At 63.9% G+C, this 68,102-nt stretch overlaps 3 protein-coding genes across 6 annotated transcripts in view; all 3 read right to left on the reverse strand.

Moving 5' to 3' along the window:
• RBM28 (RNA binding motif protein 28) overlaps positions 1-19,996 on the reverse strand; it is a 22,477-nt gene extending 2,481 nt beyond the window's left edge. For 2 of the 3 annotated variants that reach the window (XM_073329022.1, XM_073329021.1), the window contains exons 1-15: positions 19,784-19,996; positions 17,332-17,484; positions 16,596-16,690; positions 13,167-13,242; positions 12,349-12,441; positions 11,855-11,926; positions 10,789-10,921; positions 9,965-10,110; positions 6,688-6,766; positions 5,560-5,669; positions 3,788-3,861; positions 3,387-3,522; positions 2,294-2,358; positions 1,447-1,605; positions 343-492 (exon numbers count right to left, since the gene is read on the reverse strand). In XM_073329022.1, coding sequence (XP_073185123.1) covers positions 343-492; positions 1,447-1,605; positions 2,294-2,358; positions 3,387-3,522; positions 3,788-3,861; positions 5,560-5,669; positions 6,688-6,766; positions 9,965-10,110; positions 10,789-10,921; positions 11,855-11,926; positions 12,349-12,441; positions 13,167-13,242; positions 16,596-16,690; positions 17,332-17,484; positions 19,784-19,901 — 1,659 coding nt within the window. In that variant the 5' untranslated portion in view covers positions 19,902-19,996. Of the gene's footprint in view, positions 1-342; positions 493-1,446; positions 1,606-2,293; positions 2,359-3,386; positions 3,523-3,787; positions 3,862-5,559; positions 5,670-6,687; positions 6,767-9,964; positions 10,111-10,788; positions 10,922-11,854; positions 11,927-12,348; positions 12,442-13,166; positions 13,243-15,220; positions 15,314-16,595; positions 16,691-17,331; positions 17,485-19,783 lie in introns of those variants that run through there. The other variant, XM_073329023.1, reaches the window with a different exon arrangement.
• A 10,765-nt stretch (positions 19,997-30,761) lies between these two features.
• On the reverse strand, positions 30,762-60,555 carry PRRT4 (proline rich transmembrane protein 4). Of its 2 annotated transcripts, none has more exons than XM_073332353.1 (4): positions 60,384-60,555; positions 45,389-46,305; positions 42,471-42,602; positions 30,762-33,427 (listed from the first exon to the last, which is right to left on the reverse strand). In XM_073332353.1, the coding sequence occupies exons 2-4, from the start codon at positions 46,257-46,259 to the stop codon at positions 31,458-31,460; spliced, it is 2,973 nt and encodes a 990-aa protein (XP_073188454.1). In that variant the 5' UTR covers positions 46,260-46,305; positions 60,384-60,555; the 3' UTR covers positions 30,762-31,457. The 2 variants fall into 2 exon arrangements, with proteins under 2 accessions (XP_073188454.1, XP_073188463.1); XM_073332362.1 differs by lacking the exon at positions 60,384-60,555 and adding an exon at positions 52,345-52,515.
• LOC140907115 (adenylate kinase 8-like) lies at positions 37,959-39,395 on the reverse strand. Its single transcript, XM_073332339.1, has one exon. It carries the CDS (start codon positions 39,393-39,395, stop codon positions 37,959-37,961), a length of 1,437 nt encoding a protein of 478 aa, XP_073188440.1.
• Positions 60,556-68,102: the final 7,547 nt, after the last annotated feature.

The following is a 68,102-nucleotide window of genomic DNA, read 5'->3' on the forward strand; positions in this document are numbered from 1 at the left end:
CTATGGGGCAGAGCGGGCAGATGAGAGCCCCAGGCCCAGAGCTAGCGTCAGCCCGGTCATCGCACAGGGACAGGTACCGAGCAGGAAGTGCCCCCTGCCAGACACCCAGCACGGGCGCCTCACCGCCCCACAGCCAGCATGTTCCACCCCCACCCCACCGCGAGCGCGTCCCCCTCCAGCCGGGATCCCCCAACCGGCACCCAGTGTGGGCACCTCACCACCCCACACGTGCCGCATTCCACCCCAGTCCTGCTCAGCTCTCTGGGCAGCGAGGCCCCCAGCCCGCACTGCTCTCTGGGTGCAGAGAATCCAGCCCAAGCAGCCAGCCCACGCGGCACCTACCTTGTGCGGCCCGAAGAGGTGCGGGTTGTTGTTGGCATGACGCAGGGCGGCCAGCGCGTGTTCGTGCTTCTCGAACTCCACGAAGGCGTAGCCCAGAGACTGGCCCAGGCCCTTCCCTGCCGGGGCCGTCAGATTCCGCATCACCCGGCACTGCAGAGACATGAGAGATGCATCCGGGACCGGCTGGGAGCCCCCGCAGCACACAGCCCATCCCACAGGCCCCCCGCTAACGCCCCCCTGTATGGGCCCGCCAGCTCCCCTTTGGAGCTCCGATCTGACCTGGTCACCCTGGGGGGCTGAACGGATCAGGGGAGCCCCTCGCACTGGGACCCCAGAACAGCCCCACTCCGGCAGGCCTCCCAGGAGCCCCTCGGCGAACAGGAGGCTGGAGTTCGGAGTATGTCACTGCGTGGAACGCTCAGCCCAGCCGCAGCCCTGCAGCATGAGAGCCCCTGGGGGCTCCGCCGAACCTCGTCCACATGGGAAGGGACGTGCAATGGTGTCACTTCCCGTGTTCGGACTCCAACTGCCACGTGCTCATTTCCCTTGTTGCCGCCTCCACGGCCACCGACCCGCTCTCAACGCGCCACGGCGACAGCTCTGCACCCAGGCCTTCGGCTCCCCCAGCACCGTTGCAGCGGGGTGCACCTGGCCTGGTCACCCCTCTGCTCCGGGGCGCCCGCCAGTATCACACAGGGGTCTGTGCGTGGGCACCATGAGGCACGTGCCACGCGGCTCAGACCGGCACACACAGCCCCCAAACCAATCAGTCCCTCGGCGTAAACCCCACCAGGGCCCCGCTCCAGTGCGGACGGACGAGGGCTGAGTTAGCAGCTAACTGCAGTTCCCCCAGCGAACACCTGGTGTCACCAGTGACCCGCCTGGCAGGGGCCGATAAGGGCAGGGTGGACAGACCCCTGCCCTGCCCCACCCCACTACATGGAGCTGGCTCAGCCCCCCCCCGTACACCCCCAGCCAGATCTCCCATCCACCCCGGATAGCCTCCCAGATCCCCGCCCCGCCATAATTCCCCAGCTTAGGAGCCAGCCCAGCCGGCTGCCTCCACCCACCTCCCCATCCTCATCCCCCCCAGCGGGGACTCACCTCCTTGATGCGCAGGCCCGGTCCCCCGCCGGCGGCATGCAGCAGAAGCTGCCGGAGCTGCTGGTTGTCCAGGGCCTTGGGCAGGTTGTGGACGCAGAGCCGCGTGAGCGACACGAAGATGTTCTGGTCCTTCAGCTTCTGGCGTTTCAGCTCCTCAAACTGGGGGGGGCAGGCGCCGGGAGGGGGTTACGGCCCGGGCCCAGCACAGCGCCCCCCTGTGCAGCCACAGAGCCTGGCCCTCCCCTGCCAGGCGCTGCAGCCAGGGGACAGAGGGCCCTGGCACAATGGGCCGGGGAAGGGAGACCTGGGCTCCCTCCCACCCATGGCCGAGTGCCATCCGGGACGGCCCCAGGGACAGGCGGCGATGGCGTGAGCCATGCCACAGAGCCGCCACGTGCCGTGGCCCAGCCAGGTCTGCCGCCCGCACAAGACTGCAGCGTTCTGCCTGCGAGACCCCGCTGGCCCAGTGCCCCAGCCCCATGCACAACGTGGGGGCCCCCATGCCCTCCTGCCACCAGCCAGCACGCCAGGCAGCTCTCCTCCTGTGGGCACCCTGTGCCCTACTGACGCCAGCCCAGCGCCCTAGCCCCATGCACGCTATGGGGGCCCCAAGCCCTCCTGATGCCAGCCCAGCGTGCCAGCCCCATGAATCTTGTGGGGGCCCTGTGCCCTCTTGCTGCCAGCCAGCATTTCAGGTGGCTCTCCTCCTGGGGGCACCCTGTGCCATCCTGCTGCCAGGTGGCTCTTCCCAAGCAAAGTCTGTGCCTGCTCTATCTCCCCTGGGAGCAGGCAGCCTGCCCAGCGTAGGTTCCCGAGCCCACGGGCAAGGATGCCCCCGCCCACTCACCCGTGCTCTCTTGGCCATGTCAGTCGTGCTCATGCCCTCGGCGGCCTGGGTGCCGGCGCGGATCACTGCGAGGAGAGGGAGAGGCATTAGGGCCGCCCCAGGGACTGACCGGGGCCCCACGCTCAGCGCCCAGCGCCACCTCTGCCCCACAGCGAGGAGTTACGCATGCTGACGGGGCCCACTGGGGGCGCCATGGAGAGAGAGGCAGCGGAGGTAGGGATGCAGACTCCTGCCAACGAGGAGCTGGGTGGCAACAAGGAGAAACTGGATCTTGTCTGCTCTCTGGCTTCTGAGGAGCAAAGATTCCGACCCCTATGAGATGCCCACTCTGCTTGGCGTGGGTCAGCCCTAGAGGACACAGGGAGCTGCTTAGCACCTTTTTAATCGGAGAGGGGAACTCACTGGGGCGTGTGTGTTCCCTGTTTTCAACCTCGTCACTCGCTTTCCCTAGCTACTAATCCTCCAGTCAGTGTGTTACAGGGGCCGTCTTTGGCCTGGGGGAAGAGACTGGCTCTTTGGGCCTGGGAGGAAGATGAATATTGCTGTGATGATTGGCGGAAGGGACCAGCTATCACCTAGCCCAGCTCCCTGGAGGGGCAGACCGTCAGGAGGGCCCCGGGGGACTGTCTAGGACCCCGTGGTTGGACTGTTCTAGGGCTTGTTCCTGCGGAGTGAAATCTAATCACAGAACACGCTGAGAGTTGGGGCACCGGGCCTGGGTTCGGACAGTCTGCCCTGAGCTCGGCTCTCCCGGACTTGAGTCGCTTCAGACCGTGGGACAGCCAGTTCGCTGCAGCACTGCACGAACTGGCCCCGGCCAGCCAGGGCGCTGGGGGGATGGAGTACAGGGGCAGGCGTCCCCCGTGGGGTGCTGGGAGTGCTCACAATTGGGATGCAGGGTGCTAGGCTGGGGAGGGGGAGATGCAGCAGCGGAGTAGGAATGCGGAGGGGTCCCGGGGCCCTGGCACTAGGAGGCAGTAAAGAGGGTTTCCCAGGGAGGCGGGCAGCAGAGGAGGAGCTGCGGGGAGAAGGGGCCTATCTGGCATCTCCAGCGGGCAGCAATGCCCATCACCCCAGAGCCAGGGTAACTCACAGCCTTCCCGAGCCAGGTACAGGTTGCGGGTGCCCGTCGGCTTCTTCACCTTCTGGGCTCGCAGCTTCTGGGCCTCATCGCGGCTCACGGCCAGGTCCAGGTGCAGCTGGCGCCCGCCCAGCCGCAGTCCCCCGCCCTGCGAGGGAGCCAGACAGTGAATGAGATGCTGGGCACACGGTAGCATGGGGCAGCCAGGCCCCAAGGCTGCCAGGGAGGAGGAGAGAAGTCTGTCTTCCTCCTCCCCCCCATGGAGGATGCACCAAGGGGCGTTCAGAGCCACGTGCACCCCTACGGATGATACGGGGGGTGGGTGGGGGCAGGGCTCTCCCCAATCCCAGCCATGTCAGATGTTGGCCCACTGGAGTGCCAATGGTCTCATGACTCCCCTGAGCCCCACTCACCTCACTGTCATCCTGAGCAGCCTCAAGACACTTCTGGGTGGCTTCCTGGGTGGTGAACTGGGCGAAGGCGCAGCCTGGAAAGAGACGAGAGGGTGAGATCCCGGCTGTGCGCGGACCAGGGCAGCCAGGAACCGGTGCCGCCAGGCACCGGTGCCAGGCACAGCCTGTCCCACCAGCGCCTCCATGGAGAGACCCGCCGGCACTGCTGTAAGGATCAGGCCTTTATCTGTAGCCATATTGTGAAGCCTAAAGCCTAAGGCTGCCCTCTGCAGCCAGATTAAAAGAGCAGCCGAACAGCAGCCATTAGCTGAGAAGCAGGAAGTCACATCTGCACATTCCATCTAAAACACATTAAAACAATGTAATATCCAGCTGGTAAGAAGGAGACCCCGTCCTAACGGCCCCCACTATCCCCAGATAAAGAAACAGATCTTAAGATGGTAAAAGAAAACTTAGCTGGATAGCGTCTGCCTGTCAAGAACTCACTTATCAATAGTTGTGGTTGTGAAACCCTCATTTCTTTATTGTTTTGTCATTATGGTCCCCATTTCCCTATCATTTATCTGTATGGTCTCTGTCTGGTTCTTTGATTGTTTCTGTCTGCTGAGTAATTAATTTTGCTAGGTGTAAATTAATTAAGGTGGTGGGATCGGATTGGTTAAAGAATTTTTGTTACACTACGTCAGGATTGGTTAGTAACATTTCAGTACAATGATTGGTCAAGGGACAGTGAAGCAGGACTCAAATTTCACTATATAAACTGGGGTCCAAGAAGAAGTTCTTTGGAACCAACTCCAGGACATGGTCCCAAGATCAGAGCTGCCAGACCTCAACACCATGCCAACCACACGGTGCAGGAACTGGAGTCCCCCAGCTGGACCTGATCCTGACTGGCCATCAAGAAAAGTTCATCTGTCTTATTGGGAGTGGTGAGGACTGTATGTGTAGCGTGCGCCGACTGGTTTTGGTGATTGTTAATAAATAGCGGTTACGTAGGATAGTCCTGTGTAAGGCTCTTTCACTGGTGAAAAACCCTCTAAACCCGCAAAAGATTCAGCCCTGGAGTCCACAGGGACAGTGGCGTAGCTAGGTGGAGAGAACAGGGGCAGCAGACCCGCTTGTACCCACCGCTGGGGGGCCGGAGCGCGCACAAAGGCCCCCGCCGCCGGGGGGCCGGAGCGCTGTCGAGTGAGCAAAAATTTTAAAAGGTGCCTATACATTAAAAAGGCACCACTTATGCCCAGAGTGCACAGGGAAAGGGTGTTTGCCCGGAGCCCACGGAGTGGAGCCTGGAGCCCACGGAGGAGCAAAGTTAGGTGATTTTCGCCTGGAGCCTTAGTAACTGGGTACGGGTGGGTGCCCTTGAGCGTGTGAGTAACAGAATCTTGTGCGGGTAACATTGCGCACTCCCCCGCTTTCCAGCACGCGCCCCCTGGCAATGCACACTCCCCTGCTCCACTCCCTGCATTGCACAGCCCCTGCCTCCCAGTACACACTTCCCCAGTCCCTCCCGCTGGCTCCCTGCCCGCCTGGGGCACACGGGAGGCCAGCAGGGGTGTGGCTGCAGTAGAGGCCTGAGGCCTGGATGACGCCGAGCAGCAGCCCGGGCAGGGGCACTGCAGCAGCTAACCCCAGCTACGCGCCTGGCTGGGGCCCCGGGAGCGACCATGGGGGTGGGGTGGCTGTTCCCTGGGGCTGACTCCAGGCTACTCAGTATTGCGGTGGGATCCGAGGCCCTGGTGGGGTCTCCCCTGGCCCGAGGCAGGTGTTACCTCTGGAATGCTCCGTGTCCGGGTGCAGGACGATGCGGACATACTTGAGGTCCCCAAACCGCTCCAGCATCTCGCCCAGCTCCTCCTCCTCCGTGTCGAAGGCCAGGTTCCTGCCAGGTGCACCACGCCGTGAGGCCTTGCCTCTGCCTGCAGCTCCCCCAGCAGGACCCAACGCCCACCACTGACCCGGCCGCCCACGTGGCCCCCAGTAGCCTCAGAGGAGATGGTGGCAGCCAACTGCACTGCACGCCCAGGCCCAGCCCTGCCCTCTGCCAGGGGCTCTCCAGGCAGGGGGTGTAAGCACCCCCCACCCCACAGACACCCCCTAAGAAGGAGAGAGGAGCCACTGACTGTTTCCAACAGCAGGGTGCGGGGGGGGGGAGGGGAGGGTCCTGTGGCACAGCAGGGGGAGGGGAGGGTCCCGCAGCACATGGGATGTGTTGGAGGGGTCCCTCGGCTCAGAGAGGGGCACAGTGGGCCGAGAGGAGTGTCCCATGGCAGGGAGGGTCCCACGGCAGGGAGGGAGCCCAGGCAGGGTGGCAGGGTTAACGTGCCCAGCCCTAGCGCAGGGAGGACGGCTGCAGAGCCCAAGTCTGATGGGCAGAGCACGGCTCACTCCACACTCCTGCCACAGGGCCAAAGAAACGCAATCGGGGCTGGAGAGAACAGCTACCATGGGGGAAATGAGAGACGGCGTCAAGGCCACAATCCCGGCTGCTTCCTCTCCACAGGCAGGGAGCGGAGTGCGGGAGCCGTCTACACACTATGGAGCAGGAAGTCTGCAGGGCAACTCCCATCAGCCAGCCCGAGGTAAAGCAGAGTGCTCTGGGGAGGCGGGTAGGACTCATGGTACCAGCTCAAGAGCAGGGGGAACTGTGGCAAGGTCATCCCGCCACGAGCTCCGGGCCAAGCACCCCACTATTCTCTGGGAAAGAGCACACCACCAAAGCTAGCCAGTGCCCTCCCCATCTCTCCACTCTGGTATCCTCACACTTCCCAGCAGCAGACAGCTTTCCCTGCCTCTCAGAGGCCTGTGCACCCCCTGCCCAGGGCTCCGGCAGTCAGAGCACTCGTGTCAGGGATGGGGCCCAGGCAGGGTAGCAGGGTCACTGACGGTCACTAACCCACCTGACAAAGACAGTCCTCCCCTCGGCGACGTCGGACGGCCGCTTCGGGCCCTTCTTCCTCTTTCTGGCCACGTCGGCATCTAGAACAAAGCCAGGCAGAGTCCTGGGCACAGGGCAGGGGACACCCGGGGCAGCTGCTTCTTCCCACCCCTACTGCAACCCCACCAGCCACGCAGTCACCGCCCGGGGCACACGATCGCCCCTGAGGAGCTCAGCACCCAGGCCCCAGACTGGGCAGGGGACGGGCTGGGCTCTCCACCCCCCCTGCTAGTTGCTGGGGTGTGACAGCGCAGGAGGGTCCCGGCGAAACCTTCCCACTCACTAACGCAGCATCTCAGCCAGCGCTGCAGTCTGGGACAGGAAGCACTGGGCATGGCTGACCCAGCCCTTTCACCCCCCCTGGGCTAGACGGGGCCCCTGGGCACAGCCTGTCGGGGGTGGGGGACGACAGAGGTGTTAAAGGGGAAGGAGATATTAACCACGGCAAGGGCAAAGCACTATCCCCTGGGTCACCCAGGGAGCCAGCAGCAGAACCAGGAACAGAACCCAGAGCCCCAGTCTGTGACCCAGGGACCCCTGGATGCCACCAGCAGAGGGCACAGGGGACCCACAGTTTTACAGGGACCCCATGGCCAGATACAGGCACAGTAAGTCCCCAAAGGGCGGCACACGAGGCCTGTGTCGAGAAAGGCACTGGACGGGCTTCGGGGGGAGTTCTGCTCTGTGCGACACACAAGTGTCCCGGCTCTAGAACCCCTGGGATAATTTGATCTGACACGTGACCGCTGGTTCCCAATATTCCCGCCTGCTGCCGCTTGCCCCTCTCCTCTGGGCTGTTTCCGCTATCATCCTAGCGAAGCGCCATGAGGGTCGCCGAACGCTGGGCTGTCCTGGTTCCTGGGGAGCAGCAGATCTGGGAATGCTGCGAGTGGCCAGACCAGGGGCTGGGCACTGCAGGGAATTGGGGCTGCCTTTGGCTAAGCTGCAGAGGGACAGCGAGCCTAGCGGGGTGTGACCAAGCGGGACTGTTCTTAATGTTTTCTCTGAATATTGTGGGGGTGCCTCAGTTTCCCCTAGGCAGTTCTTAAGTATCTAGGTGGTGGGGTAAGGGTGTATGATCCTTGCAGAGCCCTGGAGGGCAGGTGTGTGCAGGGATCTGGACACAGAGAATGGCCGACACCCTGTTTCCTGGCAACTGATGGCCTGGCCCTTCCCCCCTGCAAGGTGAGAGCTAAAGAGTTGGAGAACAAAGGAATCCGGTGACCTCCTGGCCTGGGAAAGGGACAAAGCCCAGAGGAGGAGGGGCTGGAGGGGGTTTCAGTTTGGGGCTGGCTGGAGACAGAGTGAAGTGCAGACGTGGTTGTCTGGCTCACTGCCCCCCAAAATGGACCCAGCTGAGGGGTCCTGTTCTCTGCCCCTACAAGCTCTGTTTTAGACCATGTTCCTGTTGTCTAATAAACTTTCTGTTTTACTGGCTGGCTGAGAGTCATGTCTGACTGCGGAGTTGGGGGGCAGGACCCTCTGGCTTCCCCAGTACCCCCGCCTGAGTGGACTCGCTGGGGGAAGTGCATGGAGGGGCAGAGGACGCTGAATGCTCCGAGGTCAGACCCAGGAAGGTGAAAGCTGTGTGAGCTTTGTGTCCTGCAGACAGGCTGCTCACAGAGAGGAGACTTCCCCAGAGTCCTGACTGGCTTCATGGAGTTCCAGAGCATCGCCCAGGGACTCCGTGACACTCGGAGCTGACCTGCGGCAGGCACAGACGAGGCTCCTGCACACTAAGGTCAGGGGGAAGCGAGGCACCTCCCAGCCCCGTGTACCCCCAGGACACCTCATGGAGGCCAGTCCAGAGCCCTGCCTGCCCAGGGTCGCCCTCCAGGTGCCCAGTTCAACGCTGGCCAGGCTGCTCAAGGGATGGTGGCTCCCATGCAGCAGCTGCTCCGTGACCCACGTGAGTGTTAGGATATAGATATTCAGGCCTGTCTGTAAAGGCCTATACTCTAAGAATTTAGGTGTATTCTTATCACTTGGCTAGTGATAGAGGTACAAAAGAAAGAATCAAAATCACTGTCTGCCGGTGTAAAGGCCTTCTCTTACTGTGACAGATTGAGGCCCTGTGCTTAGGCTAAGGCCTTTGGCTAAGCAGCAGAGGCAGCCATAAGCTAGGAAGAGAACAGTCAAATCCTCACATTCCAAACTAGTCACACTGAAATCAGGTGCTATTGGGCAGTTAGGAATACAATCCTGTCCTGATAGTGCCTGTCACCTCCAGAGAAAGGGAAGTGCCTAGAAAATGTAAAAGGAAACTTAGTTTGATAGCATCCTGTCTGGCAAGAACTCACTTATCCATAGCTGGGATGTGAAATCCTCACTTCTGTATTGTCTTGTCATTATAGTTCCCACTTTGCTAGTGTTTGTCTGTATAATCTCTGTCTGGTTCTGTGATTGTTCCTGTCTGCTGTATAATTAATTTTGCTGGGTGTAAACTAATTAAGGTGGTAGAATATAATTGGTTACATAATCATGTTACAATATGTTACGATTGGTTAGTTAAATTTCAGGAAAACGATTGGTTAAGGTATAGCAAAACAGAACTCAAGTTTTACTATATAGCCTGCAGTCAATCAGGAAGTGAGTGAGTGGGTGGGTGGGTGTGTGTGGGGAAAATGGGAACAGAGAATGTGGGTAAGGAAATTGGAATCATGTTTTGCTAAAGGGGGAGATGGGAACAGGCAATGGGGGTAAGGAAATTGGAATCATGTTTGGCTAAGGGCAGGAATGGGAACAGGGACACAGGTGTAAGGCTCTGTGGTGTCAGAGCTGGGAAGGAGGATACTAAGGAAGGAAACTGGAATCATGCTTGCTGGAAGTTCACCCCAATAAACATCGAATTGTTTGCACCTTTGGACTTCGGGTATTGTTGCTCTCTGTTCATGCAAGAAGGACCAGGGAAGTAAGTGGGTGAAGGAATAAGCCCCCTAACAGTGACACCCCTCCCCCCCCCCCAAGTCCAAGCTGGCTGGGACCCCACATCCCACTGCCTCCACGTGCGTGTTCCCGTCACTGCTATGACTCACTGCACAAAAGGTCCGGGCTCCTTGCACAACTGGGGCGATTCCTGGTGCATGGGGTCAAGCCATGGGGCATGCACACAGGGCCCGAGCTGGTGTGCAGCCCACTCCCAGCGGGGGGGCAGCCCCCAGGGGACCCCAGCTCCTTTGTCCTCACTGGCAGCCGGGCTGGTTCCGAGCAAAGCGCCCCAACGTAGTAACAGAACAAACCTTTATCGTCCTCCTCTGAGCCCATGGTGCTCTTGTCTGAGCCCTCGGGCTCTTCCCTCTCCGCCTCGCTCCCCTCCTCTGCAGCCTCACCAGCCTCCTCCTCCTCGCTGCTGTCTGCAGGGGCAGCTGCTGTGCCCTTCCCGAGCCTGCAATAGTGAGAGCCAGGGGCTGAGCAGCTGGGAGAGCCGCCAGCCCAGCCGGGAAGGAGCAGAGCTGGGAGAGCAGGACATGCTGGCTGGGGAGCACAGCTGATGAACAGCCCCATACCTGGGGGGCCTGGGGTCCCAGAGGCCCAGCTGCTGCTAGCGCAGCATCCAGGATCCTACGACGTGGCAAACCCCCGAGCAAAGAACAGGGGCGAGGGACAAAAATGGAGGGGAGATGACAACACCAAAGGGAAAGCCCGGCCATCGCCGTGGGAACCACGCCTGGCCCCACAGAGTCCAAGTGCCTTCATCAAAGAGTTTAAGGGGAGACGTGATGAGCGGAAACCATCTCGGAGGAAAGAGTTAGAAGGCGCACGGGGGGGGGGGGGGGGGAAGAGGGGCAACCACAGCAAGCGAGCCCCCAGCAGCTCTGCAAACAACATGGTCTGGAGTCAAGGGTGCAGCCTCCCAGGAGCTGCCAACGAGACGTGCCTACAGGGCCATAAAGCAGCCCTGGCTCCCAGAGCTGTGCTGTGCCGTGACACGCTGCCGGGGGCCATGCCCTGGTCACACAGGTGGCTGATGGGCCACATAGAGGTGAGGCTCCCCATGGAGACACCCCAAGATCCAGCCAGCCGCACCCTCTGCAGCCCAGGAACAGGTCTGTCACTCGCTCACCGTCCCGGCACCCACGAGCTGGACGGCTCCTCCGATCCCAGCACTTCACCTTCCTCTTCGTCCTCCTCCTCACTGGCATTCTCGGAGCCCGAGTCCTGCTGTTGGGCTTGGCTGGGCTTCTCCTCCCTGCCCCCTGAGGTGAGAATGGCCAAGGGAGATGAGCCAGTGCCACGCGGGAGGGGCAGCCCCCCCACTCCGGGTTTCGTTACACTCACTTCCCTCAGGATGGTCACAGAGCTGCTGCGGCTAACAAATGCAGAGGAAGAGCCACGCGTGGCAGGGGAGAGAAATCCAGCCAGGAACGAGACGCTTCCTTCCCCGTGTCACACAGCTGCACACGCACTCAGGGACACAACACACCCTCCCACGCACACAGGCAGCAGGGAAGGGTAACTGCCCTGTGGTACCGATGGGAAACTGAGGAAGGGTCACCCGGCAGTTGTGGCAGAGCCTGGAATAGACCCCAGCTCGCCTGAGCCCCAGGCCAGCGCTCTAACCACTGGGCACCCTCTTCCTGAGCCACAGACCAGAACAGCCTGCAAGCCCTGGGTTCTGTCCAGAATGCCAGGCCAGCGTCATTCGGCTCACACGTGGTGTGGTACTGGTGAAGAGATGGGGTAGGGGAGCCCAAGGCAGTGGGGTCAGCCAGGCAGGACAGCTCAGTGCCCCAGCTTTGGGCTCAGGAGCCTCAGGGGTGTTTCAGAGGTGATCAGGTGCACTGCTCCCTCTGAGTGTGGAGGCCCCGGGGGTCCAGAGCGAGTGGACTCCCTGAGGGGGCCCACGGTGAGACAGGCGTGGTGAAGACTCAGAGGTACGGTCCCAAAGGGCCTAACCCTGGAGAGAGTGCAACCTTCACGGAAGGCTGTCACACTGAAGGGGGTTCCTCCCAGGGACTGTATGGAGATGAGAGAGCCCGGGGCCTGAGAGTCCATGACAGTAACCAACCAGCCAGCACCCCAGAGCCATGTCATGCAGCAGGGAGTTCCACGTGCCTGTGAAAAGCAGCCGCCCTGAGAGCGGCCCATCCCAGCGCTCCCACCCAGCCAGACAGCCGCAGGTCACTCACCAGAGGGAGGTCCTGCCTGCGTAGCTCGGTACTTATCCTTGGCCACCGCCCAGTCCACGGCCACCGTGCGCCCTGCGGGAGACAAGGAGAGCTGCCAGGAGAGCCAGGCCCCAGCTCGCTGGGTGAGCGACGCTGAGACGGGCTAACCCAGCGAGAGGGTTACGCTGGGGGGCAGCTAGAGCTGAGCCCAGAGGATGGTGCCAGGAGCCTTCGGTACTCGCCCGCCGGAGCCAAGCACAGGACGTGCCCACTGAACCGAGCTGCAGCTCCAGGGCAGGGGAGCGGTTTGGCAGTTCCACAGAGCCGCTGCCTCAGCTTTCCTTCAGGGCTGATGACAGCTGGGCTCTGATGAACCCCGGGAGGCCAGCGCAAGACTGCAATGGGACAAACCGCGGGCGCCTTTCCCGGAACCCCAATGCCGCAGGTGATCTCTGGAGGTGCCCGGTGCCCAGGTCTTGCACAGCGGGGCAGGCCGGGGACAAGGGGGTGCTCACCTTTGATCTCCTTCATGTTCATCCCTTTCAGGGCCTTCCCCGCTTGCAGGATGTTCTTGAACTGAACGAAGGCAAAGCCCCGCATCTTCCCATCTGCAAGAGATCAAGGGGATTGGTCCTGCTTTGAGCAGGGAGTTGGACTAGATGACCTCCTGAGGTCCCTTCCAACCCTGATATTCTATGATTCTAAGGCTCAGAGTGCACCAGGCCCAGGAGGGCGGGGAACCCAGGGCTCAGCTATCCCCTCCAGGACACGCTCAGGGGGTGCCCCAGAAGCTCGGTCTACTCCAGGACTAAACCCCAGGGGTGCTGGGAGGGCACAGACAGTCCTGCCTAGCAGCCCCCAACCTGGCATGCCCCAGCCCCCCTCCCCCCCTATTCCTGCTTCTTGTTTAGCATGTGCAAGGATCCTGTGGTGGAAACTGCTGCTTGGGACACAGACACAAGCCCCGGGGAACAGCCCTCACCAAGCCGCGGATGACACAGGAGCTAACAAGAAGGCAGCGCGGTCAAGCAGCCAGGCTGCTGCACTAGGAACCCGAGAGCTGGGCTCTCTTCCTGCTACCTTGCAGTGCCCTAGAGCGAGGCGCTCCCCATCTGTAACATGGGGGTCTCACTTGGAAAGGGCTTTACCAACAGGCCTGGCGTCTAAGATACCAATGGCAGGGATGATCACATGCCGGCTCTGACGTTTGGCACCCAAACGAGCGACCTGAGCCCCCAGTGGCCCCCAGCAAAGGCAGCTTGGCCGATGGCTCTGACTTTCCCCACGTGGAGCACATAGGCTCCCTTGTCTCTGGCAGCCGGCTAAGCCCTACCTGCTTTCCTGGGAATGTTAACCTCCAGCACAGCTCCAAAGGGAGAGAACACAGCCTTCAGGTCATCATCTGAGCACTGGGGAGAACAAAGAGGGGTCAGACCGATGAGGGGGCAGGAGCAACGCAGCTGGAGGCTTCACCCCAAACACGGGCAGCAGGGCTGAGCGAGGAGGGTTAAAAGCCTCCTCCTGCCAGGTAAATAAAACTTCTGAGCTCACCATCAACAGAGGCCAGTGTAGTGCTCTGCTCTGCCAACTTTGAGCCTCACTCCATGGGGTGATGCGCTATGAGGGCCAAGCAGCACTGTGGGCAGCCCGCTAGGAAGGGACAGTGCCCTTAGTGCCCACTGGGGGTGTGACAAAGTGAGACTGTTCTTAATGTTTCCTCTGAATACTGTAGGGGTGCCTCAGTTTCCCCTAGGCATTTCTTAAGTCTCTAGGGGGTGGGATAAGGGGGTGTAATTGTCGCAGAGCAAAGGGCCAGTGTACATAAATGGCCGACACTCTGTCTCCTGGCAACTGATGGCCTGGGCCCTTCCCCCTGCAAGGTGAGAGCTAAAGGGTTGGAGTACAAAGAAATGAGGTGCCCTCCTGGCCAGGGACAAAGCCCAGAGGAGGAGGGGGTGGAGGGTGAGTCAATTTGGGGCTGGCTGGAGATGTGGAGTGAAGTGCAGACGTGGTTGTCTGGCTCACTGCCCCCCAAAATGGACCAGGCTGAGGGGTCCTATTCTCTGTACCTACAAGCTCTGTGTTAGACCGTGTTCCTGTCATCTAATAAACCTCCTGGCTAGCTGAGAGTCACGTCTGACTGCGGAACTGGGGGGCAGAATCATAGAATATCAGGGTTGGAAGGGACCCCAGAAGGTCATCTAGTCCAACCCCCTGCTCAAAGCAGGACCAATTCCCAGTTAAATAATCCCAGCCAGGGCTTTGTCAAGCCTGACCTTAAAAACCTCTAAGGAAGGAGATTCTACCACCTCCCTAGGTAACGCATTCCAGTGTTTCACCACCCTCTTAGTGAAAAAGTTTTTCCTAATATCCAACCTAAACCTCCCCCACTGCAACTTGAGACCATTACTCCTCGTTCTGTCATCTGCTACCATTGAGAACAGTCTAGAGCCATCCTCTTTGGAACCCCCTTTCAGGTAGTTGAAAGCAGCTATCAAATCCCCCCTCATTCTTCTCTTCTGCAGGCTAAACAATCCCAGCTCCCTCAGCCTCTCCTCATAACTCATGTGTTCCAGTCCCCGAATCATTTTTGTTGCCCTTCGCTGGACTCTCTCCAATTTATCCACATCCTTCTTGAAGTGTGGGGCCCAAAACTGGACACAGTACTCCAGATGAGGCCTCACCAATGTCGAATAGAGGGGAACGATCATGTCCCTCGATCTGCTCGCTATGCCCCTACTTATACATCCCAAAATGCCATTGGCCTTCTTGGCAACAAGGGCACACTGCTGACTCATATCCAGCTTCTCGTCCACTGTCACCCCTAGGTCCTTTTCTGCAGAACTGCTGCCTAGCCATTCGGTCCCTAGTCTGTAGCTGTGCATTGGGTTCTTCCGTCCTAAGTGCAGGACCCTGCACTTATCCTTATTGAACCTCATCAGATTCCTTTTGGCCCAATCTTCCAATTGGTCTAGGTCCTTCTGTATCCTATCCCTCCCCTCCAGCGTATCTACCACTCCTCCCAGTTTAGTATCATCTGCAAATTTGCTGAGAGTGCAATCCACACCATCCTCCAGATCATTTATGAAGATATTGAATAAAACCGGCCCCAGGACCGACCCTTGGGGCACTCCACTTGATACCGGCTGCCAACTAGACATGGAGCCATTGATCACTACCCGTTGAGCCCGACAATCTAGCCAGCTTTCTACCCACCTTATAGTGCATTCATCCAGCCCATACTTCCTTAACTTGGTGACAAGAATACTATGGGAGACCATGTCAAAAGCTTTGCTAAAGTCAAGAAACAATACATCCACTGCTTTCCCTTCATCCACAGAACCAGTAATCTCATCATAAAAGGCGATTAGATTAGTCAGGCATGACCTTCCCTTGGTGAATCCATGCTGGCTGTCCTGATCACTTTCCTCTCATGCAAGTGCTTCAGGATTGATTCTTTGAGGACCTGCTCCATGATTTTCCAGGGACTGAGGTGAGGCTGACTGGCCTGTAGTTCCCAGGATCTTCCTTCTTCCCTTTTTTAAAGATTGGCACTACATTAGCCTTTTTCCAGTCATCCGGGACTTCCCCGGTTCGCCACGAGTTTTCAAAGATAATGGCCAATGGCTCTGCAATCACAGCCGCCAATTCCTTCAGCACTCTCGGATGCAACTCGTCCGGCCCCATGGACTTGTGCACGTCCAGCTTTTCTAAATAGTCCCTAACCGCCTCTATCTCCACAGAGGGCTGGCTATCTCTTCCGCATTTTGTGATACCCTCTGGCTTCCCCAGGACCCTGCCTGGGTGGACTCGCTGTGGGAAGCGCACAGAGGGGCAGAGGATGCTGAATGCTCCGAGGTCAGACCCAGGAAGGTGGAAGCTGTGTGAGCTGTGTGTCCTGCAGACAGGCTGCTCACAGAGAGGAAACTTCACCCGAGTCCTGCCTGGCTTCATGGGGAGCAGTTCCAGAGCCATGCCCAGGGACTCCGTGACACCCGGCCCACGGGCGGAGTCAGGACCGGCCATCACCGTGGGAACCAAGCCCGGCCTCCATCAAAGAGTTTAAGGGGAGACGTGATGAGCGGAAACCATCTTGGAGGAAAGAGTAAGAAGGAGCACCGGGAGGGGGGGGAAGCACAGCAAGCGAGCCCCCAGCAGCTCTGCAAACAACACGGTCTGGAGTCAAGGGTGCAGCCCCCCAGGAGCTGCCAACGGGACGTGCCTACAGGGCCATAAAGCAGCCCTGGCTCCCAGAGCTGTGCTGCGCCGTGACACGCTGCCCGGGGGCCATGCCCTGGTCACACAGGTGGCTGATGGGCCACATAGAGGTGAGGCTCCCCATGGAGACACCCCAAGATCCAGCCACGCTGGAAGCCTGCAGACAGGCTGCTCCCAGAGAGGAGACTTCCCCAGAGTCCTGCCTGGCTTCGTAGGGAGCAGTTCCAGGGCATCGCCCGAGGACTCCGTGACAAGGATTATCCATGAACGGCTCGGCTCGGCTGGGCTCTGAAGCCAGTTCCACCCCACGCCAGTAGAAAGGCAGCGACTGTGCCAGGTTCTAAACCCCAGAACCTCCAGAAGCAACTCCCAGCACGTGCTACCTCCTGCCTCATTTCACTGCTCTGCTGTAGCTATGTGCCAAAGACAGACAGCGTTAGAGATGCCGCATGTCCGAGCCCCAGCCCAAGCCCTGGGCTGCAATCTCGCCTCGCAGAGTCCCCTGGCATGCTGTAGAGCCAGTGACCCTGCTCACTGCTCCTACCTTAAAGCTCAGGTTGCGGATGATCAGCCTGGCTTTCTTGGGGGCCCCTTTCGGCTTTTTCGGCTTCTGCTCTTCTGGAGGGATCTCCGAGGCGTCTAATGAACAGAGAGCACCGCAAGTGAGCACGGTAGTGCAGGGCCTGCCTGCTACGGGGCTGCGTTCTCACACAGCTCCCTTCAACCACGTGTATCTGCAGACACGAGTTACAGAACCCAGGGCAGTCTCTGGACATAGCAGGGGGAGAACCCTGTGCCCTGACCAACATCCACCCCACTCTTCCCCACAGCCTAGGGGCCCTGGACAACCCAGCCACGAACCGGTCAGAGATCACAACGAATGACACAACAACCATGGGATGAGGGGTTTCTTCCCCAGCTGCACTAGGACACTCAGGCCACCCTTGGCTGGCCTGCACGCCGTGGGAGCTGGGGAGGAGCTCTCGGCAGACAGGTGCCCACGTCACAAAGGCCACCAGCACAAGGGGGACTAACTGGCCCAGTGTGGGGGCTGAGCTCCGTCCCCCGCCAGGGCAGAGCTGAGACACATAGTGTGGGGGGCTCGCACAGACACCGCCAGCAACGCCCCCACACCGTGGGCAGAGAGAAGAGTCTGTCTCCAGCACCGTGGAGCCAGCACCCACGCCAACAGGTGCCAAGCTCCCAGACAGCAGTTTGCTTTGCAACGCCAGGGTCCGCGCTGCCATCACAACGACAGAGCCAGGCTGTTCCCAACTCACCTGGCCGCTGCTTCTTCTTCTCTCTCAGCTTCTTCTTCGCAACATCCACCTTGATCTCATGGCCTTCGAAGGTGGTGACCTCTCTGAGGGCTCGCTGGGCATCCTCCAGCAGGGAGAATGTGACGTAGCCAAACCCACGGCAGGTCTCACTGCCTGCAAGAGAAGAGCAGCGTGACCGGCACCCGACCAGGCTCTGCCAAGGGCCCCTGGGGGCGGGCGGGGGGCTCTGGGTGTTCTAGGGCACCAGGCTTCGCAGAGGGGAGACCCCTTAGCAGGAAAGCTGCTGAAAGCCCTTTGCTGCTAGGACGTGTCCAAGCTTCTTCCTGAACCCCCCAGGCCCGACCCTTAGGGCTGGCCAGGGCATGCTGCCTAGCGGCCACAGAGGAACAAGAGGGAAGGCATGGGGTGTGGGGGCTGGGACAGGGTCTTCCCAGGGCCAAGGATCCGCTCCGCTCCCCTCCCTACCCGAAACAACTCCGGAGACTCCAGGTGAGGAGATCCAGAGACTTGCCTTCTCCCCAACTCCCCTGAGGTCTTCCAGGTGCAGCCCCCTGCACCCCCGCAACTCCAGGCCTCCTCCGCCCGCCCGCCCGCCCCCCCCCCCCCGGCCAGGTTTCCCGCTTCCCCATCAGGGGAACTGGGCTCTTTCCCTGCCACAACTGGGGGCCCCAAGACCCGGTCCCCTGCCTTGCTCCCTGGGGACCCCAGCTCTCCCTGCCCCGAGCTCAGCCTGTTCCCTCACCCATCCCACCCCCAGGGGACACATGGCTCCTACTTCCCCCCAGCCCTCAGACCATGGCTTCTGTGCCCCCCCACTCCTCCAGGCCCCCCTCCCCATGATTCCCCCCCATCCAGACTCCCCCGCCCCCTTCCTCCCTGCTCCTGCTCCTCCCTCCCCTCCAGACTCCTCCCTGCCGTGGCTCCTGCCCCCCCCCAGACTCACCCCCCCCCGCTCCATGGCTCCTGCTCCCCCCTCTGCTCCTCCAGGACCCCCCCATGGCTTCTGCTCCCCCCCCGCTCCTCCAGGACCCCCCCCACGGCTCCTGCTCCCCCCCCGCTCCTCCAGGACCCCCCCCACGGCTCCTGCTCCCCCCCCCGCTCCTCCAGGACCCCCCCCACGGCTCCTGCTCCCCCCCCGCTCCTCCAGGACCCCCCCATGGCTCCTGCTCCCCCCCCGCTCCTCCAGGACCCCCCCATGGCTCCTGCTCCCCCCCCCCGCTCCTCCAGGACCCCTCCATGGCTCCTGCTCCCCCCCCCCCGCTCCTCCAGGACCCCTCCATGGCTCCTGCTCCCCCCCCCGCTCCTCCAGGACCCCCCCCACGGCTCCTGCTCCCCCCCCGCTCCTCCAGGACCCCCCCCACGGCTCCTGCTCCCCCCCCCGCTCCTCCAGGACCCCCCCCACGGCTCCTGCTCCCCCCCCGCTCCTCCAGGACCCCCCCCCACGGCTCCTGCTCCCCCCCCGCTCCTCCAGGACCCCCCCATGGCTCCTGCTCCCCCCCCGCTCCTCCAGGACCCCCCCCACGGCTCCTGCTCCCCCCCCGCTCCTCCAGGACCCCCCCCACGGCTCCTGCTCCCCCCCCGCTCCTCCAGGACCCCCCCCACGGCTCCTGCTCCCCCCCCCGCTCCTCCAGGACCCCCCCCACGGCTCCTGCTCCCCCCCCGCTCCTCCAGGACCCCCCCCCACGGCTCCTGCTCCCCCCCGCTCCTCCAGGACCCCCCCATGGCTCCTGCTCCCCCCCCGCTCCTCCAGGACCCCCCCATGGCTCCTGCTCCCCCCCCCCGCTCCTCCAGGACCCCTCCATGGCTCCTGCTCCCCCCCCCGCTCCTCCAGGACCCCCCCATGGCTCCTGCTCCCCCCCCCGCTCCTCCAGGACCCCCCCATGGCTCCTGCTCCCCCCCCCGCTCCTCCAGGACCCCCCCATGGCTCCTGCTCCCCCCCGCTCCTCCAGGACCCCCCCCACGGCTCCTGCTCCCCCCCCGCTCCTCCAGGCCCCACTCCATGGCTCCTGCTCCCCCCCCCGCTCCTCCAGGCCCCCCTCCATGGCTCCTGCTCCCCCCCTCCAGCCTCCCCATGGATCCTGCTCCCCACCCCCCCTCCAGCCCTCCCATGGATCCTGCTCCCCCCCGCTCCTCCAGGACCCCCCCATGGCTCCTGCTCCCCCCCCCCCGCTCCTCCAGGCCCCCCCCATGGCTCCTGCTCCCCCCCCCCCGCTCCTCCAGGCCCCACTCCATGGCTCCTGCTCCCCCCCCCGCTCCTCCAGGCCCCACTCCATGGCTCCTACTCCCCCCCCCTCCAGCCCCCCCCATAAATCCAGCTCCCCATCCCCCCTCCAGCCCCCCCATGGTTCCTGCTCCCCACCCCCCCTCCAGCCCCCCCATGGATCCTGCTCCCCCCCCTCCAGGCTCCCCCCCCGCGCCTGCCCCACCGCTCCTGCCCCCCCCCCCGCCCCACCTTTGTGGGTCACGACGAAGCAGCGCTTGAGCGGGCCGAGCTGGCCGAAGAGCTGCTCCAGGCCGGGGCCGCGGGCCGAGGCGGGCAGGCCGCGCACCAGCAGGGTCAGGCCGGCCATGGCCCGGGCTCCGCGCCGCTCAGCGCCCGCCCCGCACGCGCCGCCCGCTGGGCGCCGCCATCTTGGCCGGGTCCGGCCGCGAAACGGCTCCGGCCGGGAACGCGGGGCCGCCGCGGGGTTCCGGGCCGGGGGGCGGGGCCGGGGAGGGGGCGGGGGCGGGGCAGCCCTGCCTTTCGGTGTGTGAATTTACTGGTGAACTTTGACCCTGATCACCCATAACGGGGGGGGGGCTTCCCTGAAAGGGCCCCAAATCGGGATGGACCCAAAATACTCCCCCCAGCCCCCCATTAATTAATGGTAACGATCTCGTGGCTTTAAAGCCCATCTAGGGGACCCCTGGGCGTGCAGGAGGGGCTGGGGACCCCTGGACATGGGGCCGGGGGGGCGCAGGAGGGGGGCTGGGGCTGGGGACCCCTGGGCACAGGGAGTGTGTGAGGGGGCTGGGGACCTCTGGACACGGGGCCGGGGGCATGGAAGGGGGGCTGGGGCTGGGGACCCCTGGGCATGGGGGGGTGAGGGGGCTGGTGGCCACTGGGCACAGGGCCAGGGGGCGCAGGAGGGGGGCTGGGACTGGGGACCCCTGGACACAGGGCCAGGGGGGCGCAGGAGGGGGGCTGGGGGCCCCTGGGCACGGGGCCGGGGGCGTGGGAGGGGGGCTGGGGCTGGGGACCCCTGGACACGGGGCCAGGGGGGCGCAGGAGGGGGGCTGGGGATCCCTGGGCACGGGGGGGGGGGTGAGGGGGCTGGGGACCCCTGGGCACGGGGCCAGGGGTGCGGGAGGGGGGCTGGGGCTGGGGACCCCTGGGCACGGGTGGGTGAGGGGGCTGGGGACCCCTGGACACGGGGCCAGGGGGGAACGAGGGGGGGGCTGGGGACCCCAGGGCACGGGGGGGTGAGGTGGCTGGGGACCCCTGGGCACGGGGCCAGTGGGGTGCAGGGGGGGGGCTGGGGACCCCAGGGCACGGGGGGGTGAGGGGGCTGGGGACCCCTGGGCACAGGGCCAGGGGTGCGGGAGGGGGGCTGGGGCTGGGGACCCCTGGGCACGGGTGGGTGAGGGGGCTGGGGACCCCTGGGCACGGGGTCAGGGGGGCGCAGGGGGGGGCTGGGGACCCCAGGGCACGGGGGGGTGAGGGGGCTGGGGACCCCTGGGCACGGGGCCAGGGGGGTGCAGGGGGGGGCTGGGGACCCCTGGGCACGGGGCCGGGGGCACGGGTGGGTGAGGGGGCTGGGGACCCCTGGGCACGGGGCCAGGGGGGCGCAGGAGGGGGGCTGGGGACCCCAGGGCACGGGTGGGTGAGGGGGCTGGGGACCCCTGGGCACGGGGCCGGGGGCGCGGGAGGGGGGCTGGGGTTGGGGACCCCTGGGCACGGGGGGGTGAGGGGGCTGGGGACCCCAGGGCACGGGGTGTGAGGGGGCTGGGGACCCCTGGGCATGGGGCCGGGGGCGCGGGAGGGGGCGAGGGGGCTGGTGCCATGCAGCAGCAGTGGGTGGAGCGGAAAGGGGCAGGGCTGGGAGAAGACCCCCAGGGGATGTGAACAGCCCCCTGGCTGGGGAGAGAGGGCCGTCGTGCCCAGGTGTTTGCAGGACTGGGGCTCTGCCGGGTGCTGCCCTCCCCACCCCCTTTGCCAAGGTGCTGGCTGAGCTGGGATTTATACAATGCGGCCTCTAATTTGGAGTGACTCCAGTTTGAGGGCCGACCAGGAGACCCCCAGAGCCTGATTTTGACAGGCCAAGAACACACACGTTCCCAGGGATGTCAGCTGGAAACCAGGCCCCTGGTGCCTGAAGTGAGGCCCCCACACCTCAAAGCGCCTAGCGTGCAGGCCCGATATGAGACCCTCACTCCAGCCTGATCTCCCGCCCCCAGCCCCCGGCTGAGCGCCTGGCTCGGGCTGCCCTGGATGGGGAAGCTGCTGCTGCCCCCCAAGCTAGAGCACGTTCTCTCCGGGACCCCGCGGAAGCACCACTCCATGGCGGTGCCCGGTTCCAGGGTGGGAGGACAGGACCTCTCCTTTCAGCGTCTCCCCTATCGCCCTGGGGACAAAGTGGCTCCTGATCCAATGGCCCGTCTTGTCCCTTGGCTTCTTTTTCCAGCTTGTCAGCCCCAAACCCATAGCTGGCAAGAGCCGGAACGTTGGCTTTGTCTTCTGTCCTTGCGAGGGGGCAGTGGGCTCCTTTGGGGGGTTCTGTTTTCCAGAGGCAGTTTTTGTCCTAGGGTTCCCAGCGGGCCGGGAGGGCCAGATCTGCCAGGGACACAGGCTCTGCCTGCCCCCGTGATGTGGCCCAGGACACGCACAGCTCCCGGGCTGGGGACCCTCGTGGAGGGGCTGGGGCTGCGCAGGGGGTGGTGTTGGCCGAGCCCCTGATCTCTACCTCCCCGCTGGGGACAAGGCTCAGAGACCCTGGGAGCAGAGACCCGCTGCCCAGACCTGCCAGCAGCAGAAAGCGGAGCTGCCCAGTCTGGACGGAGGAAGAGTGCTCCCCTGGTCGCTGAAGGCAATGGCTGCTGTGCCCGGTAGAGGGCAGCACGGCCCCAGCCAGGGGTGTGCAGCTGTAGGAGTGAGCAGAGCACCCATAGCCCTTTGCACCCTGGAAGCAGCTGCCCCCACAGGCTGTTGCTAGTGCCCCCCTTGGCCTCTCGGCACCAGCCCAGGCAAATCCCAGCCCCAGACGTAGAGTCCTGACCCAGCGCACGGTGGCCAGTTGGAATGGGGGGATCCCAGGCCAGCCCAGGGTTCATCCACCTGCCGGGGTCAGAGGGGGGAAAGAACTGGCCTCAGCCTGAGGGACCCCTTCCTCGGCCTCTCTTGGGGGCCAGTGGATGTGACACCTGCTGAGCTGAGACCCAGCAAACTCGTTGCCCTGAAGCATCATTGGGTTGGAAGGGGAACCAAAGTCCCCACCCCGACCCTGATGGCAGAAAGTCCCAGCAGCTCCGGGGCCTTGGCACTGGGACAGAGCCAGCTCCCAGCAGGGCATCCTGGCCCCGGGTGAGTTTGTGGAGCTCATGGGCACGGGATGAGGGGCTCGTACACCTGCCTCCCCGCCCCTCCCAGGGGCGGCCACAGGCCCTTCCACCTGCAGACCTAGGTCCTGGCTCCAGATTGCAGAGAATTCCTGGCACCGCTCTCTGGGACTCAGAGGCCATTTATCTGCCCTCCTCCCCGATTCTCCCCAGCCCCATCGCCCCCCTCCCCGGCCAGCTGTCCCATCGTGCCCTGTCAGCCCTTGGATGGATTTTCTCCCTGAGCCTGGGACACTTGGGGGTGCGCTCGGCGGCCCCAGGGGATGGAGTGTGCCTGGCACGACCTGCAAAGGGACAGGGGGCTGCGCTGGCTGGGAGGGGAGAGCTTGCGTTGCCGGTGGCTGGCGGCGTGCGGGCTGACCCCTGGCAGGCCCAGACATGGCTCCCTGGTGCGAAGGGCAGGTCGCAGCGAGCTGCCTCCACCCTGGGTGCCTGGGCAGGCTGCGCAGGGAGGCTGGGCCGGAGCCCGGGAAGGAAGGGCAGCAGAAATGCTGTTTCCCACTTCGGTAGGTGGGGGGAGGGGAAATGACTTCACAGCACCCTCCCTGCCTTCCTTGTAGTGAGCCCTGCCGTCCGTCCTCCCTCCCTCCATCCCCACGGACCATCCCTCCAACCTCCTCCATCCACAGCCAGCATCCACCCATCCCAGCGTCCCTCCATCCTGCCCCATCGTTCCTCCCAGCCCGTACACACCCACCATCCCATATGCACCCAGTGTCCCTCCATCCCTCCCCATAGACACCCAGCGTCTCTCCCTCCATCCTCATAGTCCCTGCATCCCCACGGACCATACCTCCAACCTCCTCCATCCACAGCCAGCATCCACCCATCCCAGCGTCCCTCCATCCCTCCCCATAGACACCCAGCGTCCCTCCCTCCACCCCCATCCACACCCACCAGCCATCCAATACACACCCAGCATCCCTCCCCATAGACACACGTCCCTCCATCCATCCCATAAACCCGCACCACCCCTCCTTCCATCCCCACACACACCCGCTCCATCGTCTCTCTGTGCCCATTTCCTTGATTTCGAAATGCTGGACGCTGCAAACTTGCAGCATGTGGCTCCCCCTAGTGGTAGCTGATTTCAGCCTCTATCCTGGGATGGGGCGGGGGAGGAGATTTTGGTGCCATCTCTCAGGTGTCTCACTCTTTAGGGTCTTGGCTCAGTGCTGTGCCCGGGTGAGCCTGCTGTTGGAGCAGCCGGGTAGTAGGCTGCCCCAGGCTCTCTCTGCTGGCCTGGCTCTAGGATCACAGGCTGGCTCTGGAGTCAAGCAGGGCTTTTGGCTGGATGTGTCCCTGGATGGAGACCCAGGGACCACAGGGTGTCACAGTGATGTTTGAGGGCTGCTTGTCTCTCTTAGCCAGGGCTGGGCAGTGCACCGGGTGCTGTGGCCTGGGGCTGGGTGGGTGTGACGAATTGGGACTGTTTTTAATGTTTTCTGTCAATATTGTGGGGGTGCCTCAGTTTCCCCTATGCAGTTCTTAAGTGTCTAGGTGGTGGGGTAAGGGTGTATGATCATTGCAGAGCCCTGGAGGCCAGGTGTGTTCAGGGGTCTAGACACAGAGAATGGCCGACACCCTGTTTCCTGGCAACCGATGGCCTGGCCCTTCCCCCCTGCAAGGTGAGAGCTAAAGGGTTGGAGAACAAAGGAATCAGGTGACCACCTGGCCCGGGAAAGGGACAAGGCCCAGAGGAGGAGGGGCTGGAGGGAGTTTCAGTTTGGGGCTGGCTGGGACATGGAGTGAAGTACAGACCTGGTTGTCTGGCTCACTGCCCCCCAGAATGGACCCAGCTGAGGGGTCCTGTTCTCTGCGCCTGCAAACTCTGTTTTAGACCATGTTCCTGTTGTCTAATAAACCTCTGTTTTACCAGCTGGCTGAGAGTCCCGTCTGACGGTGGAGTTGGGGGCAGGACCCTCTGGCTTCCCCAGGACCCCGCCTGGGAGGACTCGCTGTGGGAAGCACACGGAGGGGCAGAGGATGCTGAATGCTCCGAGGTCAGACCCAGGAAGGTGGAAGCCGTGTGAGCTGTGTGTCCTGCAGACAGGCTGCTCCCAGAAAGGAGACTTCCCCAGAGTCTTGCCTGGCTTCGTAGGGAGCAGTTCCAGATCATCGCCCAGGGACTCCGTGACAACTGGTGGCAGCAGTGGGATGTACTGCATGCCGTGGGTGGCACTTCCTGCAGTAAGTGACTGGGGAGCAGTAAAACGAAGGGGGACTGATGAGGACCAGGCATGCTGAAGGCTCAGAGAGGAGCGGTTTCAGGGGGTGGTTAACCCCTGGGAGTGTGTGACCAGCAAGAAGGACTGTGCAGTAATGGGGTCCCCATGGGGACTGCGATGAGCAGTCTCGGGCGGAGGAGCCTGCGGCTTGGCCCTGGGAGAGAGAAGGACTTTTGCAGTAACAGGGTTCCCCTGGGGATTGCAGCGAGCGGTCCCGGGGCGGAGGAGTCTGCAGCTCGACCCTGGCAAAGAGGGGGTGACCTCGAGAAGGGCTGGCACACTAGGGGTTCTCCCTGGAAACCGTGGTGAGCTGAAAGCACACAGGCCTGTGAGTCCACAACAACTTGGGAAGAGCGGAGTGATGGCCTGTCACCGTCTCCTTAAGAAGGACATTGTAACCCTGTGCAGAAAGAGAGGGTTGAGCATTGGAAAGTTCACCAAAGCAGAGTTCATCATGCAGCTGGAAGAGGATGACCGCTCTAAGGAACAGATGCCTGACCCCAAATGGGGCTATAGCAGAATCTGGGAGCAGCTGGAGTGGCAGCCAGGCACCCCCAAGGCTCCTGTCCCTGACCATACGGGGGTCTTCACGATTGGGTTCCCCATTGGGAGATCAGAGAAAGATGGGATTGGAGCTGAGTCCGAGGGAGCAAGAGAACAGGGAGAGACAGCGAGAGCCCGAGAAAGAGCTGCAGAAGCAGCAGCATGAACTGGCGGTGGTGGGGTGGAGAGGCCTAGGGGACCTCCCCGGGGTGAGGGGGGATAGACCCCGGGGGGCCAGTTCCGCAGGGAACCTCGAGACTAAATTGCTGCCCCTGGTTAAGGAGGGGGGGGATGTGGATGCCACCTCACTGCCTTTGAGCAGGCTGGAGATTTGAACCGGGGGACCCTGCAGAAAAGCCCCGGTGTCTAGCTCCCTTGCTGGGTCCCAAGGCCATAGACTCTGTCAGCCAGATGGGTGGGGAGGTGGACAGGCTCCCACTCCTGACCCCAACCTATATGTCTGGGTGGAGTCTCCTGGGTCCAGGCCCCTTGGACCCCCAGTGGGAGCAGAAGGTGATGGTCAATGGGGAGACGTTCCTGGGGTGGCGAGATCCTGGGACAGAGAGAACTGGTGTCAGGCCCCGGGTGGTGCAGCCTCAGATGCTGAGGGGCAGTGTGAGCTGGGTGAGGGTCCCAGGGACGAAGGCCCTCGCCCTGCCTATGGCCCAGATCCCTGTACAGACCCAGGAGGGGTCAGGCTGGCTGGTCGTTGGGGTTCTCCAGGACATTGGCTGCGAGACCCTGTTGTGGGGTGACTGTGTCTCTTTGGGACAGGATCCAGGCCCTGCTCCGGTAACTGCCAAGAGTTTGAATTTGAATCCAGGGAACCAATCCGCGGAGAGGGAAATGGTCAGTGAAAATGCAGATGACCTGGCTGGCAGGAGGGAGGAGCAGCTAGGCTCAGGCTACCTGCCTGCCTGTGACCAGACCCCTGGGGCTGGGTGGGACAGAGAGATGCTCCCCGCCGCCTTGCACACCGGAGAGGGGGCTCAGGCTGGCTCTATTCCAGTGAGGAAAGCAGGGAGCTCGCTGCCTAGCCCCACTGGGACATCCAGGGCAGTGCTGAGCACAGTGGGAGCTGAGACCCCAGCTGAGTGGGGGGGAGACACAGGCAGGGCAGGGGATCTGTTGGGAGTGGGAAGGTGCTTGGTAAGGAAAGTCTGGATGAGCCTAGGCAGCCTTGTGAGCTGATGGCTGTGTCTAGTCAGCAGGGTGGGAAGGCGAGGAGAGTGGAAGATGAGAGTCCCTGGACCTTACCTGTTAGCTGGGTGGAGAAGTGGGACAGTGAAGGAAACGTGCCTGTGTCTGTCAGGGGTATTGACTTGCCTGTGGAGGGAGCTACCCTGATCTCCAAGCAGTTGTCTGTGACCAGCCTTGTGTGCTGGGACCAGGGGAATGAGATCCCAAGCTGTGTGTCTGGGAAAGGAGAAAGTGTGTCCGGCTCTTCTTTGTGGAGCAGACAGAAGGGCCCTTTCAGCCTGTTATGTTTGAGAATAGTGAAGTTGTCTCAGAGTTGGTTCTGGATCCAGCTAAAGCCCAGGAAGGGAATGGTCCTAAGTTTGTGTCTGCTCGGGAGAATGGCCCTGTAACTAGGTCGCATCTAGTTAGTGTCTATGTAAAATCCCAGAGCCCAGACAATTCTGGTGCTTGTATTTTGCCTGTTGCTAGTGTGTTGTTGGAAAGGGTGGAGCAACTCTGTCTAATCAGGGTGAGATCCTAGCCAGGGCACAAGGAGAGCATGAAGGTGTGTGATTGTGTTACCTACTGATGGTGTGGAAACTTGTAGCAAGAAGGAAAAGATTCCTGAACTTGTGTGTGGCAAAGGGATGGAGAATGTTTCTGACCTTTTTTCTAGGAAGTCTGTAAGTTTGCCTGAAAGGGGATTGTGTAGGAATCCGCCGGATGGGCCAGAGGTGATTCTGGATGTAAGGGAGACCCAGAAAGAGTCTGTTGTTGCTCAGGAAAGTGTTCCCCTAGAGCAAGCCCTAGGTGAAGAGGGTAAGAGCAGAATTTCTGTGCGGGGTGAAAAGAAAAGGAGGACTTGTGGCACCTTAGCGACTAACCAATTTATTAGAGCATAAGCTTTCGTGAGCTACAGCTCACTTCATCTACAGCTACAGCTGTAGCTCACGAAAGCTTATGCTCTAATAAATTAGTTAGTCTCTAAGGTGCCACAAGTCCTCCTTTTCTTTTTGCGAATACAGACTAACACGGCTGTTACTCTGAAACCTGTGCGGGGTGAATTGTTGCATAGACAAGCCCTAGGGAAAGGAATCCTCGTGGAGTCTTTGCAAGCAGTTTACTGCTACTGAAGGGTGTGAAAGTGATTTAATCCAGAAAGTTTCAGTTCCTAACAGCCAGAAATTTCTTTTGTGAATGGATCCACTGACTTTCCTGTTGAAGGATCCAGTGTGGAGAGCTTTGAGAAGGTCTCAGATGAAGTGAAAGCTGTTAAGAAAGTTAAACAGTCCTCTAACCAAGTGGCTGTGTTTGGCAGCTTGTTGGGGAGAAGACTCAATTCTAGTTTGACCCCCTGGGGTTTTGGGGTGGCAAAAGGGCACGGGCTGCATAAACCTTCCCACATGCAGCCTGTGAGTGCTATCAACCACCCCACAACCTAAGGGAGGGCGTGAAACTGGAAGGGCCTGGTGTAACTCCCCACGAAGGAATGGGAGAGATGCTGGGGCATCCATGGGAACATTGGTGGCTTCGAACTTCCCCAGGTCACCGGCTAAAGTGACTCCGCTCAGTTCGATCTCGAAGTGGGGAGAGATGTGACGAAGTGGGACTGTTCTTAATGTTTCCTCTGAATAGTGTGGGGGTGTCTCAGTTTCCCCTATGCAGTTTTTAAGTATCTAGCTGGTGGGGTAAGGGTGTATGATCATTGCAGAGCCCTAGAGGGCAGGTGTATGCAGGAGTCTGGACACAGAGCATGGCCGACACCCTGTTTCCTGGCAACTGATGGCCTGGGCCCTTCCCCCCTGCAAGGTGAGAGCTAAAGGGTTGGAGAACAAAGAATCAGGTGCCCTCCTGGCCTGGGAAAGGGACAAAGCCCAGAGGGGGAGGGGCTGGAGGGAGTTTCAGTTTGGGGCTGGCTGGGACATGGAGTGAAGTGCAGACGGGGTTGTCTGGCTCACTGTCCTCCAAAATGGACCCGGCTGAGGGGTCCGGTTCTCTGCATCTACAAGCTCTGTTTAGACCATGTTCCTGTCATCTAATAAACCTTCTGTTTTGCTGGCTGGCTGAGAGTCACATCTGACTGCGACTCTGAGATAGCGCGTCCTCTGGCTTCCCCAGGACCCCGCCTGGGTGGACTGGCTGTGGGAAGTGCATGGAGGGGCAGAGGATGCTGAATGCTCCGAGGTCAGACCCAGGAAGGTGGAAGCCGTGTGAGCTGTGTGTCCTGCAGACAGGCTGCTCACAGGAAGGCGACTGCCCCAGAGTCGTGTCTGGCTTCATGGGGAGCAGTTCCAGAGCATCGCCCGGGGACTCCGTGACAGTGGGGCTGGGTATTGGCAGGGCTGGGCAGGGCACCGGGTGCCGTGCCCTGGGGTTGGGTGGGGCTGGGTATTGCAGAGCTGGGGCAGGGCTGGGCAGGGCACCGGGTGCTTTGCTGTGGGGCTGGGCATTGGGAGCCCATCACAGTGCCGTCAGGTTCATGAAAGCAGCAGCAGGGTGTATTGGCAGGCCTGTGATGCAGGCCGTTCGGGATCCAGTCGAAGCCCCTTGGCTTGTCACTGGGAGCACAAGCGAGTCCCTGGGTCCCAGGCCGAAAGGGAAAGTGCAGGAGAATTTCCAGGCCAGGAATATGAACGCCTTGCCAGGCAATTCACTGCTGACCTTCCCCGCAGCACAGAGCTGGTTTGCTCATTTCATTTCTAATTGCCATGCTTCCTCGTTAGTCCCAGCAGCGTCGCTCAGCCCGGAGGCACAGCTGCAAATCCCCCGCCCCCCCACCCCGTGCAGGGAGCGAAGGGCTTTTACCCTGCTCGGCGTAGGGCTCTGCACCCAGCGTATGGGCCGGGGCTGATCCCTTCTCAACGGCACAGCCGTGCTGGCCACCGGCCTGTCCTGGGGCCTGCCGGGGGCTCATCTCTCTCCCCCACGGCCTGCGTTTGCTGCGGGAAAACCCCTCTGTGCAGTGGGAGAACATGAGAGCGGCCAGGCTGGCCCAGCTAGCCCAGCGTCCTGTCTGCCAGCAGCGGCGGGGTGGGGTGGACACACTCGCCCTGCGTGTTCCTCTCCTCCCACAGACCCTCAGCCTGCCCCTTGCGGCGCTGACGGGGACACGGCTGTGCCAGCGACGGGGCTGGCTAGCCAGCGTGACTCACACAGGAGGACCAAGCGCTGGGCAGCTCCTGGGGCACCCTGCCCCCCAGCGTCACCCCTGGATCTCCAAAGGCAGCAGGCATTTTCCCACAGCTGCCACCCGGGGCTACTGCACCCTGCCTCTCACAGCCCCTCCGCTGAAGCCCAGCCTTGGCCCCAGGAGCCCCCATCACAGCTGCTGACCCTGCCGTCCCTGCAGAGAGGGGGCCTGGGGAGGCCCCCCACTTCCTGCTGGCAGCCCAGGGGAGCATGGGGGGGGGACGAGTAGGGGGCTGCAGTGTCTCCACATTGTTCCCCCCGCCCACTGCCCAGGAAACACCCTGGTTCCTGCTCCAAAGGTCGCCCAAGACGCACGTCCTGCTGGCCGGGCCCTGCTGGGGCTGGCCGAAGAGTCGCTACGGGCCCGTCCTCCCCTGCTCGGCCCGAGGCAGTGTGCCAGGGTCCCTTCCCTGTGCCGGTCCCCAGCCCACGGCATTCAGACGGGGTCCCTGGGCCAGCTCCGTTCCCTGCCCTGCCCTCCGTTCCCTGCCTCCGTTCCCTGCACTGGGCGCTCCGGTGCTGGGCAGCAGGACAGCGCCCGACGATTGCCTAATAATGAACCCCAGGGGCGCCCTTTCTCCCTGGCAGCACTCGTGTCTCACTCAGACACTCGGAACTGGACGGGGCTGGGGCTTTGCAGGTTTACCCATGTAACGCCCCCGGCTCCTGCCCGACGAGGACCCAGCTGCTCCTGTTGATAAAATACTTTATTAATGCAAAGGAGGGAGGAGTTTCCGGCCCCCGCGCCCGGGGGCCTGTCACTGCCGCTGCGGGCTTTGGAGTCTGGAGTACAAACCACAAGCCTACCTCATTGCTAATACAGGGGTCAAAGTCTGGGCCCGGGCCCACCCGGGGCTGGGAGGAAGCGGGGGAGGAGGGTGTTAGGCAGCAGGTGTATGGGGGGGCGGGCATGGGGCATCTCTACTGAGCCGCTTCCAAGGGCCAGGGCGAGAGCCGGGCCCCTGGGCCCCCTTCCCAAGGAGCTGTGGGCCCTGGCTGTTGGGAGCCCGCAGTCCCTTCTCGCACCCAGCAGGGAGCGCCCTCTCCTCGTCATAGAGCTGCAGGCCCCAATGGCCGGCCACTGGCTCCCCCAGCCCCCTCTCCGGCGTGGGGGAGGACACGGGCGATGCAGTGTGGGCACTGGGCGCGCGGGGGGACGACATGGCGAATCTGCCCCGCCCCGGGACCTTGCTGTGGTGTGAGCGCCCACTGCTGGGGTGCATGGGCCATGCATTGGCTCTGACCAGAGGGGACCCCCCTCCAGAGGCGGGAAGGGCCCGTCCCGCCTAGCACCATGGGGGGAGATGTGGGTTTCAGGGCCGCCCTGGCTCCTCCTGCCAGGCCGGGCCCACGGGGAAGGTGGCCGCAGCGGGGCCAGGGCGGCCCCTCTCCCTACAGGTCGATGGTGTCGCTGTTGATGCTGAGTGCGTCGATCTGCCGGCACACGTCCAGGAACTCCTCCTGCAGCCGAGCCGCGTCGCCCGCCGGCGGCTCCGGGACCAGAGAGTCCAAGGACTCCTGGGAGGGCTGGCCCAGGGGCAGGTACGGCCCCCCGGGCGGCGGGGGGGACCGGCGGGGGCTGCTCTCGCCCTGGCCCCGGGGCAGCTTCGGCTCGTAGGCAAAGGAAGACGCGTGGGTGGTTGGCTCCAGGCTGGGGCACAGGACCAGGGAGGAGCCGTCCAGGGAGAGTCCGTAGGGGGAGCTGGAGCAGCAGCTGCTGCCCCTCCATCTGCCCGGGGAGCAGAGGGCGGCATCAGACGCGCCCACCTCTGGGGACGCCTCCCCATCCCCTCCCTGGGGCAGGGCCACGTCCAGCTCCACGCAGGAGGCCGTCCGGTACAGGCCGCGGCTGGCCGGCGTCTCCCGGAGCCCCTGGTGCTCCTGCAGGCCGGGGCTGTGGAGGCTGAGTGCCAGGGGGCTGGACCGGGCTGGGGCGCTGGGGGGCTGGAAGAGGCTGGCGGGGATGAGGGCCTCGCTGAACAGGGCCTCGTCGATGCTGCGCCGCAGGTTGATGGGCGACGGGGGCCGGAAGCCGGCGGTGGGGTCGCTGTCCATGGCCACGCTGATGACGGAGGAGGCCTTCGAGCTGTAGCCGCCCTCGAGGCCCGTCTCCGAGGTCCTGGCAGCCCCCGGACTGTGGGCGCCGCAGTAGCCCGCCGCCCCGTCCGCACTTGGGCGGCTCCCGGCCAGGGCGTAGAGCGGCAGGAACTCGGAGTCGCTGCGGGTGATGGTGTCACACGTCACCAGCTTCTCATGCTGCGCCACGGCCCACTGGAAGTTGTTGGCCAGGATGGGGGCCTTCACGGGGCCGCGGAAGAGCCCGCCCCAGCAGTGCACGCAGGGGGGCTCATGGGAGCAGAACATGGGGTACAGGCCCACCAGGGCCAGGGGCAGCCCGGTGCCCACCTCACAGAGCCGGCAGCCCAGCTGCAGCGACCACCAGGGCCAGGGCCCGAAGAAGCCCGGCGGCAGGCCGTAGCCCAGGGCGTGGAGGATGGCGTAGGCCTGCAGGGCAGCGCTCAGCAGGGCGAAGCAGGCGGCAAGCAGGGTGGAGCGCGCTGCCCGGCTCCAGTCGCCGGCGTCAGCGAAGGGGCAGTGGCCGAGGCGCTCGGTGGGTGGCGTGGCGCTCTGGAGGTGGTAGATCTGCAGGGCGCCCACCCGCCCCAGGCAGTAGAAGGTGAGGAAGGCGAGGGAGAGGAGGGCGGCCAGCAGGGCGAAGGCCCCCCGCGAGACCAGCAGCAGGAAGGGGAACTGGCGCAGCAGGTCGGCGGCCAGGACAGCGCCCACGGCCACGGAGAAGTGCAGCAGCACCAGGGCGGCCAGGCAGCCGGGGTGCCGGAAGCGGGCGCGCGAGAGCTGGACGCGGGAGCGGGTGGAGAGCAGCAGGAAGGCGACGGCCAGCGCGGAGGAGAAGCAAGGGAAGGGCAGGTCGTGCAGCAGCAGCCAGGCCAGGGCCGGCAGCCGCTCCTGCTGCCCGTAGGCGTCGTAGAAGAGCAGGAAGGCCCGGGCGGCGCCGGCCACCAGCAGCAGCAGGTCGAGGGCGGCCAGGAAGGTGCAGCCAGCCGGGCAGCGGAAGGGGAGGCAGGCCAGGCTCAGCAGGGAGAGCAGGGCCAGCAGGCTGAAGAGGGAGCCGGCCCCGTAGACGTGGGCTTCCCAGGCCAGGCCCCAGTCGGCCATGGCCGTGTTCCAGTCCGCGTGCAGCGTGACGAAGAGGGGCCGGGAGGGCAGCGGGTGTGGTGCCGGGGGGGCCTCGGGCTCAGGGCTGGGGGAGCCGCACTCCTCTGGCTTCTCTGGCGTGCACCTGGGCCAGGCGGCCAGCGCCCCCTCGCTGCCGGGAGAGGGGCCAGGGGCCGGGGCCGGGCCTGGGGATGAAGGAGACGGAGAGGCCATTAGCAGGGGGCGGAGGCAGACCCAGCGCTAGGGCCCAGCGGGTCTTCGTGGCCTGGCATCATCGTGGGGACGCCCACAAAGCCCACCCCCTCCTGCCTCTCCGGGGCCGGGAAACGCGTCACTCGCACAAGCCTGGTGCCCCACGGAGCTGGGCAGCACCTGGGGCCTGGCCCCGGGGGGTGGGGACCACCAGGGGGGCACCAGGGGCAAGGTAGGGGTGATGGAAACAGGCTGCCCTGCCTCTCCCCCACCCACAGAGCGTGCACCAGACCCAGAGCACACACGCCCCCCCCCACAGAGCACGCACCAGTCCCAGAGTGCGCACGCCCCCCACTCACAGAGCGCGCACCAGCCCGAGCACGCACGCCCCCCCCCACATGGAGCGCACACCAGCCAGAGAGCACGCGCACCCCCCACAGAGCACGCACCAGCCCCAGAGCACGCACGCCCCCCACTCACAGAGCGCGCACCAGCCCGAGCACGCACGCCCCCCCCCACATGGAGCGCACACCAGCCAGAGAGCACGCGCACCCCCCCACAGAGCACGCACCAGCCCCCGCGTGCACGTACATCCCCCCCCACTCACAGAGCGCGCACCAGCCCCAGAGCGCGCACGCCCCCCCCCACAGAGCGCGCACCAGCCCCAGAGCGCGCACGCCCCCCCCCCACAGAGCGCGCACCAGCCCCAGAGCGCGCACGCCCCCCCCCCACAGAGCACGCACGCCCCCCACTCACAGAGCACGCACTGAACTGGCTGCATAGCCCGCACACACACACACACACACAGAGCAAGTGCTGGCCCCAGAACGCAACCCCCCCCCGCCCACGGGCCCCAGTGTGGACACACACACAGAGCACACACGTGTCCCAGTGCACACACGCACACGCATACTAATATACCATCACCTGGCAGATGCTCCCACTTGAGACACTCACAAAACACACGTGCAGACACAACTTTGTGCGTGTGCATTTTGCACTTGACTGTGTGCCCCTGCGGGGAGGGCAGAGGGGGGGCTTTGAAACACACACAGGCCTTACAGTGAAAAGGCCCCCGGTCAGGGCGTGGTGTCTGCTGTATTCAGCCACTCAGGCCCGGCGGTGCAAACACCCGCCATGCACAAGCGCACGTCCCCCGAGCTCCCCCCGCATGGCCGCACAACACACAGCCACACACATCCCTGCACTATCTGTGCCCGCGGCTGGAAAGCAGGCAGCCAGGGACTCTGTTCTGGAGATAAAACATGAAAGCGAACAGCCCCTAATCCAGGGGCCCTGGAGCCGCAGAGCTGCTGGCAGAATGTGCCGGGCTGCTGGCTGCTTGTGGGGGGCCGGCTGGCTGAGCCCCCTGGGACCTCAGGGGTGGAGCGGTGCCAACTGTCAGCTCAGGCAGACACCCCGTGCGGAGCCCCCCATGCCGCTGGGCTAGCACAGCAGGGACAGATGCCCACCATGCACATGGCGCAGGAGGGGGACCCCGGGGACCCCCATGCTCACTCCAACAGCAGAGCGCACCAGGGCTCCTCAGTGACAGCTGGCTTGGGAGAGCCGGGTGCGCCCTTCTCCCTGCTGGGAGAGGCCACCTGCCCGGGAGCTCAAGGCCAGGGAGTGACCAGGGCCAGGGCACGGGGGCTGAGATGGACAGGGTGGACAAGCAGCGCCAGCCTGGTTCGTGGGCACATCCTAGGGGCCTCCCCGTGTCCGGTGGAGGCTGAGAAAAGCCTCTGCATTGCAACTGCTTTGGAGCAAGCCCAGCGCCCGCTGGCCGGCCCCGTGGGCGCTGGCATGGGGGAGGGGAGGCCGGTGGGCTCGGAAGCCTTGTTGGCAGCCACAATGGGCTGGGGCTGCCTCTCGGGCTGTTTGCGTAGCCAGGGGCTTCTCCAAACACAGCGGCTCACACAATGGCCGGTCCCAGCGGGGCACAAAGGCTCCATGGGGCCTGGCAGGAAGCGGCAGGACAGATGCCGATCAGCAATCACCCCAATGCCGACACAGCCTCCTCCCCCCACGGCTCCCCCAGGCAGCCTGAACTGGGGCTGCCAGAGGAGCCCCCGGAGCTCAGCCCAGCCCCACTTCCCCCTCCTCGACGGCCCCTCTCAGGGGCAGGGCTCCAGCAGCGCAGGGGATCCTGGCCCGGCCCTGCACCCCGCTTTGTTTATCGCTCTCGAGTCTAATCCGGGGCTTTAGCCAGGTTCGGATCAGCACCAAGTGCCTCTGCAGCCCCCTCTTTGCTGGATTAGTTCTGGCATCTCTCAATCCGCCCGCACGTTTGCATCACCGCAGAGGAATTTGCCACGGAGCCGGCTGTCTGGCCCCTGGGCCCTGCTGCTGTCAGGGCCGTGTGCCCTGCTATACGCAGGATCGTCCTGCCCGTGCCCGGCCAGCGCCATGGCCCGGGGGGCAGAGCTCAGGCCCAGGGGTCTGGAGGGCTACGCCTGGCCATGCCACTGAGTTGGTGGGACCTGCCCCTCCCCAGCCCTCTGTCCATGAGAACGGTCCCATCCCCATTCCTAATGCGCTGAGACGTAGGGACAAGAGGCACAGGGTGTGCTCAGTACTATTGTCAGTCGGGGCCCCACTGGCCCCAGCTGCGTGGCAGCCCAATCCCCCTGCATGGAGCTCCTGCTCTGGAGTCCCGGGGGCACTCAGCCCTCAGTCGCCCTGCGACAGACTCTGCTAAAGAGAGTGACTAGCCAGATCCCCCCGGGCTGGGCAGCGCCATGCGGGCTCCGGCACAGGGAGGAAATGCGGGGGGAGCTCCTTGGGAGGGCTGGCTACGGAGCTCCTCCCAGGGGGGTCCCCCTACGGAACAGAGGCTCCTGGGGAGGGCTCCTCAGGGGGCTGGGGAGGGGGCGCCCCAGGGAGATGCAGCGAGGGGGCAGGTGCTGGGGCAGGGAGGAGCTGCCAACGCTCAGGCTCCGCAGAATCTGGTCCTGATGGCGGGAGAAGCTGCAGCCCCGGAACCGAGGAATTAGACGCCGTTCGGAGGAAGGGCCGGCGCAGTTCGATCTCTGGGGATCTGACCCTAAAGGAGAGACCCTTCCCACACTGCTGGCAATAGGGCCTGGCTGCTGAGGGACCTGGAGACAACTCAGCCCCTGCCCCCTCCAGCCAGGCGGCTGCAGTGGAGGCTGATTTGGGTGATGTGTTGGTTAAATAAGCTGGAGCCCGGAAGGGGCACTGTTCAATATACATAAGCCTCATAGGACTTATTAAAAGCCCACTAGGGGAAACTGAGGCAGGGACTTAATTGCAGCACTGCCCCGCCAGGGGGCGCTCCAGGGGCAAGGCCCCCATTACACATGCACCAATAGGGCTGGATGGACGCTGGGTGTGTGCCAGGGTGGCAGCAGGCTGGGTGCCAGGCCAGAGAACGGCTCCGTTACAGAGGGAGACGGAACGCCGCCCTCAATGCGCCCGCGGCAGGACTGGCCGAGCGGGGATCTGCGCAAGTGTGCTCAGGCGATGGCCCCAGAGGCGACAGCCACTCTGTTTCTCCACCCAGCCCTGCCGCTGCCACCCGGAGCTGGCGGTCCTGCCATGCAGCTCGCTGAGACGCGTTTCTCCTGCCGGGCTCCCCATTGCTCGGAGATCAAAGGCCCTTCTGCAAACCTGCCTGGACCAGCTGCCTTGGGGAGGTGAAGGCCACGCAAAGCCAGCAGCCAGTCCACACTTGGCACCCCAGGGGCATCTGAGGGGGTCAGCCTGCAGGATGGGGGGCAGCAGAGACGTGCCCTCTGTAACGTGGTCGAGGAGAAAGACTCCTCAAAGTCAAACACCAACACGCGGCTGTGAGCCACGTGGGCCGGGAGAGCAGGACGGGGCCGAGACCCAGATCGGACGAGCGCACGAGCATCTCCGGCGGGCACAGCTCCACTCTACTGAGACCCCTGCCTCCGTCTGCAGAGGGGAAGGGCCCCTCCCCATGCCTGGCCCGGGATGAGCAGAGATTCCTCCAGCCCAGCTACTCAAAGCTCCGGAGGGTCCCCTCGTGCCCCAGGGAGCGGCAGAACCCAGCCTGGGAAGCTCTCACCAGACAATCTGGGAGAAGACTCGTAAGAGGCCATCGCACAGCTTTCCCCAGAGAGCGCCCCCGGGGTCCAGCAACTTCTACAGAGACCCCCAAGGCAACAGGGATCCCCTGCTCTCGCAGCCGAGGGGCGGGGTTCCGCAAACTTGCAGGGGTGTCAAAATCGAGGGCGGGGGGAAGGGGAAGAGGGCAGGAGGCCGGGAAAGATGGACTGAGTGGCGGAGGGTCCCAAGCCAAGTGCTTGGAGAGCTGGCTGGGCGCTGCTGGCTCCTCATTGACGCCACCGGGGAGCCATTCAATATTTTACCCCAGTTATTTTGCTGGGCTGGGGGCTGGGCAGGGAGGTGGGGGTGAAGGGAGCCCAGCAGAGGTTACTCCCCCCCCCCCCCCCGCAAGGAACACCTGGCGCTGTTAAAGAAGACGACCCCAAATCCCATTCTGAAAACAACCTGTATTTCCCTGCCCGGCAGGCGCTAGACGGTGCGGAGGGGCAGAGGCCGGGTGAGGCAGCTCTCTATGGACTCGAAGACAGTGTAGGGGTCTTGGTCGGCATTGACGTAGACGGCATCCTCGTAGAGCTCCTGCAGGTCCGCGGCGTGCCGGCTGTACAGATCGACCTGCAGCTCCAGCTGTTCCACCGCGTCCTGGGGCTTCTGCCGCAGGCGCTGGCAGAGCTCCGGGCTCGGGGCCGGCTTGAACAGGTGGTGGTAGAGCTCGCCAGTGACGGGGTCCGTGGCCCGCTGAGAGACCCGCTCCAGGATGGCGTCCAGGGGCAGGGTGAGGAAGACCACCCGGTTGGGGGTGAAGCCGGTGTTGCTCAGCAGCTCGGCCTGGTCCGCGTCGCGCGGGAAGCCGTGCAGCACCCAGCCGCAGGACGCGCAGTCCGGCTTGCCCAGCCGCTCCCGCAGCACCTTCAGGACCAGGTTGTCCGCCACCGGGCACCTGCTCTCGAAATACGGCTTGATGAGCTCCCCGATCTTCGACTTCTCCGCCACGGCCTCCTTCAGCAGCTGCTTGCAGTCCACGTTGACCAGGCCGTATTTCTGGGCCAGCAGGGCGGCCTGCAGGCTCTTCCCGCTGCCAGGGGGCCCGCAGAGCAGGAGCCGGGGGGTGAAGGGGGCAGCCGAGCAGGGCTGGCTCTCCACGAACGTCAGCACCTGGGAGAAGACGTCGGCGCAGGGCTGGTCGGCGTTGACGGTGCGGAGGTTCCCCCGGTAGCTCTGGAAGATGCCCTGCATGTTGCGGTGATACTCCAGCAACCGCCTGGCTGTGGCCTGCTCCGAGCAGCCGTCGGGCTGCACCAGGCGCTGCTCCACAGTGGGGTCGGCCGGCCAGTCAAAGGTGGTGTGGTACACCTCCCTGCTGGCGGGGTCCAGGCGCTTGCCTAGGTTCCTCTCCATCAGCACGGTGTCCGGCGCGTAAAGCACCACCACGTGCCGTGGCATGATGCCGGAGGCCTGCAGCAGCAAGGCCTGCTCGCGGGTCTGGGGGAACCCGTCCAGGACCCAGCCCTCCCTGATGCAGTCCATGTCCGAGAGGCGGTCCTGGAGCAGGCCGACCCAGAGCTCGTCTGGGATCTGCTCCTGCCGCAGCTGGTAGCTCTGCGCCTCCTTGGCCAGCACCAGCGTCTTGTTGGACAGCAGCTTCTGCTGGCTGAGGTACGAGGCATTGAGGTGCTTGCAGAGCCACATGGCAATGGTGGTTTTCCCGGCGGCCGGGGGGCCCAGCACAAACACCCTGGGCACGTGGTCGCTGTCCTGCTTCAGGTGGTCTATCATGAAGGAGATGGGGTCCTCGGGCTGGTGAATGAGCAGCGCCTCCACCATGCTTTGCATCAGCTGGAAGACGCTGTGCTTCTCGGCATACAGGGCCATGGCGGGGGGGATGTGGGGCTTGGCAGCGACGTCCATCTCTCTCCAGCCGCTCCAGGCGACTCCTCGGCGGGATTCCAAACCCGGCCCCGGGTTCCAGGGTTGCCCAGCAGTAGCCTGTGACATCACAGAGCACGGGAGTGGCGGGTGGAAGGCGGCTCCCTGCAGCAAGCAGCAATCCTCAATCGCCCACGGGTGCACGGGCACAGGCTGCCTTCCTGCGGCTGGGCTCCCGCAGGGTACGACCAGTGGTGCGCTGGGCCTGCTCCCAGGGCCCGGGCCAGCGAGCAGAGGGCTGGCTGAGCCGAGCCCACTGGAGCGGGGATTCCGGCAGGGGAAGAGGCAGGTTGGGGACCACACAGCCACAGCGGGGGCTGGAAATCAGGGTGGCGGAGGTGCCAGGCAGGGGATGATGGAAGGAGCAGCGGCAGTGCGGTTGCCCCCGCCATGCCAGACCAGCGGGAGGTCGTCTCCGAGCAGCTGCGCTGCCCTTCCCAGCAGGCTGAGCCAGGGACACGGCGAGACTGCAGAGGTGAGGGGCCTGTCGCCGGCAGAGCTGCTGTCCTCACCCCTGTCCAGATCCATCTGTCACCTCCATGCAGGCGGCTCTTAGCTGGGCTGACGGGCTGCCACCAAGCATTTGTCTGCTCGCTGCGCCCGGGACGCCGCAGGCCCCTACGGCACTGCTGCATCCGCCTGCCTGCACCCGGAAAGGAGCGTGCCGGATGGAGGCTAACACTGCCTGGCACCCGTCAGCCTGGGCACGCAGGGCACGGCAGCTCTCGCTCCATCTCCCCATGGGATGTGACAGGCGGCCCCGGCCCTCTGCAGGGAGCTGGCATGGAGCCGAGTGACCTTCAGGGGCGCAGCTTCTCCGGGTCCAACCAGAGCCCACCGACGGCTATCGCCAGACACTGTGCTGGCCCCACCGGCCGCAGGCCAACGGGGCTGGGGGGGAGTGCAGAAAGGGGGTTGGGGCAGAGCAGGGGCACCCCAGGAGGAGGCAATGTGGGGAACAGGAGAGGGGACGGGGGGAGTGGGCTGAAGGAGACAGTGGGGTTAGGAGGGGCGGAGGGCAGCGGGACTGGGAGCTGGGTAGCAGGGGAGCATATTCTGTGAGCTCTGACCACACTTCATTGCATAACCCTCCAGAGGCAGAACGGTTCCAGCCAGCTCAGCCCGGCCCAGCCCAGCCCAGCCCGGCCCCAGTGACTTTCCTGCTGCTGCTAGATCCCGTCATGGAAAGCTCCCCCAGGGCTGGCAGCGAGGGGTGTGCGGCCGGGAGCCACCCCGGGGGCTGGAAGGGCGGCTTGACCCTCACAAATCTCTCCCTGCTCTGAGACGTGCTGGGTTTCTCCAGCACCGGGGGGCTGATCCCTCTGCACTCAGCAATGGCCCAGCATGGCCCCCTAGGCGGGGAGGCTGGCCAGGACACCGGGGTTCTCTCTCTGGCCTTGTCAGACCAGCCTCTCCAGCAATTGGCAGAAGGAGCCGGCTTATCAAGAGGCCTTGGTCACAGCATGGGGCCCCTCCAAGGCCAGGCAGGTTTGCAGACCCAGCTGCATTCCTCCCTCCGGGCGACTGGCTCCGCACCCCGGGCCTGGGACAGGATGCACCAGGTGGCTGCCCAGCGAGGGCCGTTCGGGCGCCCGGTTCCAAGTGCCAGCCCAGCCCGGAGCAGTGCCCCAGCCAGTCCCCCTGTGCCTCGTCCCCACCCCCGCTCCCCGGCCAGCCCCGCGGCCCCTCCCTGCACTGCTGGGAACCCCACCCAGGCTACAGAGGCAGGTAAAAACATCCCCACATGCACCTGGGCCTTGTGCAACACCCCACCGGCTGTAGGCCCCCTGCAAGCCCCCCACCCCCAGACCTGTTGAGCCAGCTCCTGGGCAAAGGTCCGAGCTCCCCTCCCCCATGTCAGGGAGATGCCGAGATAGCACCGAGCTCTGTGCAAAGCCAGGCATGGCTGAGTCCACCAGGACCCTGCACATGCCCCGCTGGGGCTCAGGGACTTGCCACCGCGCCCTGGCTGGGTGCTCCAGGCCAGCTCAGCCCCCCAGCGGAGTCCAGCCCCAGCAGCGTTAACCCTTTGCATCCCCTACTCTCAGCATCGTGCCCCCAGGGCTGGGGACTAGGGCGAGGAGGCAAAGACCCCCTTGCCATGGGAGGGACCTGAGCCACAGGAGGGCGTGAGCCGTGGGCCCAGGCAAAAGGACAAGGCCCTGGGTGCTCTACAGCCAGAAAGAGCCAGGGGGAGTCCTGCAGCCAGGCAGGAGGCCGGGCCCTGGCTGGGGCGTCCTTGTTTGGACCTGACAGTCCCCGTGTTTCCTGCTGTGTGAATGAGACAGCATGGGGGCACAGGGGGTGAGGGGGGACATGGGGGCACAGGGGCACGGGACGCCCTGGGGCCCAGCTACCTGTTCTGGAGCCGTATGTGTGCCAATGTATACCGGGGGTATCGGGGCATGGGAGTGTGAGTGTTGGGGGATCAGGGCATTGAGGTATCGGGGGCACGCTGGGGGAGTGCTGGGCTGTGTACCGGGGGGTATAGTATGCTGGTCAGTCTGTTTGCTGTGTGTGTGTTTGCTGGGGTGCGTAACAGTGCAGCATTAGGGGTATCAGAGGGGTGCATGGGGAGTGTGTGTTGGGGGGGTCAGGGGGTGCACTGGGGTGCGTATCTGGGCTGGGGTGCATTAGGGTGTGTGTATCGGGGGTGTCTTGGAGTTCACTGGGGTGCGTATTGGGGTGTGTATCAGGGCTGGGGTGCATTAGGGTGTGTGTATCGGGGTGTATTGGGGTGCACTGGGCTGTGTATCAGGTATGCACTGGGTAAGTATTGGGGTGCATATCAGGGCTAGGGTGCATTAGGGTGTGTGTATTGGGGTGCACTGGGGTGTGTATCATGGGCTGTACGAGGAGGCCCATTCTGCGCGGTGGGTGGGGGCACAGGGCTGGGTGGTGGGTCTCCTTCCGTATGTGGCGGGGATTCTGGATGCCCTGGCATCTGCTCAGGCTCCGTGTGCTGGGGACAGGCAGTGGGAGGGACTCAGAGAGGGAGGAGCTGGTTTGGGGGCTGCCCCAGCCCCACAGGACAGGCGGGTCAGCCCAGTGGCTCACCTGGCTCCATGGCACGGGGTAGGGAGGGGCTGGTGTCCTGTGGCTGGTCCCAGACGCTGTCTGTGCTGTTCCTCTCCTGTGGCCCCCTCCTCTCTTGGTGCCAGTCTGGGGGCAGCGTAGGACCAAAGAAACCTGCAGGGAGACAGTAAAGACCAGGCCTGGTCAGCACAGCGGGCCAGGGACCCCCCACATGCACACGGAAAGGGGGACGTCTCGAGTCTGACAAGAGTTGGAGACCCCCCCGCACACACACACCAGGGTGCTCGGGGCCTGCTCAGGACGGAACCGTCAGCAGCAGGTGCCCAGCGGGTAGGGGAGGGTTTCCGGGGTCTGTTGCAGCCAGGCCTGGCTCTAATTCAGCCCAGACGTATGTGACCAATGTCTGGGAGAGGGGCTACGGCCCACAGACCTCCCCCCCACACGGTGCCCCCTGCAGAGAGGCCAGGCACTGAGATCTCCAGGAGCCCCAGAGGGGGTCCTGCCTGGCCCTGCCCATGGCATCTCTCACTTGCTCACTTCTCCGGGATGGGGCCGTGCAGCAGGGAAAGGACGAAAATGGCCCCAGTCCCCCCATACACACACAGGCCCAACCCCCACCCCAGCCCTCCGGTTTTCGACTGGAACACTTGGTCGAAAAGGGACCCTGGCGGCTCCAGTCAGCACTGCCGACCAGGCCACTAAAGGTCCGGTCGGCAGTGCTGTGACACTAAAGCAGGCTAGTCCCTACCTGTCCTGGCACCGCGCTGAGCCCCGGAAATGGCCAGCAGCAGGTCCGGCTCCTAGGCGGGGAGGCCACAGGGCTCCTCCGCGTGCTGCCCCGCCCCAACCACCAGTTCTGCACTCCCATTGGCCGGGGGCGGTGCCTGCGGGCCGCGGAGCCTCCTGCCCCCCAGGCCTAGGTCAGGAGCTGGACCTGCTGGCTGCTTCCGGGGTGCAGCCCGGAGCCAGGACAGACAGGCAGGCAGCCTGCCTTAGCCCCTCTGCACTGCTGACCGGGAGCTGCCCGAGGTAAGCCCCCGCCCCAGCTCCAAGCCCCAACCTCCTGCCCCAGCCCTGAGACCCCCCCACTGCACTCCAAACCCTTCATCCCCACCCCACCCCAGAACCCGCACCCCCACCCAGAGCCCTCAACCCCCCTGCACCCCAATCCCCAAACCTGGAGCCCCTCCTGCACCCCACCGCCCACATCCCCAGCCCAGAGCCCTCACCCCCTGCACCCCAAACCCCGCTCCAGCCCAGAGGCCCCTTCCACACCCTAAACCCCTCATCCCTGGCCCCACCCCAGAGCCCTCACCCCATCCTGCACCCCAAACCCCTGCCTCAACCCGCAGCCCACTCCCACACTCCAAATCCCTCAGCCCCCCTCCCCAGCCTGGAGTCCCCTCCTGTATCCCAAACCCCTCATCCCCAGCCCCACCTAGAGCCCACACCCCCAGCCAGAGCCCTCACCCCCTCCCACACCCCAACTCCCTGCCCCAGCCCGGAGCCCCCTCCCGCACCCTGAACCCCTCATTTCTGGCCCCACCCCAGAGTCCGCACCCCCATTTAGAGCCTTCACCCCCTCCTGCACCCCAGTCCAGTGAAAGTGAGTGAGGGTGGGGGAGAGCAAGCCACTGAGGGAGGGGGAATGTAGTGAGTGGGGGCGGGGCCTCAGGGAAGGGGCGGGGCCTCAGGGAAGGGGCGGGGCTAGGATGTTCCGTTTGGTGCGATTAGAAAGTTGGCAGCCTTACTCGCGCCCAGGCCCCTGACTCTGGGCAGGGGCTGCTAGTGGCCATGCAGCAGGGGGGCTCAGTGTGTGCTGTCCGGGGGGGTTGCCCTTCTTGAGATGGGTCTGGGGCAGGCATCTGCACTGCAACCTCCCCATGAGTGGTGTCACGGGCTCCTTCGAGGGCTGGACGGGCCGTGGGGGACGAGCTGCCCTGTCCGCAGACAGGGCCACGGGGGCCTGCTCTGGGGTCAGTCCCCCAGGTGCTAATCCAGCCCCTTCCGCACCACAGAGATGGAATGAAATCCCTCCCCAGGGCAGGGGCTTCTGCGCTTGGCCCCCCAGAGGAAGGGCCGGCTGCAGCCGGTTCCCCCATGAGAAGCACGGATCATATCTGTGCACACACGTGTACGCACTCCACACAACACACACACACCCCTCCGGATACAAACCCAGCACAACCTCGCACACACGCAGACCCCCCCCCACAGCTCACATGCACCCCCGATGCACACACAGCACAACCTCGCACACACGCAGACCCCCCCCCACAGCTCACATGCACCCCCCCGATGCACACACAGCACAACCTCGCACACACGCAGACCCCCCCACAGCTCACATGCACCCCCCCGATGCACACACAGCACAACCTCGCACACACGCAGACCCCCCCCCACAGCTCACATGCACCCCCTCGATGCACACACAGCACAACCTCGCACACACGCAGACCCCCACACAGCTCACATGCACCCCCTCGATGCACACATGGCACAACCTCGCACACACGCAGACCCCCCCCCACAGCTCACATGCACCCCCTCGATGCACACATGGCACAACCTCGCACACACGCAGACCCCCCCCCACAGCTCACATGCACCCTCGATGCACACATGGCACAATCTCACAGACGCACACACACAATCTCGCAGACATGCAGACCCTCACCCACAGCTCGGTTTAAAAGCCAGGTGCGATGGTTTGCCCAAAGCTCCGCTCCAGAAAAGGTGTCGGGGTGGGTCACTGCCCCGCGGTGCCCGGGAGGCCGGACTAGATGATCACAATGGCCCGACACTGCCGGTACATTAATCTGTGTGGAGCGAGCACTGTGCCCCGGGCTCCTTGTGCGAGCACACATCTAGGGTGGCCGGGAGGCCAGGGCCGCGTGGGGAGCAGAGCAGGCAGACAAGCCCCTCCCCGTACTCACTGGAGGTGCCCAGCTTGCTGGCGATCTCCGAGATCCCTGCTTTCAGGCTGGGGAGCAGCGGGTACTTCCACCTGGTGCCCTGGCCCTTGCCCCCCCTGGCAGGCAGGACGTGGGTGGGGGGCGCGCCCACCTCCCGGTCCAGCCCAGCTGTCAGGTCAATGTTGATCTTGAACTCCAGCCCCTTGCTGCGCCCTCGGCGGGAGCTGGCAGGGGTGGGCTGGCTGGCAGCTGGCAGCATCACATCGGGCTGGGAGCCCAGCACAGGCCGGAACAAGGAGAGCCGGGCCGTGGGCACTGGCTCCAGGAACTCCGACTCGAAGGGGGTGGTGCTCGGCGGGCGCCCCCCGGGGCTGCTGCGGAACTGGGGAACCGGGGAGCCATCCCAGTCTCCAGCGGTCTCGCCCCAGCTCCCGGGGCTGTGGGAAGCATCTGGCGACGGCTCGTCTGCGGAGCCGGTCATGAGCCACCCCGAGCCGGGCGTGGAGGAGGAGCCGGACAGGGCTTCGCCGGGCGGCAGCTCGGCCAGGAAGCGGTTCGCCGGCGGCAGGAAACTGGCGGAGGAGATCGGGTCCGCCGTGTCGGCCGGCAGAAGGTCTGCGAGGGCTGGCTCGGCGCTGGGATCTGCCAGCCGGAAGCTGCCCTGGCTCCACACCTTGATCTTGAAGTTCAGGCCCAGGTTGAGGGAGAGCGCGGGGTCCGTGCCCCTGGCCGGCAGCTCCGACGCCATCAGAGGGGTTTTCGGCAAGGCTCCCTGGGCGGCAGAGGGGGGCTGGGCCCTGGCACTGGCTCCGGTCTGTCGCATCTCAGCCAGGGCCCCCGTGGCCGAGGAGCCCGGTGGCATCAGGCACAGGAGCGGCAGCAGGGCCCACATGGCCCCGGCGTCAGCGAGCGTCAGCAGGAAGGACGTCAGAACAGGCCTGGGGAGAGGTGGCAGGTCGAGCGTTAGTGTCACACCAGGAAAGGCCAGAGAGCCTGGACCAAGGGACCCCAGACGGGCATCACTCCACGGCAGCCGGCCCGACCCCAGGCCCAGCGCATCCCCACCCCACTGCAGCTGGCCCGACCCTGGGCCCAAAGCATCCACCCCCCATGGGCAGATGGCCAGACCATGGACCCCCTGTGTTCCCACCCCACTGCCCATTGAGATAAGGAAATGTTCTTCCACCCAACCCATGATTGACCTGCGGGACTCCCTGCCACAAGATCTCCCTGAGGCTGATGCTCGGCAGGACTGACAGAGGCCTGGGTGTCGATCTGAAGAACAAGGCCATCCCGAGGCACCCCTATAGACAGCACTGAAAACCCCAGCGCCCCATGCAGGGGAGGGAGGGTGAGAGCCTGCCTGCCCCCGGCAGAAGCCCAGTGCTCAAGAGGAGCCTGCCCTGGGGTAGATCATCCCACCATTGCTTGGGGGGGCGGGGAATTCCTGCCCTATCCTCTGGAGCAGCGGGTGCTGGCCACTGTTAAAGGGAGGCAATGGGCCGTGGTGGGCTCTGGGCCAAGCCATTCAAACATCGGCTGTGTGCCCACCATACACAGGGGTGGGAATCCAGGCAAGGTTAACCCTCTCTCGCCTGCCCCCACCCATTTACTGACCAGCCCCCGCTCTCGGCACTGCCCCCGGCCGTCCCTCCCCAGGTCTGAGGCCACCTGCGCAGCAGAGCCGCGGCCAGGAGTGGTGTGTGTCTGTGACCTACTGGGTGGCACAAACACGGCAGCTACACAATGGTATTCCCAGCCCCCAGAGAGACAGCAGGTCCCGGGTGCTCCCAGCTTTCCAGCCCTCCCTCCCTCCCTCCGGAAACACATCCCTCGCTCTGGCTCGACACAAGAAGCTGGGGGACACGTTTCACGGGGACCCTGCCCAGAGTCACATGCTGTGCTGCTGTTCACTTTCAATGCGTCTCGTAACCCTGGCGAACAGCCACAAAACAAAGTGTGCGAATACAGGGCCAATAGCCAGAAACAGCAACGGGTAACTAGGGGTACGTCTACACTGCAGTAAAACTGCCGCGGCGGGCCCGTGCCCGCAGACTTGGGCTCGTGGGCCTCGGGCTGCGGGGATGTTCCACTGCACTGCTGACTTTTGGGCTTGCGTGGCAGCCTGAGCTCTGGGACCCTCCCACCGCGCAGGGTCCTAGATCCCAGGCTGCAGCCTGAGCCGAAATGTCTACACTGCAGTTGAAGAGCCCAAGCCTGAGTCAGCGGGCACCAGCCAGCCGCCCGCAGGGGTTTTATGGCCCTGCAGATGTACCCAGACGGGCAGTACGAGCAATCCCAGGCAAAATCCTGGAAACCAGATACAGGATTCAATTACTAAAGAATAAAAACAGGAACACTTTGCCTGTTCCATTCATTCCCTCTGGGGCACCTGGCCCTGGCTGCTGTCAGAAGACAGGATGCTGGGCTAGGTGGACCATTGCTCTGCCCCAGCTTGGCTGTTCCTACGTTCTTATGTTCTTAACCTATTTACTGCCATTCAGCAGAGTGTTACGGAAAACAGGTCTTGTCAAACAAACCTGATCTCATTCTTTGATGAGCTGACCAGTCTGGTCGATAAAGGCGCTGTGTAGCTGTAATGCACACCGAGGTGTGGGTGAGCACGACACAGCATTCTGATCACACCATGAGCATGGCACAGGATCGACAGAGCGCATGTGAAAGGGATGAAGACCTGGCTAACTGACAGATCTCAGAAAGTGGTTGTCAAAGGAGACTCGCCAGCGAATGGGGGTGTTTCTGGCACTGGTCAACACCTGCATTGGAGATCTGGCAGGAAATACAGAATCGCTGCTGATACAAAGTGCAGACAGCCCAGACATTCACGGAGTGTAAATGAGAAGGCCAGGGCAGTCACACAGAGTAGTCTGGATCACTTGATAGGCTGGCCCCATTCAAACAAAATGGGTTTTAATACAGCCAAATGCAAACTCATACATCTAGGACCCAGGGCTGCCAGCCACACCCACAGCATGGGGGGCTGTGTCGTGGAGGGCAGAGACTCTCCTGCAACCTCAATAAGGATTCTTTAAAATACAGCCAGCTCTCCTGGACTCCTTTCCCCGTCATGTTATTCTCCCAGGGGATCCTGACGATCAGTTCCCTGAGGGAGTCAGTGTCTGCTTTTCTGAAGTCCAGGGTCCATATTCTGCTGCTCTCCTTTCTTCCTGAACTCGACCATCTCATAGAATCATAGAATCAAGTTGCAGTGGGGGAGGTTTAGGTTGGATATTAGGAAAAACTTTTTCACTAAGAGGGTGGTGAAACACTGGAATGCGTTACCTAGGGAGGTGGTAGAATCTCCTTCCTTAGAGGTTTTTAAGGTCAGGCTTGACAAAGCCCTGGCTGGGATGATTTAACTGGGAATTGGTCCTTCTTCGAGCAGGGGGTTGGACTAGATGACCTTCTGGGGTCCCTTCCAACCCTGATATTCTATGATTCTATGAAGCGCACGGAGGGGCAGAGGATGCTGAAGGCTCCGAGGTCACACCCAGGAAGGGGGAAGCTGTGTGAGCTGTGTGTCCGCAGACAGGCTGCTCCCAGAAAGGAGACTGCCCCAGAGTCCTGCCTGGCTTCGTGGGGAGCAGCTCCAGAGCATTGCCCGGGGACTCTGTGACAGCTCCCTTCTGGCCTTAACCGCTATGAATCTACGAACAAAGCATTATAGTCAAGTTGGAGATTTTCACTCATGGGAGCTGCATCTTAGGAATTCCTTGACCAAACGACCCCAATTTTTCACCACAAGCTCCCCGGCAGCCCCTGAGCTGCTCCGCCGATTTTCAGGCTGATCAGAGGACACAGGCGGATGTTACAGAACATAAAAAATTCAGCTTTCAACAGAAATACAGCTGCAAGTGTCACTAGCCCGCAGCTCCAGGCCTCCAGCCTATCCCCCGCCCCTCTGTCTAACCCCAGGATCTGCCTCCTGCACCCCTCCACCAACTCCTTAGCAGCTCCGCAAGTGCTGCCCATCATCATGCCACCCTGAGCCTGGCATTCACCCAGCTCTGCCTAGTGGCTCCAAGCCTGTGGGGAGCTGGGCTGCTGCCAGGCACCCAAACCAGAGCCGCTCCATTTCGCAGCTAGAGACAGATGATGACAGAGTCCTTCCCAGAGTGTGTGTCCATCCGTGTGTGCCCCTGTCCGCCCGTGTGCGTGGCCGCAGAGAGCAGCGCCCTGGGGAAGTGCTCACCCCTTCTGCTGAGAAGAGCCCAGACCCGAAGGGCAGCTCTGTGCAGCTCCCAGCCTCCTCTCGCTCATTAGCCATCACCTCCCCCACCTTGTCTCTCTCGATCCGGGGATTGGCAGGGCTACCCCACGGCACACAGCCCATGCCCACAGCATTCCCTGCCCCCAATCACTGCAGCTGCCGCCCTTCCTGCCCCGAGGCGGTGCCCGGTCTCTGCAGCAGGGCTGCGGTGCCCGAGGGGAAGGCTGGCAAGAGCTGGGCCATTCCTGAGTCCCTGGGGAGGGGACAGCGGCTGTCACATGAGCTCACCCAGGGCAGGAGCTAAGGGGAAGCCAAGGCCCCGCAGGGGGCCAGCGTGACCCCCCCTTCCCCCTGTCTCGGTCACTGCAGCAGCAGAGAGACCCTTCCAGCAGCAGGGAACCCGCCTGCCTCCTTTCCCCGATCCTGCCCCATGGCCTGGACCTCCCCACAGACAGCATGGGGAACAGCATCCAGGAATGCAGCCTCCCTGCCCTGCAGGTCTGTGACCCCCACACACATGACAGCCCACTGCTGTTCCCCGAAGCACCTGTGCCCACAGCCCCGGGCGGGCAACAGAGCCTGGCCACCAGGCAACCAGCCCCTGGCGCTGGGTGCAGGGCCAGGGAGTGACAGCAGCTGCTTCACCAGAGAAGGGGGCTGGCTCCTGTGAACGGGTGCAAAGCGCAGCGGGTAGGGTGACCATACGCACCGTTTTGGCTGGGATAGTCCCTTTTCTAAGCCCTGTCCAGGGCGTCCCGACGTTTTTTTGGCAAAGCTGGGCATTTGTCCCGTTTTCTCTTGCCAGCTGATCATCAGTTTTGCCAAAAAACCCTCACGGGAACGTGCCGGGGAGGGGGGCAAGTAGCAACATCTGCCCTGCATGGAAGGGAGGGCTAAGGAGAGTGGCTTGGCCTAGGACAGCCATGCGCGGCCAGTGGGGGGGTGTAGAGGGGGCGTCAGGCTGGCCCCGGGTGCAGGCAGGCAGCAGGGAGGTTGGGCTCGCACAGGGGGGCACAGGCTGGCCCCGTGCAGTGTCCCATTTTCCCTAGCAGCAGGCGGGGGCAGCCCTGAACAGCTCTGGGGCTGTTCCACCCAGCTGAGGGCAGCAGGGTGGGCGTGTGGGCATGTGTGCACACCCACACGCATGCCAGCCCATTTCGTTGCACGGAAGCCCATCAAAGGCCAGCCCCTGGTAGTGCACCTACCCTGGCACTGGGGGCGTGGGGATTATCCCAGCAGTCCCATGTGCCAGGCGCTGGACACTGACTCCTGGGCTCCCCCCAGCCCCTTGCAGGTCTCCAGAGAGGGGGGTGCTGGGATGAAGAACCCCCTGAGCTTGTTGCACTGCAGCAGCTCTGAGCAACTCTGGACATGCCCTGATTTCCAGGGCATCTGCCAGTCCCCCAGGTTCAAGCCCTAAATTCCAAGGTTGACTGTAATGAATCTCTGCCTTGCCAGCTCCCCATGCCCAGAAACCAGGGGCAACGCTGAGTCTCCCCTTTGCCCCAGACCCTGAAATGCTGGGACTGGGGTCCCATTTTCCAGCTTATCTCCCAGACTGGGAGCCGAGAGTCTCACAAATGCCCTGCCTCGGGGAACTGGGGTTTATGGGAGACCAGACATTGCGAGGCTCTCCATGGAACAGCAGGAGCTGGGGGTGTGGAGCCCAGCCCCAGTGAGGGAGAGACCCAGTGTGGGAGTGGGGCTGGCTGGCTGTTGGGGTGCTCCAGGATACCAGCTGCGAGACTGTGTTGTGGGGTGACTGTCTCTCTGTGGGACAGGATCCAGGCCCTGCTCCGGGTTTGAATCTGAATCCAGGGAACCAATCGGTGGAGAGGGAAATAGTCAGTGAAAATGCAGATGACCTGGCTGGCAGCAGGGAGGAGCTGCTGGGCTCAGGCTACCTGCCTGCCTGTGACCAGACCCCTGGGGCTCCCCGCCCCCCTTGCACACCGGAGAGGGGGCTCACGCTGGCTCTGATGCAGTGAGGAAAGCAGGGAGCTTGCTGCCTACCCCACTGGGACAGCAAGGGCAGTGCTGAGCACAGTGGGAGCTGAGACCCCAGCTGAGTGGGGGCAGACACAGGCAGGGCAGGGGATCTGTGGGGAGTGGCAAGGTGCTGGGTAAGGAAAGTCTGGATGAGCCTAGGCAGCCTTGTGAGCTGATGGCTGTGTCCAGTCAGCAGGGTGGGAAGGCGAGGAGAGTGGAAGATGAGTGTCCCTGGACCTTACCTGTTAGCTGGGTGGAGAAGTGGGACAGTGAAGGAAACGTGCCTGTGTCCGTCAGGGGTATTGACTTGCCTATGGATGGAGCTTCCCTGTCTCCAAGCACAACTCGCTGTGGGAAGCGCACGGAGGGGCAGAGGATGCTGAATGCTCCGAGGTCAGACCCAGGAAGGGGGAAGCCGGGTGAGCTGTGTGTCCTGCAGACAGGCTGCTCACAGGAAGGCGACTGCCCCAGAGTCCTGCCTGGCTTCATGGGGAGCAGTTCCAGAGCATCGCCCGGGGACTCCGTGACAGGGTGCAGGGGGCTGCAGGTAGGGGGTGAGGGGCTCTGGCAGAGCTGGGTGGGGAGCTCAGGCCTTTGATAGCTGGGGGGCGGGGGTGTTGATGGGGATTGGGGGTAGTGGAGCGCTGTGGGGAGGGACAGGAATAGCAGGGAAGCTGCAAGTCCGGATCCAAGTGTGTTGACAAGTTTGTGACAAGGCCTAGAACAGCGACTCCCCCTCAGGGCGCCCTGAACTCACTCTTGATGCAGGGGGATGTGACAGGTCACCTCAGCAGACAGAGAGGGGTCGAAACCAAGCCCAGCCCAGCACGATCTCTGCACCTCTGAGCACAGCCGGCTCACGCTGTGTGCCTGTAGGGGGTTTGTTAGCTCCTGCTATCTGTCGGTCTATTAACCCCTTCGCCAGTGATAAGGTGTCTCTCTGTTCTAGCTTCTTGTAAAGCCTCAGCTTGGTCTGACAATCCGCGCTGAAGTTCAGCAAACTGGGCCCGTCGTTCTTCAATTTCAGCCATGGTCGGGTCTGGACCAGGCCCGGACAGCGCTGTCAGAACTCAACCAGTGAACCAGTGGGGTGGACCCTGTGGAAAGGATCCTGTTCGTGACACCAGTTATGTAAGCGGGGGAATAGTCCCGCTCTTGTGGGGAACTTTCCTGGCTTCTGACCTACCCCAGTGAAGTGGGCTAGCGAAAGGACCTGAGTCCTCGCTCCCACTTCCTTTACCCAGTGGCCTCCCTGCCCTGGAGGACTCCCCTTCCACTCTCCTGTCTGGCAGAGTCCTTGTAACCCCACCAAGGCTGGGGCCAGGATTCCTGGGGGGCTCGACCCCCAACCCTGCTGCGGTCACCTAGGAGAGGGGCTAGGATGTCCCCACTCCGGGGTATTCTCTCTGCACTGGGCACTTCTCTGACCCACTGACCATTACATACAATTTGAAGCAAATGCAAGTTATTTAATCAACAATTAATTTTAAAAAGAGTAAGGGAAAATGGGAAAGGTTAAAGGAAACACATCAGCCCGCTCTGTGGCAGGGAACATCACAAACAGTGTCTCTGGAACGTCAGGGCCGTTCACAGTCTGCTCCTGGTAAGTCCCAGGCCCCCTGCTCCGGCCCTGGCCGTGCTGCAGGGATGCTGTGGGTCGGACACTCGCTCTGGTGGTGGCCGCACGCTCTCAGGCTCTAGGTGGCAGGACCCTTCTGCCCAGTGTCGCCCCCACCCTGTCGGGGTTACGATCCAAGCCTGGCCTGCAGAGCCCCTTGGCTGAGGCGTCTCCCTGTGCGGGGCCCGCTGCCCAGGGTCCCCCTCGCCCTTCCCAGCTGCTCACCGCACCCAGCTCCGGACAGCTCCAGCCCCAGCCCCACGACTCTGCCTCAGCACGGCTGCTGCTCTGCCTCCAGCTCCCTGGGCTGCTTCGCTGGCCCCTCTGGCTCTGGGGCTACAGCTCCGCTCCCAGGACAGGTCTGCTCTCTCTGGGCCGTGCCTCTGGCTTTGGGGCTGCAGCTCTGCTCCCCAGCTCAGCTCGGGCCCCTGCTTTCTCCTTAGCTTGGCCCCACTCTATCTGACTCAGGCAATTCCAGCTCACACGGAGGAGGGGACCTCCCTGGGCTCCTGACTCCCTGATTAGCCTGCCCGCCCTGAGTCACGGAGTCCCCAGGCGATGCTCTGGAACTGCTCCCCATGAAGCCAGTCAGGACTCTGGGGAAGTCTCCTTTCTGTGAGCAGCCTGTCTGCAGGACACACAGCTCACACAGCTTCCACCTTCCTGGGTCTGACCTCGGAGCATTCAGCATCCTCTGCCCCTCCGTGCGCTTCCCACAGTGAGTCCGCCCAGGCAGGGTCCTGGGGAAGCCAGAGGGTCCTGCACCCCAACTTCGCAGTCAGACGTGACTCTCAGCCAGCCAGTAAAACAGAAGGTTTATTAGGCGACAGGAACATGGTCTAACACAGAGCTTGCAGGTGCAGAGAACAGGACCCCTCAGCTGGGTCCATTTTGGGGGTCAGTGAGCCAGACAACCCCATCTGCACTTCACTCCATGTCCTAGCCAGCCCCAAACTGAAACTCCCTCCAGCCCCTCCCCCTCTGGGCTTTGTCCCTTTCCCCGGCCAGGAGGTCACCAGATTCCTTTGTTCTCCAACCCTTTAGCTCTTGTCTTGGAGGGGGGAAGGGTCGAGGCCATCAGTTGCCAGGAAACAGGGTGTCGGCCATTCTCTGCGTCCAGACACCTGCACACACCTGCCCTCTAGGGCTCTGCAGTGATCATACACCCTTACCCCACCCCCTAGATACTTAAGAACTGCCTAGGGGAAACTGAGGCACCCCCACAATATTCAGAGAAAACATTAAGAACAGTCCCACTTCGTCACATCCTGTCATTCAGGCTGACCTGGAGCCTCTCCCCATTGTTCCTGGGGTCTATCAGTCTCAGGGTCCTGATTTCCCATAGACCCTTCCCCTTTGAGTACTGGGAGCTAGCCAACCAAAACACCCCCACTGAATGTTAGTAAGGGGGCAACAGTCTCCTTACATGTGCATGCGTGTGTGTGTGTGCACACAGTGGGTGTGTCTGTGGGTGTGAGTGTGTGTGGTGGGTGTGTCTGTGGGTGTGTGCACACGGTGGGTGTGTCTGTGGGTGTGTGTGTGTGTGGTGGGCGTGTCTGGGTGGATGCGTGCACACGGTGGGCGTGTCTGGGTGGGTACATGGTGTATGCACACGCGTGTCTGCCTCACATTCACCCAGCCCTCTTAGCCTCCTGCTTGCAGTGGACGCCCTCCCCCTGCACCCACCCCCCACTGGTGGGTCTCACGGGAACTCCATGGAGCCAAGCCTCCGTCCCTGCCTGGAGCCGACTGCCCAGGGTGGAACCCAGCCCTGCCCCTCTGGGCTCCTCCAGCCCGGCATCCTCTGCAGAGCGCGAATGGGATGGTGGCAAGCAAGGCTGACCTTGCGACTCAGACCTTGACCAGCACTCAGAGGGGGGCTGCAGCCCCAGCAGTCCTGGGGTCTCCACGTTCTGGTCCCTGTGTCACCCAGTGCAGGGTGAGCCAGGTGCACAGACCCCTTGGGGCTGCTGTCTGTCCCCCGAAACCGACCTCCCCGCCAACACAGCCGGTGCCTCCCCCAGCCCCAGCCGTGCTCGAGCCGGTGGCCAAGCGACCCTGCAGCCAGGGGGCGCGCGGAGGAAGAGAAATCAGCAACAGCCACCCGCCGGCGGCTCCAGACCTCTGCGCGGAGCGATGGCGCCCACAGAGACCCCCCCCATGACCCTGCCCAGCCGAGCCAGGCTCTCCCCAGACACAGCGGCAGCGAGAGGGAGAACGGTGCCCGGGGCTCAACCCTCAACGCGATGTGCGACCCCAGCCGGGGGGGGGGGGCAGGCCTGCCCCAGACAGAGCCACGAGGTGCCCGTTTGCCTCGCTCTCCCAAGTCTAGGGCCCTCCAGGCTGGGGGTCAGCAGGTGCCTCTCCCCACGGCGGGATATGTTCGTTCCTGGCACCGCGCCCAGGCTGCTGCCCTCCGCTCCGACGGGATCAGCATGCAGGGGTGCTGCCCCAATCTTTGTGACAGGCCCTGTCTCAGCGGCGTCCCATCACGAGCAGTCAGACGGCAGCTGCCTCCCGGCGCCTCGGCGTGGACAGATGGGACATGACAGGGCCCAGCGCAGCCTGACCCCTCTACGGGCAGCGACTCGGGGTGCAGCGCAGCGGGGACGGTCAGCCTGCCATCCCGGCCGGCCGCAGGGACCCACCGGGCACACAGCACGCTGGGACACTAGGCTGGGCTGCAACCCATCGGGGGGGGGGGGCGGGTACAGACGCAGTCCTGCGAGACGCTGCCCCGCAGTCAGGGTAGGGCCGCAGAGTGACAGGAGCCCACGGGCAGGAACCGGAGTCTGGACACTGGACAGCGCGGGAGGAGACCCAGCCCCCAGTGCTCCACAGACCCCCCCCAAGCTCCAAGCCCCCCCATACCCCACAAATTCCCCCAAATGCCGGCCATTCCCTGTGCCCCTCAGGACCCCCCCCAAACCTCAGCCCCCCTGTACTGCACAGACTCCTCCCAAGCCCCAGCCCCTCTCGGCTGCCCTATGGGACTCCCCCCATCCCTGCCCCTCCTTGTGCTACAGCCAGTGAGTGGCATCAGATGAGCAGAGGGACTGGGAGACTGGCCTGGCAGCCACGCCCGCACACCAGTCCTGCCCGCACTGGCCACGGCCTTGTCCACATCTCTGTGGCTGGCACTGTCCTTCGGGGCCTTGTGCAATACTGCCAGCCCAGCCGGGTCGGGTCCAGCTCTGCCCTGCAACACGTGAGCAGCCCACTCGGTTCTGGCACCTGGCGCGCCCTGTAAGCCCAGGGTTTGCCGCAGCGCGCTGCCCGGCTCCCCAGCTGCGGCAGGGCACCGTGGGGAGAGGACGCTGGGGACACAGTGGGGAGCAGAAGGAATGCTTGGTTGGGGCGTGGTAGGTCAGAGGCAGGGGGCAGGGTCCGCCTGCTGCGGCCAAATCTCCCAAGGCCTGATCGATGGTCCCCTGTGACACGCTGCCGGTTACACGGCGTGCTCGATGCACCATTGTGCACAGAGTGTGCGACAGACGTGCAACAGGCGTGCATGCTAGTGACCCCTCGTGGGGGGGGGGGAGTCCTCAGTGGGCCAGGAACAAGAAGCAGCAGGCCAGGAACAAAGCGTGCTCTGCTGTGGGGACCCCAGGCTCCCCGTGAGCTCAACTGGTGCGGCCTGCTCCTTCCTGGGCAGTGCCTGGGCCTGATTCCGTGGCTCGGCCCTGGGAACCGGCCGAGTTCGGGGGTGCCACTGTGTGACATGCAGGGGAGACGCCTCACGGAGGCTGCGGGACACAGACAGACCCTCTAGCTCCCTCCCTCCCTCCTCCCCAGACTAGCCCAGCCCGGGCCGCCCGCTGCCCCCGCGCCCTGGCCTGCCAACTCCATGCCGAGGATGGGGGCAGTTGCTGCCTGTAGGGCCGCGAGAAGCCGCGTCGGATGCTCTGGTGAGAACCCCAGGGGCTGCTGGGAAACCAGGTGAGGACAGGGGCCCAAGGGAGACACAGGAGCCAGCAGGGGGCTGGGGGGCATACCTGGAGATATGGGCACAGGTGCCCGTCACACCCGCCTTTGGCCCCTATCTCTGTGTTGGGCTGGAGATCGGGGCAGACGTGCAAGATGTTAGGGCCACACCCCTAGGCCACGGCCCTTTGGCATCCACTCCAACAGCCAGGCCCCGAGCCGCAGGATGCTCCACCCGGCGTCCACACCCCAACCAGCGGAGCAGGAAATCCGAGCCCAGCGGTGCTCGGGGAGCAGCCCCTAAAGCCTCAACGGACCAGCCTCCGGGCGCAAGAAATCAGACACATCCCTGCTTGCCGCCACCCCCCTGCGGCCCTGCACAACCAGACAGCAGCAGCAGCCCAAATCAGGGGGGACCTGGGGGCTCAAAGCCCCCCCACATGCCTGAGCCCAGAGAGCGGGACGCTGGGACACAGCAGAGCCAGAGACGGGACCCAGACACCAGGGAGCGGCGGGGGACAGGACCGCGAGAGCAAATGGACCCGGCACCCAGGGGCTCCCGTGGAGGGGGCTGGCCCCACCCGCCTGAGCCGCAAGGGACCATCGCTGCCTCGCGGTGGCCCAGCTGGCCCATGGTCGGGACAGCGACGCCCCGGCAGGAAGCCACGAAAGAGCCGTGCAGGCTCCCCGCAGCGCGCAGGGCCCAGCCCGCGGCCCCTCCAGCCGGGCCCCGGGCCCCCTGCTTCTCTCTGCCGGCCCCTGCCCTGCAGGTCCCCTGCGTGTCCCGGGCACCGAGCCACCATGACGGGGGCATTTACACACACCCCGCGCCTGACACCACACCGTGCTGCACACCTGCACATGCCGGCACACAAGCACTCTCACCCCGTGCGCACACCCCCGTCACACCCACCCCACAATACACATGCACACACCCCGTAAACCACACACACAGCGCACCCCCGTGACACCCCCACCTCAGCGTAACACCCCCAGTCACACCTGCCCCATAACACACACCCCATAAACCCCCACACAGCGCACCCCCATAACTCACACACCTCAGCGTAACACCCCCCAGTCACACCCACCCCATAACACACACCCCGTAAACCCCCACACAGCGCACCCCCATAACTCACACACCTCAGCGTAACACCCCCCAGTCACACCTGCCCCATAACACACACCCCGTAAACCCCCACACAGCGCACCCCCGTGACACCCCCACCTCAGCGTAACACCCCCAGTCACACCTGCCCCATAACACACACCCCATAAACCCCCACACAGCGCACCCCCATAACTCACACACCTCAGCGTAACACCCCCCAGTCACACCCACCCCATAACACACACCCCGTAAACCCCCACACAGCGCACCCCCATAACTCACACACCTCAGCGTAACACCCCCCAGTCACACCTGCCCCATAACACACACCCCATAAACCCCCACACAGCGCACCCCCATAACTCACACACCTCAGCGTAACACCCCCCAGTCACACCTGCCCCATAACACACACCCCGTAAACCCCCACACAGCGCACCCCCGTGACACCCCCACCTCAGCGTAACACCCCCCAGTCACACCCGCCCCATAACACACATACACCCCGTAAACCCCCCACACAGCGCACCCCCGTGACACACACACCTCAGCATAACACCCCCCAGTCACACCCACCCCATAACACACACACACACACACACACACCGTAAACCCCCCCACAGCGCACCCCCGTGACACCCCCACCTCAGCGTAACACCCCCCAGTCACACCCGCCCCATAACACACACACGCGGAGCGCACCCCCATAACTCACACACCTCAGCGTAACACCCCCCAGTCACACCTGCCCCATAACACACACCCCGTAAACCCCCACACAGCGCACCCCCGTGACACCCCCACCTCAGCGTAACACCCCCCAGTCACACCCGCCCCATAACACACATACACCCCGTAACCCCCCCACACAGCGCACCCCCGTGACACACACACCTCAGCGTAACACCCCCCAGTCACACCCACCCCATAACACACACACACACACCGTAAACCCCCCCACAGCGCACCCCCGTGACACCCCCACCTCAGCGTAACACCCCCCAGTCACACCCACCCCATAACACACACACGCGGAGCGCACCCCCATAACTCACACACCTCAGCGTAACACCCCCCAGTCACACCCACCCCATAACACACATACACCCCGTAAACCCCCCACACAGCGCACCCCCGTGACACACACACCTCAGCGTAACACCCCCCAGTCACACCCGCCCCATAACACACACACACACACACACCGTAAACCCCCCACAGCGCACCCCCGTGACACACACACCTCAGGGTAACACCCCCCAGTCACACCCGCCCCATAACACACACACAGCGTAACACCCCCAGTCACAAAGCGGTAGTGACACCACACAGCATCACACCCACCCCGTGTCACACACTTATACACAGAGAGCATCACGTTACCCCTCCCCCCACACCCCGTGTCACTCCCCCCCCCAGTCACACGCTTTCCCGAGGCGTGTGGACAGCGGCGCCCGGCCAGCCCGTTCCCGGCTCCCCTCCCCTGCGTCACGCCAGGGGGACCCCAGGGCTGGAGCGAACCCGGAGCCCGCTCAGCCCAGCGCTGCCGTGGGCGAGCTCCAAAACCACGGGAGGGGGCGGTGACCCTGAGCGCCCAGACCCACATCCCTCGGCAAAGGGGCAGGCCTGGCCCCCACCCCGGGATGGGGGTCAGGTCAGGGCTCTGAGTCCATCCAAGGCTCCGGGCTGGCTCTGTGCAGAAGGTCCCCAGCCGTGTGTGAGCGCGCGTGGTTGTGAGCATGGCTGTGTGTGCGCGCGCCTGGCCGCGTGTGTCGGCGGCGGTGTGTGACACTGAGCGTGAGCGTGGCTGGGGGGTGGTTTTCTCGCCCCCCCCCGCGGCTGCTGTCCCTCGAGCCTCTCTTAGTATCGCCTGCACACACCGCCTCACTCACGCGTTTGCTTGTGCACTCACACACACACTTGTGCACGCACACTCGCGTGCCCATTCACGCTCACACACGCCCCCCCTTTGCAATGACTGTCTTGAACGTGCAGGAAATACCAAGAACGGGCTGTGGGTTCCCCCGGCCCCCGCCGCCCCCTTTCCCCGAAGGTGCGGGGGAGGAATCGCCCTCCCGGCCTGGGGGGGTCACGCGATCGCCCCCCCCCCGCGCGGAGCCCGGTCCCAGCGCGCGCTCACCGTGTGCCGGGCCCCGGCAGGGACCCTCCGCCCGCAGCGACCCCGGCCTGTGCCGGCGCGGAGCAGCCCAGCCTCCGCCCCCCGCGCCGCCGCCGCTCGCTCCCCGCCGCTGCCGGCGACTGGCCGCCGAGCGCCCCGGCCCCGCGCCGCCGCCTCGGCTCAGCCCGCGCCCCGCCCCGCCCCGCGCAGCCCCCGGGCCCGGGCACGCACCCCCCCCAGCCCTGCCCGCCCCCACCCCCCCGGGCCCGGGCACGCCCCCCCCGCGCAGCCCTGCCCGCCCCCACCCCCCCGGGCCCGGGCACGCCCCCCCCGCGCAGCCCTGCCCGCCCCCACCCCGGGCACGCACCCCCCCCAGCCCTGCCCGCCCCCACCCCCCCGAGCCCGGGCACGCCCCCCCCGCGCAGCCCTGCCCGCCCCCACCCCGGGCACGCACCCCCCCCAGCCCTGCCCGCCCCCACCCCCCCGAGCCCGGGCACGCCCCCCCCGCGCAGCCCTGCCCGCCCCCACCCCGAGCCCGCACCCCCCGCGCAGCCCTGCCCGCCCCCCCCCCCGGGCCCGGGCACGCACCCCCCGCCCAGCCCTGCCCACCCCGAGCCCGGGCACGCACCCCCCGCCCAGCCCTGCCCGCCCCCACCCCCCCCGGGCTCGGGCACGCACCTCCCGCGCAGCCCTGCCCGCCCCCACCCCCCCGGGCCCGGGCACGCACCCCCCGCCCAGCCCTGCCCACCCCGAGCCCGGGCACGCACCCCCCGCCCAGCCCTGCCCGCCCCCACCCCCCCCGGGCTCGGGCACGCACCTCCCGCGCAGCCCTGCCCACCCCCTGACCCCCAGCACGCACCCCCCGCCCAGCCCTGCGCACCCCCAGCCCTGTGCACACACACCCCGACCCCAGGCGCACACACTCCTCACAGCCCTGTGCACACACACTGCACAACCCACTCTGCCCTGCCCAGGACACACACACTGCACACATCTCCAAGCATGCACCACATACAGCCCTGTGCACACTGCATACCCTGCCCCTCACAGAGCCTGCACACCGCATATCCTTACCCTTAAACCACGCACACCCACTACACCCCACACCCGGCCCTGCACACCCTCCACACGTGTGCACACACATTCCACCCTGTGGCTCTCCCATGTGCACAGCCTATCCCCACGCACACCCTGCACACACACGCCTACACCCCACCGCAACCCCCAGCCTTTGCACACGCACACCTTGCCCCCCACACCCACGTACTCACACACTGCCACGCACACTGCCCTGCACACACACACTGCCCGCTGTCGCACACACCCTGCACACACACGCCTACACCCCACCCCCACCCACCGCAACCCCCACCCTTTGCACACGCACACCTTGCCCCCCACCCACTACGCACACTGCTCCCTGTCCCACACTCTGCCCTGTGCACACCCCCCCACCTCACACTCTTTTCCTACTGCACACCGCACACGTACGCACACCTGCACACACACACAAGCACACCCCCTCCTCCCGGGTGCCCCACACCCTTCCTACTAGAGTACCCCAAGGGTGCGTGGGGAGGGCTGGGCTGCGAGGGGTTAACCCAGCTCCCTGCTTATCTCGCAGGGAACTGGCCTCTGTTTAGTGCAGCGGCAGCCGGGAGGGATTTTTACCTGCTCATGGCAAAGGAATCCCTGGCCTGGTGGGAGGGGACCGAGCCCGCGCCTGGATCACACTCACGGGCCCCTGGCAGACTGGCTGCTCAGCCACAACCACCAGCGGGTGTCTCCATGGGCCCTGGATGGAGAGAGTTAACCCAGGGCATCCCCACCTGCTAGCCAGGCCTCTCCTCCAGCCAGGGGCCAGGCTAGTCAGCCGACCCCGGGGCCCAAGCAGGCAGGAGCGGACCCGCACCAAGGACGGGCTCTTTTCCCTGGCCCCGTGTGTGCCGGGCTCCCTCCCACTGCATGCAGCTCTGGCTGGGGCATGGCACAGCACAGTGTGAGTAGGAAACCGCCAGGGCACATGGACAGGCAGCAGGAGCTGGAAGTGGGCTAGGATGCCAGGGAATTCACAGAGACGCCTGCAGATCGTGCCAGGAGATCATTCATGCCCACCAGGGTAAGGACCAAGCCTGTCCATCCCATCCGAGCTGGGGCACTGGCGTCAGAGGGGAGAGCGCCCCCTCCTGAGCCCCCCAGCTGGCTCTCTGCAGCACTGCGCCCCTCGTGCCACGCTGGGGCATTGGGCTCCGCTCTGACTCGCCCCCCACACTCTGTTCTGTGCAGCGCAAGCAGCCAGCGCGGCCGTGCAGGGGACGCAGACCCCAGGATGAGAATTTCTGGGGTGCAGAGAGATTTTATATTTGACACCAGTGAACCTGGGATGCCTTTTTTCTGCTGTGCGCCACTCCTCTAACTGGACCAGGACCTTGCCCAGGCACTGGGCGGCAGCCCGTTGGTTCACAGAGCAAGGCGATGCACCGTGCTCTCTCTTGGGAACTTTACTTCAGTTCTTGCTTGTGTTTCCTGACTCTAGCCCAAAGGCTGTCAGAGGCTGAAAGTCCTTGTGGCTGGAAACAGCTGGGCCAGGACCCTGGAGCCCCGTGGACTCAGGACACAGCGTGGCTTGAGGGGGCGGAGAGTTCAGGCACCAGACCCAAGCAGTGCTGTGTTTGTGCGGAAGGGCTCCCCAGAGGGCCCCCGGACACGCTCCTGAGGCCACTGGGGCTCAAGACACGCTGGGGGGGAGCGCAGGGAGCGGCTAGGGGCAGAGGGAAATGCAACCGGGGGGTTGACGGCTGCTCCCAGCCAATGCCAGCCGAGGGCCACAGGCAGCAATGGCCAGATGCTGCTTCGCTTCGGGCCTGCTGCCAGGCCGGAGCCACAGCCCCCACCAGAGGCTGAGCGGGGCTAGCGGGGGCTAAATCAGCTCCCCCAAGGGGCCACGGCAGCAGGGTCCCTGGGGATCCGCCCAAGAGCCACAACCACGTCAGCATGGGGGGCAGGCGCCCCCGAGGGCCGGAGAGGCAGAGGAGGGCCGGGAACACGGGCCCAGCACCTCGGCCCCTGCCGGCTGAGGGGTAGAGGCAGCCTGGGAGCACCAAAGTTCCACTCACCCCGATGCCCCTTCTCTCCTCGCTGCACCCTGAGCGGGGAGGGGCCACGGGGGAAAGGCACTGGGCTTAGTGCAGCCGCTCGGCCACGGCTCTGCGAGGGGAGCCCAGTGTCCCCAGCGCATTCCAGGAGGTCTGCACTGGTGGAACAGACCCTTCGCCTGGGGGCCGGATGCCTCGCTCGGCCCAGTGTAAATCAGAAGTAACCCCACGGAGCTGGACGCCTCACTCGGCCCAGTGTAAATCTGGAGTAACCCCACGGAGCCAGACGCCTCGCTCGGCCCTGGCCTAAATAGGGAGTAACCCCAAGGAGCTGGATGCCTCGCTCGGCCCAGTGTAAATCTGGAGTAACCCCACGGAGCCAGACGCCTCGCTCGGCCCTGGCCTAAATAGGGAGTAACCCCAAGGAGCTGGATGCCTCGCTCAGCCCAGTGTAAATCTGGAGTAACCCCACGGAGCCAGACGCCTCGCTCGGCCCTGGCCTAAATAGGGAGTAACCCCAAGGAGCTGGATGCCTCGCTCGGCCCAGTGTAAATCTGGAGTAACCCCACGGAGCCAGACGCCTCGCTCGGCCCTGGCCTAAATAGGGAGTAACCCCAAGGAGCTGGATGCCTCGCTCGGCCCAGTGTAAATCTGGAGTAACCCCACGGAGCCAGACGCCTCGCTCGGCCCTGGCCTAAATAGGGAGTAACCCCAAGGAGCTGGATGCCTCGCTCGGCCCAGTGTAAATCTGGAGTAACCCCACGGAGCCAGACGCCTTGCTCAGCCCTGGCCTAAATTGGGAGTAACCCCACGGAGCCGGACGCCACGCTCGGTCCCGGAATAAATCGGGAGTAACCCCATGGAGCCGGACTCCTTGCTCAGCCCCGGTGTAAATGGGGAGTAACCCCATGGAGCGGGACGCCTCGCTCAGCCCTGGCCTAAATCAGGTGTAACCCTATGGAGCCAGATGCCTTGCTCAGCCCCAGTGTAAATCGGGAGTAATCCCATGGGGCCCAGCTCCTCTCGCTCACCCTGGTGTAAATCATGTGCAACCCCATGGGGCAGGCTTCTTTCACTCACCCATGGTGTAAATCGGGTGTAACCCCACGGGGGGGATCCTCTCACTCACCCTGGTGTAAACTGGGAGTAACTCCAAGGGACTGGATCCTCTCACTCACCCTGGTGTAAATCGGGTGTAACCCCACATGGCCAGCTCCTCTCACTTGCCCCGGTGTAAATTGGGATTGACATGCAGGGGGCGGGGGACGCCATGTCCGTGAGGCATGGGACTGACGTGATCCTGTGGCAATGGACACAAAACCACACAGCAGTTTAGGACAGGAAAAGGCAGAACCAGTTTAGCTTTATATCAGTTTTAAAACTGTTGTAGCAAACCCCTGTGTAGACACCCTGAATTCGATTCAGACTTGCCCTGCGTGGCTTCAGGTGTTGAACCACACGTGTCCGCACTGGGCTCGGCACCGTTAACCCCACTGGTTTGAAGTCCCCCGTGTAGTGAAGCTGACGCCGAGCTTCAGAGACACGAGGCCAGGGCACCCCCTCCCACCCGCGGACAGGAGGGCAGAGTGCAGTCCGGGGTCCATGCCCACCGGGTCGGTGGTAGTGAGAACCTAGGTTGGGGAGGGGGAGGTATGCGGACTCAGGCCCCAGCTGCTGGGTGGGGGCAAAAAGGCCCCCAGGGATCTGGAGGAGACAAGTGCTGTCATGGGCAGGACTGGGTGCTGTTCCCCTGGGCTGTTGCCAGGTCACACATGCACCCCCACCCTGGCAGCTCGGACTGCACAGGGCCTGGGCCTGAATTCTGAGCCCTGGCAGAGGTCCAGATGGGGCGGGGGTGCAGGGGGTGCTTCTCAAGAGAATCGTAGGACTGGAAAGGCCCTTGAGAGGTCATCTAGCCCAGTCCCCTGCACTCCTGGCAGGACTAAGTATTAGCTAGACTGTCCCTGACAGGCGTTTGTCCAACCTGCTCTTAAACATCTCCAATGAGGGAGATTCCACCACCTGCCTGGGCAATTTATCCCAGGGCGTGACCACCCTGACAGTCGGGACGTTTTTCCTCATGTCCAACCTAAACCGCCCTTGCTGCAATTGAAACCCGTTGCTTCTTGTCCTGCCCTCAGAGGTTAAACGAGAACCATTTTCCTCCCTCCTCCTTGTAACAACCTTTTATGTACTTGAAAACTCTTCTCATCTCCCCGCTCTGTCTTCTCGTCTCCAGACTAAACACACCCAGTTTTTTCAATGTCTTCTCCCAGGTCATGTTTTCTAGACCTTCAATCATTTTTGTTGCTCTTCTCTGGACTTTCTCCAGTTTGTCCATGTCTTTCCTGAAATGTGGCGCCCAGAACTGGACACAATGCTCCAGCTGAGGCCTAATCAGCACGGAGCAGAGCGGGAGAATTAATTCTCATGTCTGGCTTATGACACTCCTGCTAATACAGCCCAGAAGGATGTTCCCTTTCTTTGCAACAGCGTTACACTGTTGACTCAGATTTAGCTTGTGATCCCCTCTGACCCCTTCCCGCGGTACTCCTTCCTGGGCAGTCACGCAGGGTGGCTCCACGGCCCGGCAGGGAGCTGGGCGGGTGCCCAGGACTCTGGCCCGGTGTGTGGATTGAGCATCTCTCGGCAGGCCAGCACGAGCGACCCCTCGGGCTCTGAGCACAGGGTCGATGTGCATTGATTTGGAAGCGCACTGGCGCTGCGGGATGCGGGGAACTAGGCCAGTGCTGCTGAACTCGCTGATGAGCTGTACCCAGGCCAGAGCCGGGCCCCTCAACATGCTGGAAGGATGTGGCTGCTTGGAGTCTCCCAGGTGGACTGGGAGGGGCTGGGAGCGCCTCACCCCACGGCACAGGGCGGCTCCTGCGGGCAGCCAGCACCCCACCTGCTCTCCAAGGAGACGTCCGAATGGAGGCCCCTGGGGAGGGGGGAGATGTTCCTAGGCGGGAACGGTAGAGGAGCAGCTCCCCTCGGGGCGGTGGGGGCGGAGGTGTCAGGGTGGGAACACGCTGCAGCAGGGCACCCCCTCTGCAGGCGGCTCCCCGGGGAAGCCCAGGTGTGACATGGAGCCACCATGGCTGAGACCTGCCAACTCGTCTCACCCCAGCCGCGGGCACCTCTCCAGCTGGTGCCAGCTGTCAGGCGCCGATGACCCGAGGCCTCTGGTTTCCTCCAACGGGGGGGTGACATCTCCCACAGTGCTGTCAACATCTGGCCCCCGCCTGCCCTGGGTACGCGTTTTAGGGGCAAGGCCCCTGCCTCCCTTGTCCCAAGGGCTTTGCTAAGAGCGGCTCACACAGCATCTGAGCCAGCAGCTCGGGCCGTAGCAAGGGGCCAGGCCGACGCCAGACTGTGGGGACAGGGTGGGAATGGGGGGTGGCTGGAACAGCTGGTGTTACCCCACCCCCCAACACTCGTGAAAAGAGGCCTCCCCACGCCTGCTCCCCCAGCCCAGGGCGGCTCAGCCCCCACTTCTGCAGGCTGTGGCCCGGCATCTCCTGCCCCACATCTCTCACAACGGCTGGGAGCCGCACGGGGCCCCGTGTTACACCATGCTGGTGCGAGGGCCGCCCGGGCCGTGCACTGAGTGTGCTGGGGACAGTGCGCCGCGGAGACGGGGACTCCAAAGCACAGCATGGTGCAGGGGCCCCGGAGCGCTGGGTGCCGTGTCCAGGTCCGTGCGCCAGGGCCATGCCACCCACTCCCTTGCCCCGCTGGCCAGCAGGCCTCTGGCAGCCCCATTCCTGAGCCCTTCGGCGCGCACCCGCCTGCCACACCCAGCTGCTGAGCAGCAGCGAGCGCTCGCCTGGTCACCACTGCGCCAGCTGCCCTGTCGGTCCCACGGCACAGGCCTGGCGCCTGCTCCCATCCACAGCGGCACCGCTCAGGAGAAACCCTGTGGCTTGAGCCCGGTGTCACGGAGCAGAGTCTGGCCCCGAGGGCGACACTGGAGATGGGTCTCCAGAGGCTTCAGCTGGCGAGCCCAGCGTTGACGGGCTCCCAGGTGACAGATTAACCTCTCCGTGCGCCCACGGCCCCGCAGCCTGGCAGCCCACCCGCCCCGCCAACGGCCAGGGCCAGCGGCTGCCGGCACGGTGACGTCAGCCCCGGCAAAGGGTTCCCACAGCTGCCAGCCGCCAGACTTTCTGCTTCCCTTCGCCTCTGAAATTTATCCGCCCGGCTGCCTTTGAGAGTGACCCTGCTGAGCCAGAGCGCGGAGGGGTGAGCCAGTCACGCAGGCATGGCGTGCGGCCGGCCTGGGGCCCACGTGCCCAGACGGCTCAGGGAGCTCCCGCAGACGGGTGGGGCTGTGTCTGCCCCCTGCTAGCCAGCCGACAACCTGCTCGGTGCACCTGGGGGCTGGGCGAGCAAGCTGCACGCTATGGAGCCGTGCTGGCCTGCTCAGATGGCCGCGGGCACTCGGGAAGTGAAGGGCTGTGGCATGTGGACGCCCACTTCTGCTGCATAGAGTGTAGAAGGGGCAAGCTTGACCATGCAGAGCAGGGAGGGGCCAGGGAGCAAGATGCAAGGAGAGGCTGGGGGGGGGGCGGGGGGCCTGTGAAGCTGCAGGGTGGGGGGAACAAGGAGAGATGGGGAGCAGGGGACCTGTGACGCTGCAGGA

This window comes from Lepidochelys kempii, chromosome 1 (genome assembly GCF_965140265.1).
Source record: "Lepidochelys kempii isolate rLepKem1 chromosome 1, rLepKem1.hap2, whole genome shotgun sequence".
Classification (NCBI taxonomy): Eukaryota; Metazoa; Chordata; order Testudines; family Cheloniidae; genus Lepidochelys; species Lepidochelys kempii.

Bases quoted from the DNA above. Each gene is read 5' to 3' on its own strand.
- PRRT4 (XM_073332353.1), bottom strand. From the start codon at position 46,259: ATGTGGGCCCTGCTGCCGCTCCTGTGCCTGATGCCACCGGGCTCCTCG. The intron at 42,603-45,388 runs GTGAGTACGGGG...GTCTCCCTGCAG, and splicing joins CAGCAAGCTGGGCACCTCCA to GTTTCTTTGGTCCTACGCTG. The intron at 33,428-42,470 runs GTGAGCCACTGG...CTTCATCCCCAG, and splicing joins ACCCCGTGCCATGGAGCCAG to GCCCGGCCCCGGCCCCTGGC.
- LOC140907115 (XM_073332339.1), bottom strand. From the start codon at position 39,395: ATGGACGTCGCTGCCAAGCCCCACATCCCCCCCGCCATGGCCCTGTAT.